Below are 55,778 nucleotides of genomic sequence, written 5' to 3'. Positions count from 1 at the left end.
GGATACCATTCTCTACAGCACTTAAACAGTAGGTCCTGACCCCAAATAGGGTACCCTTAACTCACTGTTCAGGGTCATTTTGTTCTGTGTCAAGAGCAACTTGAGAAACAGCAAGTCGCTTCTGGTGTGAGATAATTGGCCATCTGGAAGGACGTTGTCCAGGGGATGCCCGGATGGGTTACCATCCTGTGGGAGACTCCACTTATGAAAAGTTGGAGCTGATAGGAGCTCACCCCACTCCCCGCATTTGAACCGTCAACCTTTTGGTCAGCAGTCCTGCTGGCACAAGAGTTTAACCCATTGTGCCACTGAGGCTCCATTGGAGGTCATGGAAAATGTAAACAAAAGGTTTCTGAATGCCACCTAGTGGCTGTTTTAGGCATTGACATGAATCTGTTGTACAGTGTTTACAGTGAATTCTGGAGAAGCAGCTTCAACTAGATTTCATAGAAAGGGAAATCAGCCTGTTAAGCAAGTCTTGAAAATGCAGATTTATTTTCAGCAAATGTTTGGTTTTTACATCTCTTTTACAAACCTATATACAGGGTGAGGCAACATAACTTCTTTTTCAAAACTTAATAAAACCCATTGTATGAATCAGAATTTTTTATTTTTATAATGTAGGTGTATACCTAAAGTTTTGTTTTACGTAGTTTTGAAGATCAAGTTAGGTAGGTGACGTCCCCCATTCTCTACTGAGTAAGCCGATTTCTGGCATTTGTCATGACTCTTGCCAGCATAGCAGCCGTTATGTTGGCAATTTCTTCCTTGATGTTGATCTTCAAATCTTGTAGGGTCCTCGGATGGTTCACATAAACACGGGATTTAAAAAAAAACCAATAGAAAAAAATTACAAGGGGCCAAATCTGGAGAGCGGGCCGGCCACTCCAAATCCGCTCGAAAAGTAGGCCTCAACGGCAAAAGCACGCTCTTCACTGTTCCTATGCATGATGGCGACCGAACTGTGTCAGGACAAAACTTTATACTCCCGCCTCTCGAACGAGACCACTAGCGCTCCGCTACGTCCTCAACCGACTGAATGGCGCGCATTTTTAAAAAGGAAGTTATGCTGCCTCACCTGTATAACCCCTCCTTGTCTCTGCAGAAGATGCTTCAGCTATACTTCAGGAAAATGGAAAACCAGCCAGTTTAGCAAGCCTTGCAAATGCTGGTTTTGTTATCTGCAAATGTTTGGGATTTATACCTATTTTATCCAGTTGTGTACCCAGAGTCATGTAAAAGTTTATCAGGCCAAAAGAGGTCCTGAGTGGAAAAGTTTAAGAAACTCTATTCTATTGTGTATGTATGTATGCATGTGTATGTGTGCACACATACACAGAGGCTAAAATGGTACCAGCTCACAAGTCAAAGGGTTTTGTCCTCTGGGACAGAAGAACTGCCTCTTTCAACCTCCACCACTTAGAAACACAGACAACATGCTGCCTTTCCCAGCAAATCACCTGAAGTAAATAGCACTACGTAACACGATTCTTGTACCTGGATTATATCATTTTCTAATTGGTTCTATCATAAAAATATGGGAAAAGTTTATGAAATTGCAGTCGTTTTTCAATGAATATCTCATCGAGTCTCAATCAACTAAACCTAGTTCGTGACCGCCATAAAAATGAAATTTCTGGAGTAGAATGATGACTTTCAATGTAAAGGCCACACAATTAAACAGGAAATAACACCTTCAAACCAGGAGCTTAACTTTTTTTCAAATTTTGTTACATAGTGTAATCATATTGTAGCTGCCATCAACCCAAGGTAAGACGGAGTTGCAGTCCCGGCGCATAGAGCTGTCCAGCTGAGAGAAGTAGTTCCCAAAGGCAAAGCACAGCCGGACCCAGGGCCTCAGTCCTCACAATAGAGATTTTATTAAATTAGTTGCTCTTATAAAACATTTGCAGATGTCATAATTGTTAACATAACAATTTTGTCCAACTGTTGCAGCTCGCTAAGCAGGATTCCTGTAAATGAGAAATAAAAAAATAAACCCAAAACAGCCAAAAAAGTCTTGTGAGAGGTCAACTAGAGCCTCCGCCCAAACGCAATGGCGGTGGCAAAGAGCCAGAAAAGGAAACCAAACTGTTCAGGTGCCAGCGGAGGATCGCCCCCCATTTAATGTTTCCCTTGCTATTTTTCCTGCATGGAAACGGAGGGGCCCAAGTGCACCCTCTTCCCCTCCTCTGGCAGCTTTCCAAACCTCAAGCAATAATGAAATAGAGATTAAAGCCTTTAAAAAAGAAACCTAAATGCACACCACGCCTCGCTGCAAACGGCTGTCGCTGTCTGTGGGAGAGAGGTACAGTTTAAGGCGGTTACGACTAAACAAGCGCCATTCTGGCCTTGTCGAAACTAATTTCCCAATTTGCTGCTGCTTCTGCTCTGAAGCCACACATTATCTGTTAATTCCTATGATCGAACAAATAACTGAGCTGCATAATTTTGCCCCCCTCCCCTTGCATCGAGAGGCCGAACGCTGACAAGGTGGAGACCCAGAGCACAAAGATACTGCACTTTCTTTTTCCCCGATTGTAGCATTTGGCAGAATTTAAAAGGAAAGAAGTTGTGCTACACATTTTGAGGGATTATGGGCAACAGAAGGACAACAGAGAGGAGGAGGAGAAACGTCACATGAAGTCTTCAAAGTCCTGGACGTAGCCGCCGTCGTAGCCTCCGTAGTCCGCCAGGTCGTCCTTCATGGTGGCCTTCAGGCCTCCGCCCGGCACCACCCCTTTCTTCTTCTTCTTGGCCTTGTTTTGCTAGAGGAGAAACGAGAACCAGACCAGGATTTAGGAAAAGGAAGCCCCCTCCTCTAGAAATAGCATTTGTTCTGTGCTGAAAGATTGCACTATCTAACAACATTTGAACATTTTTCTGTTCCTGGTTTGAAAGTGTTATTTCATGTTTAGTTCTGTGGTCCTTACTTTGAAAGGAGTTGTTCTCTTCCAGAAACTTTGTTTATGTGGCTGAATTGGTTGACACTTGATGATGAGAGATTCTGGGTTGCTGTGAGTTTTCCAGGTTGTATGGCCATGTTTCAAAAGCATTCTTTCCTGATGTTTTACCTGCATCTATGGCAGGCATCCTGAGAGGTTGTGAGGTCTGTTGGAAACTAGGCAATTGGGGTTTATAGATCTGCTAATCAGGGTGGCCCAATGGCAATATTCACACCTGACTCAAACAGACAAGAGTTCTTTCTTCCACCCTGGACATTCCACAGATATATAAACCTCACTTGCCCAGTTTCCAACAAACCTCACAACCTCCAAGGATTTCTGCCATAGATGTGGGCAAAACGTTAGGAGAGAATGCTTCTGGAACATGGCTATACAGCCCACAAAAGTTACAGCAACCCAGTGATTCCGGCCATGAAAGCTTTTGACAACATAATGAGAGATTCACTGAAAAACCAGAGCGGAAGGTGCTATAGTGTTTGCAGTTTAATAAACTTCTTCCATTTTTATGATGATAGAACCAATTAGGAAATGACATTTATAACCCAGAAACAAAAATCATGTTACATACTGATATACCACATTTACCCAATTCTAATGACATTACCTTCCCAAAAGTAGGATGCACATTATATTTGCTTAATATGGTAAATACGTGCTTGGATTTCAGTGTTTTGAAAATTGAGGTGCGTGTTAGATTTGATGGCACATTAGACACAAGTAAATACGAGTAGTTGGCCCTATGTGCCCACGAATCCTCTATCTATGGATCCAAGGCCCGTTGAAGACAACCGTAATAAGGCTCCATAGAAATGAGCTTGACGGCCCTGATCTCAACCAGGGTTGAGGAAGTGGTGCCCAAGGCCACACTCCTAGTCCTCACAGGTCTTCCTCTTTGTAACCCCATTCATTCGCTAAGATAATGATGATGATAATCTTTATTTATACCCTGCCACTATCTTTCTGAAGGGACTCGGGGCGGCTCACAGAAGCACTCCAAGTGCCGAACGTAAAATAAACAATACATAAGCATATAAACAATGACAACATAAATTTACAACAGCAAAAGTAATATAATAAAATTTTAGTACACCTACAGGCTTGATTCAAAGGAGAAATCGCCTCACCTTTTCTTGTTTTTGCTTCTCGCTGCATAGCACAGTCAAGGAATTTGTGACCTTTTTCAAGTCATCGACTTCCACTAAATTGGAAAGAAAAGCACAGGGGGGAGGTTTCAAGGAATCGCACTGGCTGGCAACAATTAGGCATCACTGGCTTAAATACACAGATTCCAGCAACTTCCAATATTATTTTATTCAATGGCTCCATTTATTCCGCCTCTCTCCCACCATGGAACCCAAGTCAACATTCGAGCCACTCAAAGGGTGGCCGCTCACAGATTTTAGAAGCAGTAGGTCCAATGGCCCTTCCCCAAGATATACTTACACGAAATGCATATATCTCGAACTAGCGTTTCCAAAAAACCAGGGTAATATAGGGATTTCTCGTACTGTGTTATTTTTTCTTTTAATAGTTTGCCAAATTCCGTAAAGTCATCTTTCGAAGAGGGATTCATGGCATCTATTCCACATGTGCTATTTACACCTGTAGAATGAAAACTCGACGGTTAAGAATTGCTCACTGGTGATGCCGTTTGGCATTTAACGAATGCATGAAGCAAGGATGGTTATCTGTGAAGTCCTAAAAAAGGATGGCGGCTGCTTTTACGATCCTGCTTTCAAGCAGGACACAGAATGCAGCAGGGTATGCTCATTCATGCTCACCAAAGGTTTCTTTTGCTAGCTCCAGATCTGCCTCTTCTTGCAACTTCTGAAGCCGTAGTTTATCTGCTAGCTGTTCTTCTGGTGTAAGTTCTGTCGATTCTTCCGATGCCTCTAGCTTAAGAGAAGATAAGACAGCCCACTTCAGCAGCACGGAGTGACACTTTCCCCGGATTCAGCACTAAACTCCCAAAAATGACGCAAACGCAACAGCGGGTGGAAGCGTCCCATTCATGCAGACAAGCAAACGACAAGGCGTTTTGTATCATCCCTCCGTAAACAATGGTTTCAGAAAGGCACCAGAGGTTAAGAGAGCTAGCATAAAGTCTACAGAGAGGCACCAGCTTTATTCCACTCTTGAGGCACATACAAAGCAAGGCTCTGGAAGCCTCAAGGGCTTTTTGGAGAGAAATCCTTCTCACTAAAAAAGGTGGAGAGTGGCTCTTGATTGAACTGCATTTGGAGAGATCTATGGGCATGCAGAATTATTATTATTATTGATAATAATAATATCCTGCTTTTCTCCTTCAGAAGCCATACCCTGTCTCTCCCATCCAAGCCTTTCCCCAACCCACCCGGATTCATAGAAAAGCCTTTCCAGGCCCCATTCCTCTGCCGGACATAAAAGGGAATGGTCAAGCTCTAAGGCCTGGCTTTAGCACACGAAGCAGAAGCCGCTTCCCTAGCTCTCGCTCAGAGAAGCCTTACCCTTTTTTTAATCTCCTCTTGCTTTTTCTTCTGCTGTTTTTCCCTCTCTTTAATTTTTTCTGCTATTTTCTTCTTGTCTGACACTTTGGGTTCTGTGAACAGTGCATACGATCACACACATATATTACACGTTAGTTTTTAAACGCCAAGGGCTTTTTCACCCACCGGTCAGGAAGCCGTGACCAGCCTTTGATAAGAAAGGGCGCAGGGCCTCCTCCCCCATATTTCTTACCTGTCTTCACCTCCTCCTTTTCCTTCTCCTCTTCCTCCTCCTCGTCATCCCAGTTATCCTAGTACACACAGACAAGGGGGGGGGGGGCAAGTGGCGCTAGTTATCAGCAGAATGAAATGCCACTTCAGAGACAGTTCAGAGACAAAGGCAAGGCCCAGCTAGCTGCACACTGGGTCTTCAAAAGCAAGAAAGGAAACACGGGGCCACATTTCCCACTGGGCAGGTTTTGCCCCTTTAGGGCACAGCTGTACTTCACAAGCCAAGCTGGCAGAAGGGGACAATATTGCAAAGGGAGCAAGGCTTGTTTTCTGCTTCCCTGGAGACTAGGACTCAATGGAGCCATGGAATCAAATTACAGGGACGGAGATTCCACCTGAACATTTGGAATAACTTCCTGAGCATAAGAAGAGCTGTTCAACAATCTGTCTCGGAGTCTGGTGGAAGCTCCTTCCTTGGAGGCTTTTGGATGGCCATCTGTCAAGAGTGCTTGACTGGATGGCATTTGGGGGTCTCTTCCAACTCTAGGACTCTATATCTCATATATCATATCAGTTTATCATATCAATGGCTGGATGGCCAAGCTGGGAATCTTTTGATGGTGCATTTCCTGCCTGGCAGAAAAAAGGCAATGGATGGCTTTTGGAGGACTCTCCCAACTCTAGGATTCTATGAGCAGCCTTTTGGTCCAGGAATTCCTAGAATAGAGCCAAGTGGAAGGTTCTCCATGGAGGTTAGATTAGTCTCCTTCATGCTAGCCTCAGGGTCAAACTCAGCTGGACAAAGAGGCAGTGGAAAGAGAGAAAGCAAGAGGCACAAGGCTGTGATGGCTGAGCCAAGCGTCACTGATCACAAAGAGATGCCAGTCTTCTCTGAAGCCTCTGAATTGGCTGCCAGGTAAGCCTTCTTGCCAGGGCATTTAGAGGCATCACATGGCACAAGGCTTCCAAAACTGGAACTACGCATTCTGCTTAATTGCTAACTCCAAACAAGACTATAATTAACAAAAGAAAAGAAACTGAGAAAACCTGACAGTGTGCGAAGAGCACTGAATCCAACCAGGAGGGGAAAGATGCCCATTCCCATCTTGGCAGTGTGCTCCAAAGTCTTTGCTCCCCTCTCTGTCTAAGCTGGAGCCACAGGGAAAAAGCCCATTAGCCACAAAAGGGTCAACTCTCTTTAAAAAGACAGAGAACAGGAGCCAGTGGGGAAGGTCTACTACAGGCCTCATCAAACTGCAAACCCCCCAGAAGCCCCTATAGCCAACTTGTTCAAGGGTCAGGGATTGTGGGAGTTGGAGGGCCCCAAGTTGAGGAAGCCTGGTCTTAAAGCAAGCATCAACACTCTCCTTCCCAAACAATGTGGTGCAATCAAGTTACATCAGATGCCAACCATGAGGCTAAATTCCCAGGAGTTGAGTCACTCGCTTCCGTGAGTAAACAGAGTCCCTTTTTCAATTGTAAAAAAGTTTGGAGATGATAGAAACAGTTTTACTACACCACAGAAAAAAGAATCCTAGAGTTGGACCACAAGAGCCATCCAGCCCAGCCCCATTCTTTCTGCAAGGGAGGAAAAGCACAAACAAAGCCCTCCTGACAGATGGCGATCCAGCCTCTATTTCAAAGCCTCAAAGAAGTTTCCACTAAACTCCAAGGCAGAGAGTTGAACAGCTCTTCTTCCAATAAGGAAGTTTTTCCTAAGGTTCAGGCGAGTTACTACAAAAGACCAGACTATACAAACTAGATAAGTGATGTGTTTGTGGGCTTCTCTTCCTTTCTGTCCAGCCCCCCCCCCCTTTTGCCACCCACCTTCTCTCTGACCATTGAGCTTTTTCCAGCCACAGCGAGTCTAATGTCCAGGGCTCCACCAACTCAACTCTGTGGCTCTACCCCAAAAAGCCCCCTAGGACAGCGCAGACCAATGGGCATGGAAATCCAGGCCCCTCTGAAAAATCCTCATTTAGCCACTTCCGCCCTTCTTCTCCAAAGAAATCACAGATCCTTAAAGTTGGAGGAGGCCCCGCACTATGTAACTCTTCCAGGAGTGAATTTCCCTTCATGTTGTGTCAGCCCTATTCTTAACTCTGAGTTAAGCCAGACGTTTGTAACTTGGGGACTGTGATATGGTGTGTGTGTACACATATGAGATATATAAAGTATCATAGATTTGGAAGGGACCCCCAAAGGTCATCCAGTTCAGTCCACTCCTTTCTTCCAGACAGGAAGACACCATTGGGATTCCTCTTCCTGCTCTTTCATCCCTGTTCTGAACTAAGAGTCGGATGTTTGTAACTTAGTAATAGCCTGAATATTATATATATATATATAGAGAGAGAGAGAGAGAGAATGTGTGTGTGTATATATATATATGTGTGTGTGTGTGTGTGTATGGCTGAAGTTGCACTTAAAAATGTCCCTGCTCCAAGTTACAAACAAATTCAACTTAGGAACAAACCCAAGGAAGCTCTCTTAGTTCATAAGTTGACATTTGAAGTCTATCTCCAGCTGTCTGTACAGAACCTCTCTTGTTTGTAAGTTTATCTTCCCCTTTGAGGGAGATAAAGCAGAGTATAAATAAATATAATAACAATAATACTAAGAAGAAGTTGAGGACTGCCTGTATAATAATAAATCTTTATTTATATACCACCCTATGTCCTCAAGGGGACTCAGGGCGGTATATATATTGCAATATATATTTGAAGTGTAATTCCAGCTGTATATATGAATTGAATACATTATATATACTTGAAGTGTAACTCAAACCTCTCATTTGTAAATTGGGGGCTATTTATCACGTCAGGAGTGAATTGAGACTAGTTAAAATGTATAAAAATGACCACAAAACTTGGCATGATGCTAAATGACCTTTGACAAGAAGCTGGCCACTGGTGTCGCTGTGAGAGGGTGCATATGGTAGGACTCAGACTGCATTGTAGCAAGTGGTTGGGAGGCCCTGGTGATGTCAGCTCCAGCTTCCGCTTTTTTTTTTTTCATGAGAAGGAACATGGGTTTTTGTTTTTTTTTTGCCGTGTCAGGAGCAACTTGAGAAACTGCAAGTCGTTTCTGGTGTGAAAGAATTGGTTGTCTGCAAGGACGTTGCCCAGGGGACGCCAGGATGTTTTGATGTTTTACCATCCTTGTGGGAGGCTTCTCCCATGTCACGAGACAGGGCCTTCTCTGTGGCGGCCCCCCGATTTTGGAATGCCCTTCCAAAAGATCTTCGCCAGGCCCCTACTTTAGCAGCTTTCAGAAAGAACCTAAAAACTTGGCTGTTCCGATGTGCCTTCTCAGATTAGGAATCCCCACCCAAGTCCTAGAAGCACTTTAGCACAATTAACATTAATGCACACCGTACTATTTTATTCCCATGCTCCTCCTACCACTCTAGCACTTTTAACCCTGTACCCCATTGCGCTGGCCGGCCCAGTTTTAAAGTGTCATGATGTATTGTTATTGTCGTTATTGCTTGCTTAACTTATTGATTTGCTATGTTTTCTACTGTTGTGTTTGTTTTACTGTATTGTGTTTTGAGGCTTCGGCCTGTGTAAGCCGCATTGAGTCCTCCGGGAGATGCTAGCGGGGTACAAATAAAGTTAATAAATAAATAAATAATAAATAAATGTCCCCCCACGGGGAGCTGAAGCTGACAGAGTGAGCTCATCCACGTTGACTGAAAGGTAGGCAGTTCGAATATGGGGAGTGGGGTGAGCTCCCGTCTGTCGGCTCTAGCTTCCCATGCGGAGACATGAGAGATGCCTCCCACAAGGATGGTAAAACATCCGGCTGTCCCCTGGGCAATGTTCTTGCAGGCGGCCAAATTCTCTCTCACACACCAGAAGCGACTTACAGTTCCTCAAGTCGTTCCTGACATGAGAAATTTTTTTAACTGGACGAATTACCACCAAATTTGGCCACAAGACACCTACTAACCCAAGGAGTAACCATCACTCAAAAATTAATTTTGTCATTTGGGAGTAGTAGTTGCTGGGATTTACAGTTCACCTACAATCAAAAAGATTTCTGAATTCCACCAATAATGGAACTGAACTAAACTTGGCACACAGGACTCCCATGACCAACAGAAAACACTGGAAGGGATTGATGGGCATTGACCTTGAGTTTGGGAGTTGTAGTTCACCTACATCCAGAGACCACTGTGGACCCAAAAAATGATGGACCTGGACCAAACTTGGCATGAACACTCCATATGGCCAAATATGAACACAGATGGGGTTTCGGGGGAAATACACCTCGACATTTGGGAGTTGTAGTTACTGGGATTTATAGTTCACCTACAATCAAAGAGCATTCTGAACCCCACCAATGACAGAATTGGGGCAAACTTCCCACACAGAACCCCCATGACCAACAGAAAATACTTAGGGCCATTCAGTCCAACTCCCTTCACTAGGGCAAAACGTAATCAAAGTCCTCCTGACAAAGAGCCATCCAGCCATAGATTTAGATAGATAGATATGATTCACACAAACACAGATATAGTATCATAGGTTTGAAAGGGACCCCCAAAGAAGGACAATTATAAGTTGCATGTTCCAGAGTAGGCAAACCAGACAATCTACCTGCGTGACCGCATATCCATCTACGAACCCACACGTTCACTTCGGTCATCTGGAGAGGCCCTGCTCGTGATCCCACCGGCGTCGCAAGCGCGCTTGGTGGGGACGCGGGACAGGGCCTTTTCCGTGGTGGCCCCCTGACTCTGGAACACCCACCCCAAAGACCTTAGACAGGCCCCTTCATTGGCTGTCTTCAGAAAGAACTTGAAGACCTGGCTTTTCCGATGCGCCTTCCCAGATTAGGAAATCTCCAATACCAAGTCCCAAGAGCACTTTATCAGAACCAATGATTGCTGCACATCGCACATCGCACTTGCCCTGGAAGCCCTATATACACCTCCTGTCACATCAGCACTTTTAATCTTTGTACCCATTCTCTGGACCGGCCCAGTTTTATCGTGTTTTAGTGTATTGTGCCTGCTGATTTGGTGTTTTTTTTTTTTTTGCTTTATTCTGTTTTTAATTTGTTTTATTTGCTTAGATTGTATTGTTGTGTTGTGTGTTCTGTAAGCCGCATCGAATCCTTCGGGAGATGCTAGCGGGGTACAAATAAAGTTTAATAATAATAATTAAATAATAATAATCTCCATGTCAACACTGACAAAGAAACAGCAAGAAATATTGTTTACCCAGAAACATAAAGAAATTACATATATTAGAAACCAACACTTTCTCATTACTGTATTTTCCAGATCACCAGACTGGGCCACAGCAACGCCTGGCAAGGGGACGGCTAGTAATTTATATAATAAGTGGTTTGCTCTTTACTTCAGCGGCTGAGGAAGGGATAGGAATGGGCCTGAGGGTGTGAGGAAGTATGGGAGTTGGAGTCCAAAACAGCTGGAGGGAGGGCCCAAGTTGGCCCAGGTCTGCTACAGAGCCCTCCTTGTTCGTAACTTGGTGAAAAAAGGAGGGAAGAGAAGCAGAGCGAGGCCTTTCCCACCTTGACATCCTCGTCCTCGTCCTCCCCGGCCCACCGGTCTCCCGCCGCCGCCACGGAGGGCGTGGGCAGCCGGGCCTGGTGCCGCCCGTCCTCCTCCGCCTCCGCCGCCGTCGTCTCGAAGGAGTCTGCGCCGGAGAAGGGAGAGGGTGTCAGCAGGGGGCGAAAAAGAGGCCCTTCCTTCCCACCTCCAGGCCTGCCTTCCCGGCCACACTCACCCCAGGAATCCGCCACCGCCGCCATCTTGGTTCTGCCTCAGGCCCGTCAGGCACTCGCGGCCAAGGCCGGAAGAGGAAGAGCCAGACGCCCGCGCGGGGGATGCCGGGAGGAAAAGGAATACGCCGAGAGAGGGCGGGGCCTTAACAAACCACGCCCCTTCAAACAAAGCCACGCCCCCTCCAGCCTACCCAGAGCAACAACGAGATTGGGAGCTTTGAGATGGTTGAACAGAAGCTTTCCGAAGCTCTGGGTGCTCTTACTGCCTATTACAGGGAAAACCAACTGATCCCCAACCCATCCAAAACACAGACATCTGCCTTTCATCTCAAGAACAGACAAGCATCCTGAGCTCTGAGGATCACCTGGAAAGGAATCCCACTGGACCATTGCAGCGCACCCAGATACCTGGGAGTCACTCTGGACCGTGCGCTGACCTACAAGAAGCACTACCTGCACTTCAAGCAAAAAGTGGGCACTAGAAACAATATACGAAAGCTGACTGGCACAACCTAGGGATCACAACCAGACACAGTGAAGACATCTCTCCTTGCGCTATGCTACTCTGCTGCTGAGTATGCATGCCCAGTGTGGGACACATCTCACCACACTAAAACAGTGGATGTGGCTCTTAATGAGACATGCCGCATTATCACGGGGTGTCTGCGCCCCACACCACTGGAGAAATTACACTGCTTAGCCGGTATCACACTACCTGACATCCGCTGGGGAGTAGCAGCCAATAGTGAAAGGACCAAGGCAGAGACGTCTCCAGCTCATCCACTGTTTGGGTATCAACCAGCACGTCAATGACTTAAATCAAGAAATAGTTTTCTAAGATCTACAGAGACACTCGCTGGAACACCTCAGCAAGCCAGAGTCCAAAAGTGGCAGGCTCAAACCCAGAACCTCAACCAGTGGCTGATACCAAATGAGAGACTCCCTCCTGAGAACACAGAAGACTGGGCAACTTGGAAGGCACTGAACAGACTGCGCTCTGGCACCACAAGATGCAGAGCCAACCACAAGAAATGGGCCCACAAAGTGGAGTCCACGACATGCGAGTGTGGAGAAGAGCAAACCACTGACCACCTGCTGCAATACACCCTAAGCCCTGCCACATGTACAATGGAGGACCTTCTTGCGGCAACACCAGAAGCACTCCAAGTGGCCAGATACTGGTCAAAGGACATTTAATCAACTACCAAACTCGCAAATTTTGTATTTTGTCTGTTTGTTTGTTTTGTTCTGTTAGAAATGTAATACAATTGTCTGGTTGCCCCTGACACGATAAATAAAAAAAATAACATTGACAATGAAATGCAACACTGCCTGAGCTCTGCGAGTGCAGCATTTTTGCAAATGAAGCAGAGAGTGTTTGAGGACCGGGACATCCGTAGGGATACCAAGATGCTTGTTTATAAAGCTATTGTCCTCCCAACCCAGCTATATGCCTGCGAGACGTGGATTGTCTACAGGCGTCACATGCAGCTCCTGGAACGATTCCATCAGCGCTGCCTCCGGAAAATCCTGCAAATCTCTTGGGAAGACAAGTGGACAATGTCAGCGTGCTAGAAGAAGCAAAGGCCACTAGTATTGCCGAAGGCTTTCATGGCCGGAATCACTGGGTTGTTGTAGGTTTTTATTGGGCTATATGGACATGTTCTAGAAGCATTCTCTCCTGACGTTTCACCTGCATCTGTGGCAAGCATCCTTACTACCTTTGAGGATGCTTGCCATAGATGCAGGCAAAATATCAGGAGAGAAGGCCTCTAGAACATGGCCATATAGCTCAAAAAACCTACAACAACCCAAAGACCACCAGCATTGAAGCCATGGTCCTCCGCCATCCACTCTGCTGGACCCGTCAAGTTGTTTGGATGCCCGACCACCGTCTCCCAAAGCTGTTTCTCTTCTCCGAACTCAAGAATGTTGGTGGACAGGAAAAGAGATGTATAAATGGGCTCTAATCTAACCTTACAAACTCTGGCATAGACACTGAAAACCGGGAAGCCCTGGCCCTTGAGCGCTCCAGCTGGAGGTCAGCTGTGACCAGCAGTGCTGTAGAATTTGAAGAGGCATGAATGGAGGGCAAAAGAGAGAAATGTGCCAAGAGGAAGGCGCGTCAAGCAAACCCCAACTGGGATCGCCTTCCACCTGGAAACCAATGCCCTCGCTGTGGGAGACGATGCAGATCAAGAATAGGGCTCCATAGTCACCCTGGAGGATTATCCTGCTCGGATGACGAGGGATCGCCTAAGTAAGTAAGTAAGTAAGTTAGCCTCAGCAGTAGACTGAAAGCAAAAACCGAGGACACAGCAGTATCTGTTATAGAACTCCAATATGCCGATGATAATATGGTCTGTGCTCACTGAGAAGAAGACCATACAAGTTGGAAATGACAATCTTCTTCAGGCCTTCTCTAGTAAAGGGTTGCTGTGAGTTTTCCGGGCTGTCTGGCAATGTTCCAGAATCATTTTTTCCTGACGTTTCGTCTACATCTATATCAGGCATCTTCAAAGGTGGTGAAGTCTGTTGGAAACTAGACAAGTGAGGTTTATCTATCTGCATAATGTCCAGTGTGGGAGAAAGAACTATCAATGGCACTAATTATTATTGTTAATTTTTATTTAATATTATTTAGTATGATTATTTTATTACTATTTTGACTATTATTATAGTCAAAATAAAGAGCAAACCACAAACAGGCGGGCCCCAAGTTACAAAGTAAAGAGCAAACCACAAACCACTTATTATATATTTTTTTATTATTATTTACTTCACCTGTATACCGTTTTTCTCACCCCAAGAGGAGACTTAAACATATTTATGGAAAAATATTATTATTATTTAGTATGATTCACTATGTAACATGATTTGTATTCCTGGGTTATCAATGCCATTATTATTATTTATTTATTTGGTATTGTTATTATTATTTAATATGATTTACTATGTAACATAAACACATTTTTTCCCTGGGTTGTCAAAGTCATTACAAAGTCACTGTGGGAGAAGATGCGGGTCAAAAACAGGGCTCCAAAGCCACCTACAAATCCACAAGGAAACCCATAATGGAAAACCATCTTACTCGTCCAATGAGGGATCGCCTAAGTAAGTAAGTAAGCAAAGTCATTAATAATTATTACTAATTATTTATTTAGTATTTATTATTATTTAATATGATTAATTTATTATGATTATTATTGTGGCTATTATTATTTTGTATGATTCAATATGTAACACAATTTTTGTTCCTGAGTTATCAATATCATTAATTAATATTATTAATTATTTAGTATTTATTATTTTTATGATTATTATTAATTAGTGTGATTATTTTATTATTGTGACTATTGTTATTATTTGGCATGATTCACTAGGTGCAACACGATTTTTGTTCCTGGGTTATCAATGTTATTGATTTATTATTATTATATTTTTATTTTTATTTTACTGACACAAAGCCACAGTATGTCACAGTAAACAAGATCTATATGCTGGATTTTGTATCAAAAAATCACAAGTCGAACACTTTCCAAGCGTCTAGGACTGTGTGATGTATTTCCGAATTAGGCGCGCAGATCCAAGTAAGGTGGTGTTTTGCAGTTGACAGATGATTTTGTCAATGTTTATTGTTTCCAAAAGCTGGCTGAGATCTTTTTGCACGGCACCCAGTGTGCCGATCACCACTGGGACCCCCTGGACTGGTTTATGCCAGAGCTTTTGCAATATTTATTATTATTATTATTATTATTAAATATTATTAATATTTGATATGATTCACTATGTAACACAAACATGGTTTTTATTCCTGGGTTATCAATGTATTAATTTATTATTGCTATTTATTATTATTTAGTATGATTATGATTTACTATGAATATTATTATTTAGTATGGTTCACTGTGTAACGTGATTTTTGTTCCTGGATTATGTCATCTCCTAATTGGTTCTATCATTAAAAGCATGAGAAAAGTTTATTAAACTGTGAAAAATTTGTTTTTGTGGGAAGGCACCCTGCAGCAGCACATTTGGGTCTAATTTCCCCATAAATATCTCAACCAATTCAGCCTAGTTTGTGGCAGCCACAAAAACAAAGTTCTGGTGTAGAACAACTACTTTCAAAGTAAAGACTGCACAATTAATCAGGGAGTAATGCATTCAAACCAGAAACAAAAAAAAAATATTAAAATTTTGTCACATAGTGTTATTAGTGGGCTTAGCATACACTTAGCAAACATGCCAGCCTATGACTGAAACAACCAACAGTGCATGCTTTGCAATCACAAGATAGGAGCATTGAGCAGATGGAAAGTGAAGGCAGAGATCAATGCCTGGCCTGTACTTTTGGATCCTCAAGATTGCCAGCACGATTTATATTTGAATAGAAAGTGGCAACCTACTCTGCTTTAGTAATTGTGGGTCTGCAAATCATTCTGCTGCTGGCCTTCCAAAAGAAATGCTCAAGGGAACTCCCATCCCGGGTTTTCCTCTCCTCTTGCAAACCCCATCAGAAGAACCTCACGGGAATCAATAATTTCAATGAGTGTGAATTAACCAATAGAAATTCCCTCTCCTCCAGCAACAGCCAAGCGCCGTTGGGTCTCAACCCTCAGGTAGATGAGGGTTCAGATTTGAGTCCCCCTCGAAACCGCTTTGAGTCCCCCTCGAGGTGAGAAAAGTGGTATAGAAATGCTGTAAATGAATCTATCTTTGGATAGAACCCTGTTGTGTGTTGTTCAAACACATCAGAACTGATATGTGCTTGCTAAAAATGATAGAAGTATAGAGTTGGAAGAGACCACCAGGGCCATCTAATGCAATGCCATCCAGGAACAAGCAAGGAGGAAAAACTCCTACAAGGTCTGACTATTAGAAAGAGGCTGCAGAAAATCTGGACAATATAGAGGATTTATTATGCAAGTAAGAATTAAAGGGGCAAAAGGTGAGGGAATACAAGGGAGGTCTATGCACCCTTTTGCTATTCATTACCACTCAACAGTGGAACTCTCTGCTTTGGAGGCTCCTTCCTTGGAGGGTTTTCAAAAGAGGCTGGATGGCCATCTGTCGGGTGGGCTTTGATTGTGCTTTTCCTTACTGGATAGCCCCTGGGGTCCCTTCCGACTCTAGGATTCAACGATTGGATGTCTGATTTGTCCTAAGATAGGTCTAAACCATAACCCAAGAGCCAGCATGGTGTAGTAATTTGAGCATTGGACTCTCGATTGTGGATGCCAAATGTAGTCTCTGCATGGCAATGGAAACCTACCTTGGCAAGACACTCTTTCTCAGTCTCAGAGGAAGGCAAAGGCTGAAGGGATCTCTTGCCAAGAAAATCCTATGGTTGGTCCCTTTGGGGTTGCCGCAAGTCAGAAACAGCTTGAACATACACACACACAGAGCATCCAGTACTTTACAGCCCTTGTTTTTTGTGGCCGCGTGTGAGGCACAGTATATTTATTATATACTGACAACCACAGTACAGTTGCACTTATTTCTCTTGCCAGTAAGGTCATGCTCAAGATCCTGCAAGAAAGACTCCAGCAATACATGGAGCGAGAGTTGCCAGATGTACAAGCTGGGTTTAGAAAAGGGAGAAGAATGAGAGACCAAATTGCCAATATCCGCTGGATAATGGAGAAAAGCAGGGAGTTTCAGAAAAACATCTATTTCTGTTTTATTGACTATTCTAAAGCCTTTGACTGTGTGGATCATAATAAATTGTGGCAAGTTCTTGGTGGGATGGGCATCCCAAATCACCTTGTCTCTCTCCTGAGGAATCTGTATAATGACCAAGTAGCAACAGCCAGAACTGACCATGGAACAGAATGGTTCAAGATTGGGAAAGGCATACGGCAGGGCTGTCTACTCTCACTTGACTTATTCAACTTGTATGCAGAACACATCACATTATATGCGAGGCTTGATGAATGCAAGGCTGGGGTTAAAATTGCTGGAAGAAATATTAACAACCTTAGGTATGCAGATGATACCACTTTGATGGCTAAAAGCAAAGGGGAGTTGAGGACCCTTCTAACCAAGTTGAAAGAAGAAAGGGGCAAAAGCTGGGTTGCAGTTAAACATCAAAAATACCAAGATTATGGCAACTGGACTGGGTCATAACTGGTAAATAGAGGGAGAAAACATGGAGGCAGTGACAGACTTTGTATTTCTAGGTGCAAAGATGACTGCAGATGCAGACTGCAGCCAGGAAATCAGAAGATGTTTACTTCTTGGGAAGAGAGCAATGAGCAATCTCGATTAAAGAGTGAAGAGTAGAGACATCACACTGGCAACGAAGATCCGCATAGTTAAAGCAACGGAAAATTCTGAGTGCCTTGGACCGCGAGAAGACCCAACCAGTCCATACTTCAGGAAATAAAGCCCGACTGCTCATTGGAGGGAAGGATAGTAGAGGCAAAGATGAAGTACTTTGGCCACATCATGAGAAGCCAGGAAAGCTTAGAGAAGACAATGATGCTGCGGAAAAAGGAAGGAAGAAGGGCCGACCAAGGGCAAGATGGATGGATGGCATCCTTAAAGTGACTGGCTTGACTCTGAAGGAGCTGGGGGTGACCACAGCCCACAGGGAGCTCTGGCATGTGCTGGTCCAGGAGGTCATGAAGACTCGGAAGCGACTGAACAAATAAACAAACTGTACAGCATATAATAAATGATCATTTGTTTTTGTTCAACAATAAATAGGAATATTCTTCTACATGGAAAAATAAGAATCTTATTTTCGGGGAAACAAGTGGAAGGCTTCTCAGAGACTTTGTAAATCCAAATCCAGGGAAAGCAATTCAACGCCACCACAGAAGTTAATTGGCACAGCAAGGCCCCACCCGCCACCCTCGTGCAAGGATTTTAACATCTCAGCTGAAAAGCAGAAACCAGAATCAAAAACCAGACTCGCACCAAGTTACAAAATGATACTTTTAATATGTATTTACAGAGCAGCCTGCAACGGTTGATTTGGTTGTCCCAGAAAAGGACCATCACTTTCCCTACATTCCTCATCATCCCAGGTCGCCAAAAAAAAAAAAGTCAATTCTGTATTTTTCCTCCTCCTTTTTTGAGTGATCAGAAGTCACAGACCAGGTAGGTTTGTCATATGCAATGCATCAGCGGAACTAAAAAGCAGCAGAGCGGGTGGGTTTCATGGGGCAGAGCTGTGGAACTGCACAAGGGCTGGGAAAAGGGAAGACTGTACAGTGTTCCTTCAAGTCGCAGAGAAATGTTCAACCCATTCTCTCACCGAGGAAAAGGGGTTATCATACCAGGGGAGGACATCTTGGGGGGCCTTGATACAGACTAATGTGCCATAATACTGTGTAGCGGCATTGAAAACCATAGCCGTGACAGTCTGGTTTAGCTTAAAAAGACAGAAAGGAATCTAGTAACACCTTTCAGGCTAACTGGGAGTAGGGTGGAGACATTTCTGCGGACAGCATCTGATGCTCGAAATCACAGCTTTCCAAACTCTGTGTCAGCATGTTGTGCAATTATATTCAGAACTGACAAATATTGTACAAATCATATATTTCAAAAATCAATTAAAGGTTTTCACAATACATGCTGTCCCCTCCCGTCCCCCTATATTTTGCTATTACAATTTATGTATATGTCTGTATCTCTTATAAGGGTCCAGGTTTAACCTCCGGTTTGCTATTAAAACTGAATTACTGTGTTGCGAAAAGTGTGTCACCAACATGAAAGGGTTGGAAAGCTCTGCTCTAGATGCAGCAGATTTTAGTCAACAAAAACTTTTGCTAGAAATATCCATTTTGCCTCTTTGAGGGGTGGGTCCTCCTCTAACATTTCTCCTTTCTAAGCAGCCCTTTTTCGGTTTTTATCATATCAGAAGCAACTTGAGAACATACTAGAAGTCGCTTCTGTTGAGAGAGAATTGGCTGTCTACAGAGACGTTGCCCAGGGGACGCCGGAATGTGTTACCATTCTGCTGGGAGGCTTCTTTCATGACCCTGCAAGCTAGAGCTGACAGACGGAAGCTCACCCCGTCTCACGGATTCGAACCAGTAACCTTTAGGTCAGCAACCCAATTTTCAGGTCAGCAGTCCAGCCGGCACAAAGGTTTAACCCATTGCGCCACCGCAACTCCTTTTTTTCTACTGAAAACCCTCCTTCAAGGGCAGCCAGAGTAAAAAAAGAGCAGAAAAGCCATCGGAAGAATAGTCGGGTACCTTTTCTACTCAGAAAGAGTGAGCATCAACCTCCTGTTTCTGAAAAGAATGTGGACCAAACTTGGCACACAGACCCAAACATGACCAATTTAAACTAATAAGGGAGAGTGGTGGTATCTTGGTTGCCAGAAGTCCCAAATAGGAGCCCCTGTTGGTGCAATGGGTTAAACTCTTGTGCTAGCGGGACTGCTGACCGAATCTGGGGAGCAGGGTTAGCTCCCATCTGTCAGCTTCAGCTTCCAAAAGGTTGCCAGTTTAAAGCCCCAGGTCAGTGTGAGCTGCTGACTGTAAGCCCAGCTTACTGTTGACGTAAGCAAGCAATTTGAAAACAGCTTAAGTTGTAATTAGAGAAATTAGAAACCACTAAAACAAGTGAGGGAGGTATTTTATAACACCATAAAGAAAAAAGATCAGAAAATGCCAGGCAACCAAAAGGAAGGAGGAAGTCCTGATGGCTCTTCGTCATAGAGGATGGAGCGACAGCATCCCCCTGTGGCTAGATTTGAGTACAACCTTCCAAGGCACCAAAAAGCTGGACTTTGGCACAACATACTTCCTTTCTGTTCTGTCCCTGTATTGTCTATCCAAAACGGCATTGAATGTTTGCCATGTATGTGTACTGTGATCCGCCCTGAGTCCCCTTGGGAGATAGGGTGGAATATAAATAAAGTATTGTTGTTGTTATTATTATTATTATATATTCTCATGCAGGGACATGAGAGAAGCCTCCCACAGGATGGTAAAACACTCGGGCATCCCCTGGGCAATGTCCTTACAGACAGCCCATTTTCTCAGTTTCTCAAGTTGCTCCTGACACGGAAAAAAAGGGCCAAAGAGAAAGTCAAGAGTCCTCCCCTATTGCTTTTCTCATAAGGATAACCATGGAGCCTTCCTTCCGCAACTTAAAATGTTTCCAAATCCAATATCTCTACAAAAAACGGAAAGGGAACATTTCCAGGGACCGCCTCTCTCCAAACACACTCACACATATATATATATTTATATATATATATCTCTATATATGCCTCCGTATAGAGATATATATGGGGAAATGTAACCGTATGTACATTTGATTTCAATAAAGACATCAAAGGACAAAAACAGCGTAAGGATGCCCTAACGATAAATACATTTCAAAGATTCTCTGTAGCATTTCTCTGCAAGCAAAATACCTTTCTTTACATTACAAAGAAGTCAGCATTCTGGATAGCAATTGCTTTTCTCCATATTGGTGTGAGTGCAGAAAATCCACCGTTAAATTTTGTATTTTTTTTTCTGTCGCAAACAAATAATGATTTCCCCCCCACAAAGCAGGCTTGCTCTACATGCTAACGTTTGTTTTTTTCTTTAAACAGTTCTGTGACACAATGTGCTAGCTACAATATACAACAGAGAATATAGTAAGAAAAACACGCAACCTGATGAAAAGTTAAAATCTTCATTAATACATTGGAAAAAAGTCGACATAACTCATGCCTTTTTCATCTTCTTCTTTTTTTGAAAATCAAAAAAATACAAAAATTAAACGTCTTCCTAAAAAGATTTTCCTTATTTTAAGGACTCATTTGAAAATGAAGCTGTGTGTCATTTTTTTTGTACAATAAAAATTGTACAAGTAAACAGGTCATATACATTAAAAAATTAATTGACATACTTCTTAATTATCAGCTGTCCACCTTTAATTTTCTTCTTCTTCTTCCAATACTGTACTTTCTTTAACAAGCATACAAAATATCAAACTTCTCTTTAGAAAAAGTGCCATTCTGCAACGTCCTTTACACACACACACAAAAATGGCCCCCGGAGCCGATGGCCGCCCCTCCATGCAGTTTCTATTTTTGTCTTAAGAGGCAAAATTTTACTAACGTCTACAAATTTTTATCCCCCCCCCCCCTTTCTCCATAAAAAGCCTCCTCCTAAAAAGGAGACAACGCTCCGTTACAAAAATATTGGCCTCGTGAACGCACTGCATGAGGGGGCCGCGGCTTGGAAGCCATTCCCATATCGCATAGAAAACCACTATGATGGCACGTTCAGGGGAGAAAGGGGCCAAAGGAGTGTATGGGAAGGACCTTCTCTCTCTGGCGATGCATAGTTACCGCGTCGGCGCCATTCCCTGTGAAATGTGCGAAATGCCGAGGACTGATTGTGACCATCTGCAGAGCATGCTGATGAGTTTCCGGATCCGAGTTGCTCTCTCCCTTCGCCGCGTTGGGTTCATTGCAGGCGACGCTCTGCTTCCTTTTCCTCCTCTTGGATCCTGGTCCGTGAACCTGCGCGCCGCCCTCCAAAGCACATGCCATCACAATGGTTTAAATATTCTGTATATTATTAATAATTCTTATATTTCTTCTCATCTAGCCAGTCTCTTGATTTGTTTTTGTTTTTTTCCTCTTTTTGAAAAAGATCTTTTTCCACTACAGTAGAATATTGTTGTTGTTGTTATTATTATTATTATTATTACAGAAAAAAATCAAAACAAAAATAATATATATAATATATATAATATATATATAAATGAAACTTACATGGAATAAAACTAGGTAATATTTTTTGTTTTTGTTTTTTAAACAAATATACAATATGCAGGCAGACAAAAGCAGCGGAGAGGGGGAAAAAGATGGCCGTTCAATAATAATAATAATAATAATAATAATAATAATAATAATAATAATAAAAACAAACCCTAAGAAAACTTGGCTATTTCCAGGAAAAAACAACTACGAAGCCGCTTCAAAACTAAAAGGAATGCATAATGAAATCCTAAACTCCTAATACAGGTTCAAAAATGTAAAAAACGTTATAAACCTTAAACGGGAGGAAAGGAGGGGGAAAAACATATTTACTGGCCATTCCTGTTGAAATGAGACTCTTAAAAGGAACACGAAGTGGCTACAAACCCACTTAGAGAAAGAGCACCGAACAGAGAGAAAACCAGTGTCCATTTTCAATCTCTGTTATTATCATAAAATCCTGTGTTTTTAATAGATCAAACTGCTGGTGGCAGAAACAGAATTCTTTATAAACGGCAGATATATATCCTGTACATTAAAAAACAAAAGAAAAAGAAAACCAAAACAAATTGGAGTCGCACTAGATCTAAAGACGGGTCTGTTCTAGCCTACCTACTGCATGGAACGGGATGGGTTCCGTTTGGCGATAATAGAAAGTCCTTCCGTGACCCTCAATGGCGGCTGGGCGCCAGAGATAAGAAAAAGCGAGAGGGTACAAAAATGCAAAATTTCAACAGTAATGGCAATGTTTGTTTTTTCGTTTTTCAGTTCAAAAAAGAAACAAACACATAAAAGGGTCCTGCGTTTTCTTCCTCTTGCGCTCCATCTGACTAAGGCGTCACATGCGCGGATTAATCCGGGGGCAGCAAGTCGTGCAAGCGGAAGCGGTCCCGGATGTGAGGCCGGACATCCTCGTTCTGGAGCCAGGGAAAGAAAAAACAAGGGAAATAAACAATGCCTAGGTGGCAATAAGATACAATAATAAAATACATTTATCCCTCCTGGACGTTTATTTATTTGCGACATTTATATGCCGCCCTTCTCATCCCGAAGGAGACTCAGAGCGGCTTACAAGAGATGTGTGTGTGTGTGTGTGTGTGTATATATAATACATTATACCATGAGTACAGTACAATATCAGCGCTATACATCACTATATTGTACTATACAATTATATTGTACTATACAATTATATTGTAATATTATTAGTAATATTACATGTAATATAAAATATATAATTATAATATCATATTATTATTATTATTATTATTATTATTATTATTATTAATTATAAATTAGTATAACACAGGAGACAAGATGGAACTGTCCCCTGGCCTTCTCTGTCTTCACTCTGGCTCAGAGCGGCAGTTCGTGCTTGGGGGAGGCATCCCCAACTGATGAAATATGGAGGAGACAAGATGTTCTTGCAACCAATCTGGCTGCTATGTTTTGAGCTACCGTATTTACTCAAATCTAATGCTCACCTGTATTTGGCTAAATTACCTCACCAGAATGAGGGTTCGCATCACACAATCATCTTAGTGCTAAGCCAAAAGGGAAGCTGCTTCAGGAGCTTCTCTTTGAAAGACCACATCTCTAATTTCATAACTCAATGCTATGGGATCCTGGGATTTGTAGTCTGGTGTGGCACCAGCATCCTTTGGCAGAGGAAGATTAAGGCCTTGCAAAACTACAGTCCCCAGGTTTATTTCCACAGCAGAGATGCACCCCAAGGTTTACTTTTCCATTGCTGGAAGCTTTGGTGTTCCACTGTAATGTCAACAAACCATCGCTTTTGGAAGGGCAAAATAACTTTAAAGAAACAAGCAAAGGTCTGCAGAATGACTGTCTAGGTTTCCTTTTCTGATCATATAAGAAGTACTTTTGGCAAATCAGAGAGAGAAAACACATCCCTTTACTAAAATACGTACCAGCTCTACAAGTTTTTCAAGAAAAGGAATCAGTTTTAGGAGTTCGTTGTCGTTTTTGTCCATGAACCAGCTCTCTATTGGAATCCCATTTGAAAGCTGAAATTTCAAACAAAACACAAAGAAGGCAAGTTACTTCGTTTCCTTTTCAGCGATTGTGAATCAAATTGTGTCATTATTCTAGCTGTAGTTATCAGAAAACACCTTCATAATAAAACCTTCTTTGTAGGGGGGCTGCTGCAAATGTTTTATAGTGAAAATGGCTTTGTTGAAAGTATTGTATGTATTTCATGGTGAAAATCACAACAAATTGGGTGTTTCCCTTTTCCTTCATAAACAATTTCTCATTCATAAAACTATGATTTTCTTTTTAGCTCTGAAGGCAAGAAACAATTGTGTCAAAATATATTTTGTCTTCATTTGTTTTGTTGTTGTTTTTTTAAAAAAATGTAACATTTGAAAAGTGGACTGGAAAAAACACGCTCACCTGATAGGCAAAGGCTTGTGGTGAATTATCAATAATGATCGTCTTGGAGAGATCTCTGCCGAGGATGTTTAAGTCCTTTATGTAGTTGCCTTGTACGCAAACGCAATGCTCTCGGAAAAGCCGATGCCTGCAAGCAAATTGTAAGGAAAACAACGCCCCAATTACAGGCACATAAAAAGAAATCGTGTTTGCAAAACGTTTCTTCAAAAGTGACATTTGAATCCTCAGAAGCGTTCATGTTAACAATATTTAAAATGTTCAAGTTGTTTTGTGTATTTATATGGCAAATCTCAGATTAATCAGTGTTTGGGTTTGTAATCCATGCATGTATATCAGTGGTTTCCAACCTTTTTTTTTAGCAGGGACTACTCTCCAACATTAGTACCAAAGGGGTTATGAATCAGCTTTTGGCCAACTTTAGATTCGATCTGGTTATTTTGGGCGCCGATTAAGAAAACTGCATTGGATAGACCACATTAGCTCTCGTTTCTGATATAGAGCATATGCCATCCAATAGTCGCCATCTGCTCACCCACAAAAAAACATATTTAATAATCTAGTGCTGAAATAGTAGTAGCAATCTTTCGCGGATAGTCCGGTTCTCTCCTCCCAACATCCCCGTTACCCTGGCACTACTAAAGGGTTTTGCAAGACCAGTCGCTCTCGTTGCCATGTGGTTTCGAGGCAACAGTGTACTAATGGTGAGGCCGCAGACCTTATTTTCATTCTTGCAGACCACTGGAAATCCACGGACCACAGGTTGCGAACCACTGATGTGTGTGTGTATTTTCCAAGACATCTCCCACATCCAGAGAGCCCTGTGATTCCCCCGCTAACAATGCATCTTGACCAAACTTGGCATGCAGACCCCAATTACCAACAGAACATACTGGAGGGCGTTTGGTGCAATTGACCTGGGAGTTATAGTTCACCCAAATCCAGAGAGATTGTGAACCTAGCCAGTGATGCATTTGGATAAAACTTGGTACACAGATTCAATATGACCAACTGAAAACACTGGCTGGGTTTTTGTTTTTTGGAGGGGGTTGACCTTGAATTTTGGGAGTTATAGTTCACTCACACCCTCATACATTTTCAAATGGGAATTCTAATAAATAGCATGACAAAAGGCCAAACCCAGGCATCGCTGGGTACCTAAGCCAGAACATTTATTTATACACACACGCACACACACACAAAGATGCACATATACTCACCTCACCAGCTGCTTCTTAGGGTCTAGAATGTTCAGCAATTTGTCTGCATACACTTTCTTAGAGGCGGTAAAAAGAATGATCTGCAAAGGAAGCAAAGAAGCAATACTATATGAGATATATTCTCCTGACAAAGATTAAGACCTTAACAAAACACAGAGCAAGGCCAAAGCAAGTTGGATTACCTCATAGATTTGAGACATACGTTCCAAGAACTCTCTGAAGAATGGTCTTAATCGTACGTAAACCTGGAATAAGAAGAGAAGGTGGTTTAAAGACAGAGGCCCCAAAGAGGAAGAAGACTTGCTTCAAACACCAGGGACGTCTCAAACTACAAATAATAAAGAGGTTCACACAATCCATAGTTATTAACAGAGGCATGATGTGTGTCAAAATATGTATGGCATTCCTGCAATTTCCATTACTGAATGCACAAAAGGATTTATAGCATGATTTACTGAACATAGACCAGGCAATGCCTTAATTAAAAGCAGTATCTTCTCGCTTTCTTCTCACTCACCAATCTCTTAGTATTTCAAGTAATATGTGTTTATTTTAATATGTGCTTGTATGTTGTGTTTTAACTACATTTGAATATTTGCTTTTAATATTATTATTATTATCATCATCATTTATATCCTGCTTTACTCTCAAGGAGATTCAAAGCAGGTTACATTAAAAGTATTTCAGTACAATTTACAATCTATTAATATATAAACATTAAAACATTTTATAAATGTCTTTGACTATATTGGGCCCTACCTTAAGCCAAAAGGAGAGGCAGTTAATAAATAAAATTATTATTCAGTCTATTATTATTTGATACACAACAAGAGTAGTACACAGCAAAAAGACCACTATGCTGGCTTTTGTATTTAAGCATACGTCGACACTTCTCAAGTGTCTAGGACTGTGTAATGTATCAGTCTATTATTATTAATAATATTATTATGTATATTTATACCCTGCATTTTCTCTCCACAGGGAGACTCAAGGCAACTGATTAGAAACAATATACGCTTTTGAATTTCAAAACCACTCATTTTTAGCTAGAATCTTCTGCCAGACTGAATAATTCCATCACAAAAAAGCATTTAAAATAACAATTAAGTAAACTTTTAAAGTAAACTTTATATGCCTCCGCCATAGATGGGGACAGATCACAAAAGCAATTTCCATCCATTAGAGCATAGATTTCCTGACCCACATTACAGTGTTCAAAATAAATTACTTGGAAGAACTACTTTGCAGTCTGAATTGCATTTAGCTCTCCCATCAGGAAAAAAAACATTCTGAAGTAAAGAGAGATATTTTGTTTTTTTAGAGATTTGACAGTGGAGGGCAAAAGCAAGTTCTGAAATAACAGTCAGATTAAAAGCTCTTATTCACCCTTAATGAACCCACTGAGTCTTCCTCCAATACACAAAGTCTAGGGGACACAGGAGAGGGCTTTCTTGGCTGTGGTCAACACAGATTTCTTTCCAATCAAAACCTAGCTTTTATTAAAGCTTTAAATAATTATTTCAAGTCCTGTATAATTGTACATGATTTTAAAGAGTGGTTTCATCACAAATGTGTTTAATAAGTTGTTCACATTATTTATGGCTTGGATCTGGAAGTGTTTCAAACTGTCTGCATTGCACAGTCATGAGATACAGCAATAAAGGGTGAAATGGAAGTGTTTTAATGAATAGCATGTTACTAAATTAACAAAGGCCACCTATACCAGGCACTTAGACCTCCATTTAGGTAAAGCATTCTGGTGTCTCAATCTCATTCAGTGCAAAGGAGGGACTGTAGACCAGCCTGCACCCGATGGAATATGAATTTGTTGTTGGGCTGCAAAGGAGGAAACACACATCTGTGCCAAGTTATTACCTCCACCACCAGGCCTGCCCAACCTTCAGCCCTCCAGATATTTTGGACCCCAACTCTCAGAAGCCCTTATTGCCCCAACTCTCAGAAGCCCTTATTGCCAACTTGTCTGATGGTCAGGGATCCTGGGAGCTAAAATCCAAAACACCTAGAGAACTGCAGGCTGGCAAGTCTGTTCTACACAGTCCTGCAAACAAGTTGGGTTAGAGCTCGGGTCACAATCACATTGAAGGCAAAATAACAGTTCACATCCAAATTCTTGATAACATTTAGCTGTTATTAGGGTAGGGTTAATACTAAGTTAGCAGTACATTTAACTCTGCACAGACAGCTGATGCACTCTTAGGACACAAGAGCCTGGCACACTTTTATGAAAGGGATTGAAAACATAAGTTCATGCCTTTTGGTTTAAAATTTGATTAAACAGCTCCTGCAAACAAACAGAGAGAACAATAACAAGGAGGCCCAGCTTTCCCTCCTGAACTGTGATACCGACAGTTCTTTCCTAGGCCCCATCTACACTGCCATTACAATGCAGATTGGACAGAATTATATGGCAGTGTAGACTCACTTCATCCGCTTTAATGCACTTAATCTGCATTAGACTCCTAACACAATTTTCGTTCCTGGGTTATAGAAGTCATTTCCTTATTGGTTCTATCATAAAAGCATGGGGAAAAGTTTATTAAATTGCAAAAACCTTGCTTTTGTAGGACATCCTACAGCACATTTTGCTTTAGTTTTTCAATGAGTATCTCGTCACGTCACAACCCATTCAACCTAGTTTGTGGCAGCCACAAAAATGAAGTTTCTGGAGTAGAACAACTACAATAGTCTTGGTTATTCAACCTACACTCATCCGACACTCTGTATTATCCGACGCCCCGCTCTTCCCAGCAGCAAAAGTGGTGGTGGCTGCCTTTGCCGCCCACCCTCCCTCACCCACCCTCCCTCACCCACCCTCCCAGCCGGGTCCTGGTTCTGCCCAAGGGAGAGCAGGCGACAAAGGTGGCAGTGACGGCAGAAGCAGGAGCCTGGCCTCTTCTTCCTGCTTCCTCCAGACCCCGGTTCCCTACCCCACTCGTCCTGGTGGCAAAGGTGATGGCGGCAGCGGCAGCAGCCACCTTTGCTGCCCTTCCTCGCTCACTCACTCACCAGGCCGGGCCCTGGTTTTGCTGCTGCCTTTGCCGCCATGACCCAGCCCGGTGAGTGAGCAAGTGAGGTGTGTAAGCGAGGGAGGGAGGGCAGATGGCAAAGATGGCAGCAGAAGCAGGAGTCTGGAAGAGGCAGGCAGGCTTCTGCTTCTGCTGCCGCCTTTGCCACCTTCCATTGCTCACTTCCTCACTGGGCCAGGTCTTAACGTCAAAGGCAGCAGAAACAGAAGCCTGTTTGCCTCTGACCAGGCCCGGTGACAAGCAGGGTAGGGAACCGGGGCCTGGAGGAGGCAGGAAGGAAGTCGCCTGAATGAGCGACTTAATAAGCAATCCCTCCCTATTAGCCAACATTTTCACTTATCCAATGTTCTGCCGGCCCATTTATGTTGGATAACTGAGACTCTACTGTACTTTCAAACTAAGTATCAAACAATTAAACAGGAAATAATATTTTCAAACAAGGAACAGAATTTCTTTCAAATCTTGTTACATAGTGTTATAAGAGTCAACAGTGACCATATAATGCAGTTCAAACTACATTATATGGCAGTGTAGAAGACTTCCCCATTTTAATACTCCACAGATATCCTCATCAGGAGCAAGTTAGGAGCCACAGCAGGCAGAAGGATTCAAAATCAACATTGTGATAAAGAATGGAAACCAGGTATATACACAAAAGCAGTTTACAAAAACATCGTATTAACAAATTCTTAAATTAGAGGCTACTACTCAGTCATTTTCATTTTCACCCATCTCGACCACTGAGAGTCACAAAACACCCATTTGCTGAACAATGGCTTCGAGAGACCTGGGGAAGGCGGGGAGGCACTGTCTTGGTTTCATGATACTCAACTGTGAACTGTATCTTCCTAACTTATGTGGCTTAAGAAGAATTCTCAACACTGCCAAGACCAAATACGAAGAGAGAAAACAAGTTTTTGTCTGTTTTTTTTTAAAGCTTCAGAATTTTGAAAAATTTTGAAATAAAGCAAAAGACAAAAAAGACAAGTTTTAAAATTAGGGTGAAATACCTGGACCAGGGTCCGTTTAAGGTGCCTGAAGTCACTCTCCAAAGAGACTACAGAAGGGTCCAATATCGTGCGAACTACATGGAGGGACGCTGTTGCCACTCCCAGGTACATCACACAATAGGGACCTGAGGACAACAGCCGGGGTCAGGGCAGCATCTTTGGCAGTTACTGGAGCACTCTCCTCCGCCTCCTCCTCCTCCTTTCCCTGTTCTTCTCCGACAGAGAGGTTGAATGCACAGTAGTAGATGGAGGCTAAGGATACGTTGTGAAGTACAACCAACAGTTAGCGTTCTCCATCAACAAGAGCACCTCTCGCCACAAAAGCAGCACCTAACTAGGAATGAAGAGATGGATTTGCTTCTGAAAAGCATGTTTATCCCCAAGTTCTGAGTGTCTTTTCCCCCTTCCATGTTTCCCTAGCATGGGCTGGTTTTATTATTATTACACAAGGAATAAAAATCAAAGCTGGAAGGAAGATCTTCCAATGTAAAATGATTGCTGTTTAAAGTACTAGTTTTCCTTTATTTCACTGGCTGGAGCAAATGCACCAAAGAGGAATCCTTCTAGCTTTCTAAAGGTTGAAATCCATACAACTGAACATGATAACAACTGTCAAGGTAAAAACCAGTGTGCCACAATACATCTGCTACCTGATGAAATTTCATAAATGCCTCTTAGTTACCAGTGTTTAGAAGGGGGAGAGGATACCAGGTAGGCCAGTGTTTGCCCACTTAACCCGGCACAAAGCAGACCGATACTCCACCTGATCAGGGTTCTGATTACCTGGTAAATGACATCTTGGAAAAGAACTGGAAATGTGAGTGCGGCATCTTCTAGTTCGTTTAGACTACAGTGTACTAGAGTTTCATCCTAAAAAGAAGTTTAAAAAGTGAGATTTAAAAGCAGAAAATCTGTGAATCTGAAATGAAGCCCTGCCCGCCTGCTATTTCTACTGCGCATGCAAATCAAATGCCACCATGGTTTAGTATTCACTTCCCAATTGTTCTCCTTACCAAGTCTAGAACTAAGGAGAACTCTGGTGTGCTTCTCGTTTTCAGTGGAAGAGCAGGTTTCCGGTTAAGTTGTTCTTCTGTAAGTGGGGGGACGTGCTTGATGAAGTAATACCTAGGAGGGAAGGAGGTCAAGATAGCATCTGATAACCCAATATACCGTATATACTTGAGCCTAAGCTGAGTTTTTCATCCCTTTTATTAGATTGAAAAATACTCAAGTCAAAGTTATTTATCATTTTACTCTATTATCGTTATTTTGATTATATTTATGATTTTATTCTGTTTATTATTTTATTACATTTATTATTTTACTCTTTATTATTATTATTACTACATTTATTATTTTACTCTATTTTATTATTACATTATTTTACTCTATTATTGCTGTAATTGTTACATTTCCATTATTTTACTCTATTATTTTTATTATTATTACATTTATTATTTTACTCTATTATTATTGGAAGGATATAAGCACATTTACATTAAAGAAGATAGGAATAATGGTTTAATCAGAGCTGGATAGTCTTATCTTAAATTACAGTTTTATGTAAATATTCAAAAACATTTAACCTACTGATGCCTCAATTAATGTAATTTTTGGTATTTATTTTGATTTTGAAAATTTACCAGTAGCTGCTGCATTCCCCACCCTCAGCTTATATTGAGTCAATATGGTTTCCCAGTTTTTTGTGGTAAAATTAGGTGCCTCAGCTTATATTTGGGTCAGCTTAAATATATACTTCAATTATTGTAATGTTGTTAACACAGGATCCCACCACAAACCTTACTTACAAGGAACTGCTTTGTGCCTTTAGAGAGACAGTGACTAAATAAAGAGGGACACTTACGGATCAAAGACTTCCCAGTCTTCTTCATAGGTGGCTTCTGCGTGAGCTGATGAGTAGCCGCTGTCGGGAGACACTGGCGCTAAGAGAACACAAATTACCACTGTGAGTTCCCTGGAAGAGCAAAGGAGCTTCCCATTGAAGAGCAGAATGTTAAAAAACCTTTACATTTGGCCGTTGGACCTCAAAGGTCCCGTCTTCATTTCTATGGTCCTTGTCTGGCACACAGAATTCTCTAATCTGAACAACTTCCACCTGTACCTGATAAACCTATTTCTCGTGAAATAGATGCCTGACAAATAAAGATTAAAATTGTCATCATTTTTTTCAAACGTGAGTTTAAAAGGCCAGGTATTATTTCAGAAGGATCTCAAGTGAGCTCAGCTACTGACACAAGTCACATGTATATGGACAGCTAAAGACACAACCGATCTGAAAAATATATTTCAGTGAAACACTGTACACTTCTTAGGCCTTATACTTAGCAGCCAAGGAGAGACACTTCCTTTGCTCTTTTTCTGAATGTGAGCGGGTGGGACAAAGACACACAAGGCAACTACCATATTTCATTGCATTATAGTCATCATTGCATAACAGTCACACCCCATTTTTGGGTGGCAAAATTGGTATTTTTGTGTTCACATAATAGTTGCTGAGCCTTTTAAGCCCTACCTTCCTTCTTCAAAGGCAAGGCAGTTTTTTAAAAAAAAACTGTAATAGCGGTCCCTGGAACTTAAATCTTTCCTTCTTACTGCTTTCTCCAAAGAGCTCAATTTCAGATTTTGTAAACTGCCTTGCCTTCAGTGAAAGAAGAGAGAGAGGGAGGGAGGATCTTCAGTTGAATGTCTTTGTTCCTGGCAGTTCAAAGACATGGTTTATCAGTTTAACAACTGAGCTACCTGTGTGCTATCATATGAATGCTTGTGAACATCCTTTTTTCAAAGGGTTGACTTCAAACAAGGTCATGCCTTCCTTCCCTTGACTAGTGGTTTTCCAAAGGTGGTTTCCAAATGTTCATGGAGATTCACATTTGCAAAAAGGATATGACATCAATTTTCTTTTCAGAAAGGTCATGAATGCCATTTTTCCAAAAACAGACAGGGACCTCTTTGTCCCTGGGGCACCAGTTCTTAAGGCCCCTAAAGACTCCTCCAGTGAGCAGGTCCTGCTTGCAGGTCAGTCAAAGCACTGCTAGCTCTCACCAGTGAGTGGAGGCAGGTCGCGATCCGTCACATCCTCGGCTTCCTCCAGGCCGTTGTTGATTGTCGATCTGACCTGTGCCACTTGGCTGGCGTAAGGGGTCCCGTTTGCTGAGGCAGCAGTGCTGGTGATGATCTCGTCCACTTGCTCCATGTCCAGCTGCTTCACGATTTCTTCGGCCTCCACAGCTTGGCCGGGAGACTCTGATCCGGCCGAACCTGAAACACAGACATCCTTTCATGGACTGCCATTGCAATCAGGCAAGAAGGAAGATTTGCACAAGTGTTTGTTCTTAGAGAGGAATAACGGAAAGTGTCCATGTAGAAGACAACTCTCTTACAAGGGACAGGGTTTTTTATTTTTAGTGGTATATAACTTATAATGGAAGCTTTGCATGGTACTTGCCATTTTTATTTGCTGGTGAGAAGAAATTGAAGACAGGAGAGAATATGGTCCCCAGTAACGTAGTCCGTGGGGGGCTGCCGGCGGCGGGATTATCCTCCAACTTCCCATTTTGCCTAACATGCTGGTTTGTCATTTCATAATTTCCAGCTTCTGGAACAGACACATAAGCAAGACAGGTACTAAGCAATTTCCCACAGTCAGAGGTGTCCCTGCTTTCATTTTCACTACAATAGGTTAGACACACACAAAGCTACAATGACAAAATGCCAGCAGGCAAAGTTCAATCTCTTAAAGGTATGGCCATAAAGAAAAATATACAGCTCCTGACACAATGCTCTGATTCAAATGTATGGTTTAATGCTCTAAAAATGAACCTTGGGCTCCTGTGCTTGCCCGCTTCTTCATATGTGGCATGCTTTCATTTCACGTTAACTGCAATTTGGTACTACATTCAAATCCCAAAGCGTGGTTTAATTTTGATGGTTTACCTACAGCAAGTCAACTTCACAAATCATGTTTAGACTAAGCACAGTCTGTCAAGTCGTTGATCTAATATTCAAGTTAAAAACAATCTTCCATCTGTGGCTCTGCCTGAGGCAAAAGGCTGGGAATACAGTGAACCAACACGCCTGGAACCTATTTCTCTAGCAACAGAACACAGTCATCCATTGCACCTAAAGCAGCCAATGGGTGTAAGTAGCAGGGATGCAAGTTGGTCCCTTAACAAGTTGTCATTAAACTGTAGTCTAAATCCCACAAAAGCCAATGGTAAGGGATTATGGAAGTTTCACTCCTCTTTAAAAATATAGTACCACATCTAGTGGACCAGTACAAAAACTTCTGGACTCATTTTGCAGTTTGCACCCAAATACCAAAAAGCTACTTGCTAATCTATCCAACTAACCAGGGGGGCTGGACCTATGGCCTACAATCTCCAAGGCAGTGAAGCTGGAAGCATCACAATTGGCTACCTCTGACTTTGCCGAATCCCCACTAAGAGTATAGACCAGTCCCGCACACCATGTGGCCCACATAAGCCATTGGTGTGCCTTGCACACACTGCCAGCCAGGACTCTCCTGCCTTTGCCCTCCCTGGTTTGTGTAAAAAAAAAAAGTGGGGGGGGGGGAGAGATAAAGAAAGGAAGGGGGGAGGAGAAGGGACAGGGAAAGAAAAAAAAAGAGGGAGAAAGGGAGACAGGAAGGGAAGGAAAAAATGTTAGGTAGGAAAGAGAGAGGGAAGGAAGAAGATGGGAGAGAGGGTAGGAAAAAGAGAAGGAATAAAGGAGAGCAAGAAAGAGGAAGAGGAAGAGGAAGAGGAAGGAAGGAAAAGAAGGAAGGAGAAGAGGAAGGGAGGGAGGGAAGGGAGAAAGGAAGCAAGGAAGAAAGAGAAGGAAGGGAGAAAAAGAGAAGGAATGAATTTAGAATGTGATTTGAACCTAAGACTGTGGCTTTGAACCCACTGAATGCTTTCAGGCAAGTCACACACTCTCAGCCTCATAAGACAAAGACAAATCCCATTTGAACAAATACTGACAAAAAAAACTCTGTGAGAGGGTTGCCCTAAGTCTGAAATTACTTGAAGGCACACAACAAAAACAATCCCAATTAATCATTTATTATACTTTACTTGGGAAGTGAGGTGCTAAAAACCTATTTGCGGCCCCAAGAGGGTTAGGCTATCTAATTTGTCCCCTTAACTCCTGCCAACTCGTGCAGGCCTGAAATAGATACTTGACCCAACAGAAATATTGATGACCCGCCATAGCCACCCTAATGATATGATAATCTATGAAAACTGCTCAGAGCAGGAATATCAGTGATGATTGATAAATAAATCATTTACTTTTTAAATACTTAAAAAAGAACAGGCAAATGAAGCATGCCTATGCCATAATATATCAGGTTGCTGACTTCCTTGATGGGAGAAGCGTCAGCCTATGAATTCTGCACAGGAAATAATACAACTGTAGCATCCCCATCGACACAGGAGAACTCAGCCCAACCTCCGGCCTCAGACCCATCAGCAGAGTCCATTCTGGGCAAGGAAGCACCGGGATAATAATAAACTCAAAGACATGCTAAAGCCTTGCTCAGCTATATTCAAGGCTCATTCTGGAGCCTTGGATAAGACGCCTTCTCAGCTCTGCAAAATATGCGTAACATCCTGCCCTGGATGTTTACTGTAAGCATCAAGGAAGGGGAAAAACACCACAAAGAGGCACTATACACACAAACCAAAGGGTACTCCCAGCTTGTTGGCAGGCAGATCCCTCTACCTCTGTGAAAGCAGTGCCAAAAGTCTTAATTACTTCACTGATGCAGAAAGACCAAAGGCCTTGCATGACTTGCTGAAGTGGAATATTTACAAACCTCCATTCACTTGACTTTTCCTCCTCACTCGAGGGAGTTGTTTGTTCGGTTTGTCTCCTGTTCGCGAAGTGGATATAATCAGGCTGTCATCTATATCCCGCTCGATCCTACTTCTTTTTGCAGGGTGTTCTTTCTCATCCTAAAGAAATAAAGCACAGCCATATTACAGCCTGGCCTTTACGCAGGCTGAAACCTCTTTTTTATGGTTTGGGTGTTTTGTATGGCCATGATTCAAGTTAAAATCCTAAAAATCCAAACTTTCGCCAACAAAAATAATTCTGGGTTTCATATAGATATATAGAAAAAAGAAGACGATTTAGAGGGAGGGAACAGAAAAGTCAAATTATTTTTATTTAAATGCTTTCCTGTTAAGATCTGAGGATAACTGGTCTGGATAGTTCACTGAAAGGTGAAGGTTTTTGACACTTGTTTGAAACACTGTGTAAAAGCATTACTTACAAATGTGTAGAAATGCATGGCTTTATTAAAGTCGAAGGCAAGATCTCCTGGAAAAGGTTGTGGATTTTTATTTTGGTGTGGGGCAGAACAGCAACTTCCCCTGCCTTGAGATGACTCTTTCTGGGCGGAGCCACTGAAGATGGCTCCGTCTGACCCACATGAAGGACGGAAATTCCCTAGTAACTTTCCATTCTGACGAGTGAAGACTCTGACTTTCGGCACCAGGCAGTGACATGCAGGATGAGATGATGGGCCACGCCAGCCCAATAACTTGACATGGTTCAATATCTTTACAACAGGTATGTTTTAAATGTGCCAGGATGTTTCTTTTTGTAATTCTTCTCAAGAAGGCTTTGTCCTAAAAGGGATGTTTGTACAACAAATAGAACCCCCCCCCCCCGGATCTGTGGAACTCCCTCCCTAAGGACATCAGGCTGGCCACCTCCCTCCTGTCCTTCAGGAGACAACTGAAGACCTGGCTGTGGGACCAGGTGTTCGACTAGAGGCATTGACCAGAGGACAATGGCAGCTTAGAAAGGAAACTTCAACATTACGACATTGGATTTGTTTGGCCAGATCTTGGTTTTAGCAGCATGTTAGTTGAATGTTAACCCATTTTTTTATGATTTTCATAATGTTTTAATCAAGCTTTACTGTTTTTAATAGAATGTATATGTTGACAGCATCACTGATGCTTATGTAAAGCCGCCCCGAGTCCCCTTGTGGGAGAAGGGCGGGGTAGAAATGAAGGAAATAAATAAACAGACTCCCGCAAAGCATCCAAAGGGAGGGCTTACCTTTGGAGTGCTTCCTTTGATGAACTTTTTGATGGAAGACAATAAGCCAGTTTCATTTTTCTGCGGCTTTCCTCCGCCAACAGGTAAGCTTTCTTCTACCTCCGAGTACTTCCTCTTCACCCTCAACATGCGCTGCGTGTGATTTTGATTTGACTGCTGAGAAGCTTTCCGCGTTCTCAGCCTCATTTTGTTGGTATCACATGTAAAGCTGCAACAGGAGAACAGACAGGGAAGCCTGTCAATATAGCAAACTCTCTATAATTACAGAACACTTAATTCAAAGCAGTATATGTATTTTTGTAAAAAAAATTAAAAATCACAATTGCATTTGAGCAGCCACAAAAACCAAAAGACAGCATCTAGAAACCTGAAAAATTCTACCATCACTGGGTACAGAGCATTCATTTTGTGGTATTTAAAAGCAAGATTGAAAATCACATGGGAGTTGAACTATTGGGCAGATCACTTACACTTTGTGCGAAAGGAGGATATTGGTAGGTGCTTTTCTAAATCTTGTATCAACAACGATAGGGACAGATATTCAGCTATAAGAGTGACCTTATGACAGGGAAACAATCCTCTCTCTCCATCCTGGACACCCGGTCACAGCAAAGAGCAATTCTGACTTCTGTCCTTCTTAATACGAAATCTAACAGAATGAAGTGTAACATGAAATTCCAGCTTTGACTCTATGATTGTAAATTCTCATTTGAAGTATCAACTGCAAGTAACATAGACAATTTCTGTTGAGGCACCTGTTTAATTGTATTGGGCTTCCGTGTATAGGAAGACAACATTATTACATGGCTATTAAATTAAAAACGTGCCTTTCGTAAGCATACTAGTAACAGTACATAATTCAAACAACGTTGACTGCAATGGGAGTAAATGAAACCGCTACCTTATTCAAATTAAAGAGACCTCAAATTGCTGAAGTTTGGCTGGGCTGAATCCTCAATTATTGTCTCTTTATTTCTGTTGGGAAAACATGCCTGTTCAAAAGATATGAAACCTTCCTTGATGGGAGAAGCATCAGCCTATGCATTCTGCTATGCTTGTTTACAGAAAGGCAGAGAGCAGACTACAAATGCATGCGCTGCGTCAATGTCTTTGAATGGGAGATTAGGCGGCTATATCGAGACAGACGGGGGGGGGGGGTTATTCCTTAAGGCACAGTTCATTCAACCGAGCCAAACGCTCCTGCCAGACTTCTTGGCTTACTTCCTATCCTGGCTATCAAGCCACAGTTATAAATATCCTTAATGTTCTTAGCAACAGTTACCTACAATCCTTTGGATGACAGAGGTTTGCTTTCCCAATACATGACAGCCAGGACACAAACGGCGGTGTTTTCCCTTACACGACATGCAAATACAGCTCAGTGTAAGAAAAGGGCTGGCACCAAGGAGGCGCACACACACAATGCAAATGTTCACTGGGAACTCAATCTGCTGGGGCCTACGGGCTACTAACTTAGGCTCCCTGCCTCTGAAAAAAGTGGCAGAGGCTTAACTGATACAGGATTCCCCTTACTGTGAGAATTACTGTGATTCCTCATACTGATGGGGCGTAGGAATGAGCTCTGCATCAGTCTCCAATGAGGAGGTCCGTGTTCACAATATCACTGGGGAGGGCTGTGAGCCTAATCCAGTACAATCCCCTGCCAGTGCAGGAGAACCACAGCCAAAGCACCCCTGACAGATGACCATTCCACCTCTGTCCAACATCTCCACAATCATTTCCTTCCTTGTAATTTCAATCCATTGAAGAAGTAGGTTCTACCCCTTTGGGGCACTAGAAAACAAGCTTACTCCATCTTCCACATGACAGTCCCTCAAATCTTTTTAAAATGTCTTTCATATTGCATCTTAGTCTTCTTGAAGCTAAACAGACTTTGCTTCCTGAACTGTTTCACCTGTGGCTTGGTTTGCAGACCTTTTCCCATTTTGACTGCCATCAGTCTCTGGACTCTTCCCAGCTTGTCAATAGCCTCCTTGAACTGTGGTGCCCAGAACTAGGCAGAGGACCCCAAGGGGAAGTCTGAACAAAGCCCAACAGAGTGGTGCTATTAATTCGCTATTAATTCAGACTATTAATATAGCCTAAAACTACATTATCCATTTTGTTACTGCTCTGGTGCAACTTGTTTTCTTCCAAGACCTCTACATAGTTTTCATGCATTGCTATCAAGCCAGGCATCACCCATCCTACATATGTGAATCTTTTCCCTCTTAAAATCCATGTTCTGAGCTGTGACCCAGTTCTCCATCCCCTGTTCATGACCTCTGAGGCATTGGCTTCCACAAATTTGATGGTAGCCAATGATCTACTCATTCATCCCAGCACATCTGACCACAGCAACTGATTGATGTACGCTCATTGATTTGTGGTCATAAGACATAAGGCAGCAGGCCCACTGACCTTGTGGCTAAGACAGCATCTGCAACAGAGGAGGATTTGTCTGCCTGACTTTCAGGGCATCCAAGGTACTGCTTGGGCCACCTCTCACAGTAAGCAAGATTCACAGTCAAGACAAGGAAGTACAATAATTTTCTGCACCAATTAATATTTAAATCTAAAAGACAGATCTACCTGAAATGAGCAGCTGCAAGCACTGATCAAATTAACCAGCTGACCCATTAACTGATTTATTAGAAGGGGAATTGTAAATGGTAGTTCTGAGATTGAATGATAGGCTTGAAAAAGACCCACTTGGCTCCTCTTTCTTAAGGTAATCGAGAATGAAAGAATATGAATGGTGGTGTTCTTTGCAGCAGTAATGAGGTACATTATGATTAATTTCTAACTTGTGTAATTTTTCCCCTTCAATGTCTTAAGGAGGCACTTGTGTGGGGAATATCTGGGATATCCAAATGTAAAGACAGTGAATTAATCTACTGGCATCAAGGTGACTATATATATATATATATATATATATATATATATATATATTTGTAGTGGTTCCAGCTAAAAGGAAAATGCTTGTTTGGTCTCTCACTACCTGTATTAGACTGCTTCACTCAGGTGCAAGAGAGGAACTTGCCTTCCCACTGGAGTTGAAGTCAGGATCAATAGCCATTCCAATTCATTTTTGTACATTGGACCAGGGACAGGGGAGAAATTACCTAATCCTTCGCCCCAGGCATCAAAATATCTTGGGCTGTTCTGCTTTACCAGATTCCTTCCTCCCAGACTGTTAGGATGCTGTGTGGCAAGTCTCAAAATTACTCTAAATTACAGCCCCTGTGAACTCAATGAATAATCATGTTTAGAGCTGTACTATTAGTGGCTTATAAATTTTAGCAGGACACGCATAGTTCCTGTTGGGATCCTGGAATGAAACAGCTGCTGCTGGAGGCATTAAGCAATCTAGATTTATAATCCATGGCAGAAGCCTATTTTTGGAAGTCACTTTCCTCTTGTTACAAAGCTGGTGTATGACAGCCAGGCTGCTAAAAGTTTCCTGAGTGTGCCCTTAAAAGCTTTTTATGGGAAGTCATGACCCCAAATAATATTTTTATAGGCATTCACCTCAGGAATGTTTGTAATTTTACCTAAAACAAAACACAGTTACATCATTACCAGATATATTTGCTTGATTGTGTTGGTGGCTTCTAGCCATTTATCCAAAATCCTTTTTTTAACTTCATGGATTTCAGGAAATTATTTCTGTCCATTAATTAAAATTGAGTAATAGTCAACTAGCCTGTTACTGAGGTACTTCATCAGTGAAGGCTCCTCCACCAATAAACATTCGGAGCTTCAGTAAGCTTGGAAACAGGAGCCTGTGCTGCTGTGGATGACAAGAGCTCCCTTCACCATCCTTCTGATGCTTTCTAGTGCTTTAGGAATGACCATCTGGAATGTGAGCATTTAAGCCAGGACAGCAATGACTGACCGACTGACCGACCAAGATATGCACACACACACTGAGTTCAGGGCATCAAAACATCCTCTGTGTCGCCTGCAACATGAAGGTTTGGTAAATATTTCCCATTTTGTGGTAAACATCCCGCTAGCTCCAATTCTACTCCCCCTGCTCTCATATTTACTATAAGCTTAGCTAAGCTAATTCATCCTTCTAAATAATCCCACAAAGAGCTTGAGTTCAATAACGGTGGTGGCAGTAGTGATAATGCCATTCATTAAGGAGCAAGAAAGAATGCAGATTCTTTGGTGCAGATATCAGCATATTCCCCTGTACTGACCATAACAAATAAATGGAAGGGATAAATCATTCAAGTTCAAAAAAAATCTGCAAGGACATTTAGAAATATTTTCTTCCTCCAAAGTCCATTTCATCATGGCAAGAGCTATCTGGGTTACATCATTATCTAAAAGAAAAATCCATTTTGCATTTCCTTGTGAAGAAAGGCATACCTATTTCCTTGAAGAGAGAGATACAATCCTAAAGGGTTGCTTGAGTCCAGAGCTCCCACTACTGGAGCATTTGCTCTTTCCAAGCTGGAGAAGATGGAAAAGGGAAGCATCCCATGCCAAAAGGCTTTCTAAAAGTCTTGCAGAACTTTGTAGTCTACTCTGTATTTCTTAGGGGCTAGAGAAAAAGCAAGTGTCAACTTCACTTTGAAGCTCATACGCATACACTGCCACAGATGACAACTGTCACCAATGGATCCAAAAAGCCTAGGAAACTGAAGAGGTGTGTGATATTTTTAAGCAAAGCTCTAATACAGGCACTCCCCAAGTTACGAACAAGATAGGTTCTGTAGGTTTGTTCTTAAGGTGAATTTGTTTGTAAGTTGGAACAGGTACATATTTCAAGTATTACTCGTGCCAAAATATATATCTTTTTGCTTTAGATTGCATAGGGAAGGGTGAAAATCCCTGTGGAGTTTGTTTTGCTGTCTGTTCCCCTGTTCAGAAGATTCTACCTCACTTTCTGTCTCTGTGAGAATTGGATTTTGAAAAATTTTATGGTTGTAGAAACAAGGATTGGAGAGAAAGCTTCAGTGGACACCCAGTGAATTTCCCTTCCAAGGGGTAGATTTCTCTTACTTCCTGTTGTCTCACCCCTGTTTTTAACTATGAGTCATTTGTATGTCAGATGTTTGTAACTCAGGGACTGTCTCTATAGGCAACATAAAAATTGTGATCAGTGAAAGGAGTTCCAGTTACCTGCCTTATTCAGTTCAATGAAATCAGACATCATTTTCCATTATGTTTAAGTGCAATGGAAATGATGGGTCTCACTAATACATGGAACCAACTTTCTTAAACAAAGGGCAGATATATACAATCAGCTCCAAAAAAAAAATCTGCCCAAAAGCTTCTGTCTTCCTTGAACAGTAACAATTCTTAAGTTATATTTCTTTCTTTCCCCTCAACGTCAAATACTGATAAAGAAACAACACATGTAATTCCCAGTGAGCTGTTCAAAAGTTAACCCCTCCACCTGATAACTTTCCCATATTACACAAGTTATGGACATGGCAAAACCCCACATGTGCATATTCTAACCCCAAGATATAGAAAGGAAAAAAAATATTTCTATAGTAAGTCAACTCTGCAGTTAGCATCCGGCATGGCATCTTCCCGCAACACAAATGTAATATCAGTACCGAGCCTTTTGGGAGAGCCACTTGCCCGAGGTCACACACAGCCTATCAATAATAACTTGGCTCAGCTTCCCTGGCCCCATACGCCACAGGATCTTACTTTGCCAACTTCCCATTGTGTCCCAATGACACAATGATTTCCCTAGAAAAATCTGCTTAAAGTTACCCCTAATCTCTGAGAAAGATGCCTTCCTGTCATAAATATATTTACTTACACTTCTTTTTTCCAGAGAGGGGAGTAGACAATCATTTGGGCATTGCTCACTATAAAATGGATTTCTGTGGGGAAAAGTTTACATAGTCAATGACAAAAAAATAACTTTAAGGCATTTTAATTAGAAACTATGTTTCTACAACAAAACAGTTGTGTAAACTAAATAACAGTGACTACAAAATACATGCACACTGTTCAAGTTATTCTAGTCTAATAATCTGATCTTTTAATGAAACTTAAGCTGTTATGTCTTTGCTAACTAGCAGGGAAATTGTCCACTTGAAATTCCTTGAAAGATGTTATTTTTGAAATATTGCTAAATTTACTTTCTCTGATGAAGCAGAAATCATAACCCTGTGATAAAATGCAACAAACTATTTATATATGTTTGCCCATCTGAAATATGCTACAATGAACTTAATGAATACATCCAAGGAAGTACCTTCTCCAAAAGAGTAGCGAGTTACACTATTTTATTAACTAAATGAATACATCCAAGGAAGTACTTTCTCCAAAAGAGTAGCGAGTTACACTATTTTATTAAACAATGTAGCATGCTAGTGTAGCTCAAGAAAACCAACCCAGGCCATATCCCTGTTTAAGAAGAGGACAGATTAATGGGGAGAAGAGATCACGCTGGCTTCAGGGATCTGATTGTGAAACCACAGACCTCCCACCCATGGTTTCTTTCTCATGATGTCTGAACACGAACATTCAACTTTCTATGCAAGAAAATCTGTCTCAGATTGTTCCCACAGCTCTTTAAGAGAGAACTGATTGAATCTGGAATTGGGACATCATTGCGAGAAATGCCTGTGGCCAGAAACAGGAGCCTGCACATATGAATGCTGGAAATCAAGGGTTCTCAGGGACTTATGGATCACTGTGACATCCAAACACAGCTAAATTGTCTTGTGGCATCTTCTTCTAACCAATTCCTTATGGCATTCATTTTTGACAGTTCATGAAAGTTCACACTATATGAGACCCAAATCCAACCTATGTTGTCGTTACATGCCTTTGAATTGTATCTGACCTATTTTAACACTAATGCAAACCTATTGCAGGGTTTTCTCCACATTACTTGTTCAAAGGGAGTGTGGGTTCGCCTTCTTCTGAGGCTGAGAGTGTGTCACTTGTCCAGTTCACACAGAGGGTTTCCACAGTCAAGCAGACATTTGGGCCCTGTTTAGAATCAATTTCTATAGTGGAGCACCTTAGGCCTACCCTATATCTTACAAGTTAATGGTGTTTAGGAAAAGGGAGGACAAGGGGATAGATAGTATGGGGATGTAAAATAAAGAAGTATCTAAATAATTGTGCAATATCAATGCAATTAGATTGTATTGTAAACACTTTGAAATTTACCATAACATCTCAATTTATTATCATCTTATTCTTTAATTTCATTCAATTTTTATTTATTTTATCTTATTGGAGTGTCTGCAGAGTCCGTAACATTGGGAACTGCTGCACTACACCATTTTGATTCCCTTATATAAATATACATAGAATTAAATACTATGCTTCCCCCTTCCCGAACAAGCTGAAACTCCTTATATGAACCAAACTGGTTGACAAGATTCTTCACTGTCCCCGGTTGGAAATTAATTTTTAACTTGATCCATATTTTATATTAAGCAGAGTCTTAAAGTCCAATAACATCGGTTCCATCCACTCCCACTCAAACATGGACACAGGCAAAAAGCCTGCAAATGCTAACACAAGTAGAGGATTCTCATTACACCCCATGGCGAAGTGATGTGGCAAAACTCCCCTTTCCTGCTTCCAGAAAAAAAAGCTACCCAACTCTTATACTCTCCTGGCTTCTCTTCCCTTGCTGTATTGCTTTATGTCTTGGAAATCTCCCAAGTACCTGGTCAACTAGATGCTAAGTCATTTCATGCTAACACATCAGACATTGATGCTTTCCCCATAAACTCTTTGTTTCCTAGCTGTATATGAGAGCAAGTGGCAGTCTCATCCACAGCCAAGTTTGCAACAGATGTGTAATCTGACCAGTGAGCCAGTTGCACTGGATGAAGATAAAATAATTCTGAAATGAGGAGAAATTATTTTAAACTTATTGCATACAAAGCCAGAATTATTCTTTAATCCATATAAAAATTCAGTGATTTAGTAATAATTAATCAAGTCAAAGATGAGTCCTAGAAGTTATTAATACTTAGCAGCAAAGGGAAACTGTTTACCAACTAATACTGCATGCATGCACCAGTCTTCAAGTAAAATAGCTATCGTAAGTTCTCGGGAGGACATAACCACTATTCCAAGGACTGTCCCAAGCACTTATTTCACTGAAGTTCCCACATCAACAATGAATATGTTTTACCTATATTGCTTGGATTTGATGATCAAACATCTTAATGTCATTAAATCCCAGATAAAGTAGAAAATGCCCTGAAATCTTCCCATAGTGTACTACTGAAAAGCAATAAAATTAATACAAGAGATATAGTGAAAATACAAGCTCGCAATAGTCTTATCATTCTAAGGTTTTTCATCACACCTGTGCTATTTTATAAAGTAGAACTTGAAAGATATTCTCAAAGAAGACCCATCAGTGGAACCAGTAGAACTGAATTACCAGCTGCCCATAGGACAGCCAGATAAGCACTGCTCAAAAAACTGAATGGGGGAAAAAGGTTGTGGGATAGCCTATTTCTGTGAGTACGTCTCTAGAGTAGTCTTTAAACCCAAATCCAAATTTTAAGCATTTTGTGCTGCTCCTGCCTGCTCTTAAACCCAGATGACCAACATCAGGAATGCAGTATCCTCCCCCACCTACCCACACACACACACAATAAACCTAGCCCAAGCTATAGTGTCAAAAGGGAGAGGAGAGACCAGTAGGGAAGAAGTGTGGCAGCCAGAATCCACACGTAGAACTTGCAGCTTCCTCTAGGACTGGTATGGGCAATGTGGAAACCTGCCAATGTTACTGAACTGCAACTCCCAGCATTCCTCATCATTGGCTGGACTTGTTTTGCAGTAACATCTGAAGGAAGACTGCACAGTCGCTGCCTCTGCTCTCAGGGAAAGAGAGTCCTGTGGCTTTCCATCAAGGGGAGGCTGTGTAGGAGGGCACGTTGCCTTATGCTAGAGCAAATGGCCCATCTAGACTGTCTTGAATGGCAGAACCCTCTGATGGGAAAGTGGAGGTCTTGCCTCTTACCTCCTTTTAACTGAAGCTGTGGGAGTAACCCTGGACCTTCGGTGCAAAAAACAAATAGATTCCCACTGGTTGATAACTTGTTGTGTGCCCATGTGACAGCTGCCTGTAAGGAATCGCTGATCTTCACCTACTAACCCAAGCAAGTAGGTGCAAACGCATGCTGACGTTTATAAAAAGCCACTCCTTGAGGCAGGTATTAGTAACTCAGGAGAGGGTGTTGGAGGAAAGTTTGTTTATATAATAATGCTTATTACAGGCAGGAATGGTGAAGCTCAAGGGTGTTCATTCTTCCGTCATCTAGATACAATCCTCATTAAAGCATCACAATCACTTCACGGCTTCCTTTTGCCACATCTACAAAGCATTTGATGACTATCATACCAGATAAGGCTGCCATGAACTACTAACCTGTAAAGCATTAGATTACTCGTTCAATGCAGCAAAGCAGCAGTTTACATGCACACATTGATTTGGAACTCTCTCTGTACACACAGCGTTCAAATTGGTACAACATTGGCATAGAAATACAAGATGCCACTCCTCTCACTTCCTTTTGAGTCCCATCTCAAAGCATACCCTTTCCACAGTGATGTTATTTCAACAACTGAATTCTCATTCACTACTGCAGCCAATCTTCTAATCAAGTTTAAGCTACCCCCCCCCCCCCCCCAAAAAAAAACTTCTACAATCCCTGTTCATCCTCTCCTCAACCTCCATTTCCAACTTGTTCTTTCTTGGACTCTGTAAAAGGCCACACTCACTGTTGATGCTATATAAACATCAAAGAAGAATTTAATCCATAAACAAGATTTGAAGACTCCTATATTAAAATAAAGCCTAGTATCAGTGTAGAATCCAGCAGACATTGTGTGCTACTATTTCCACCAGGCAAGTCGTAGACAGGTCAGACATTATGAATGACTGCATCCATTCAAGTGGATGGTACAAATAAAGATATTCTGAGAGGCATCTTTAGTACAGAAGTCTTGGGCTTTGGTGTGCATTTGCATACCCACACAATCCAACTACTCCTACTGTGTCACGAAACTGTTATGTGAATAATATGGCCCACCCACCCCAAAACTTCTTCAAGCATATTCTATGCCATTGCACTGATGGCCCATAAGGTCACTTCATCCTCAGAAATGGCAAACCACTGAAGCCTGACTAAATATTCTCTATGAGACCCCTTGGGAGATAGGACAGATATAAATAATGTATTGTTATCATCATCATCATCATCATCAATATCCCTCAATATTTGATGGGAAAACTACTGGTTTATGTTTGGTTTGAATGCAGTGAACAAGGACCCCAGATTATTGGTGGCTCACACACCTTTCTGAAAGGCCAGTTTAAACTGTAGACTTTCTTCCCTTAAAATAAACACGGAAATAATCTTAGAAAATGATGCCTGCTCCTGAACACCAGACATGTCTTTAATAGCACTACTGCCTTACCCCTAGTCCCAACATGTACACTGTATTTCTCTGATTCTAAGAGATCATAGGGTATAATTTCAGTGTGGCCAAAAGGGGGAAAAAAGCTCTCTTTCTCTATATGTATATATATCTCTCTACATGTAGGACCCATGATTCTAAAACATACTCTGTTTTTAGAGATATTTATATGGCGGAAAGGTGTGTCTTAGATTCCAAGAAATACATTAAAATACAGTCAGAGGAACCTCAAATATATGAGAAAAGAATGTAGTCAGAGATTATACACACATACACACACATACAGATACATAAACATACAAATTCCTACATCAATATAGTTCCATGGAGCCCCCAACTTCCCATGCCCAAATAATCATGTTATGTTGTGAATGGTAAAGCTTAAGTATAAATCAAGGAGCTGGGGATGTTTAGCTTGGAGAAAGAAGGATGAGAGGGGACCTGATAGCAACAGTTTGTCTTAATTGGCTTCCAATAACTGTATCTAAATATAAATACCAAGCCAATATACAGTTTATGTTATGACAATAATAATAATAAATTATTTTATATGTTACCCGCCTCTCCTCAGGACTGGAGGCGGGGAATAACACAGTCAAAACACATCAACATAAAATACACACAATCAAATCATATCATATCAAAACACACCATTCTGAAATATAAATATAAGGTCTGGCAGTAGAAAGCAGCACATATGGAGTGCTATAGTAATAATAATACATTTTACTTATAACCCACCTCTTCTGATAGCTCGAGGCACAAGAAATTCAAGAAAACAAATGAACATTTTTAAAATTACATAAGTAAACTCACAATATAATATCTAATATAATAATAATAATAATAATAATAATAATAATAATAATAAACTTTATTTATAACCCACCACCATCTCCCCAGAGGGGATTCAGGGCGGCTAACATGAGACCAAGCCAAAATAATACAACACAGTTAAAACACAAAATAACAAAAAATACACCATAACACAAATATGAAATAACAATGAAATCAACAATATGAAATAGCATAAAATCAGATCACTTCAGGAGGTGCTGTGGTTTTTAACTTTGAATTTGTTTTGATGGTTTTTAACTGGGAATTTTAAAATATTATTTATATTTAATCCTGTTTTAACGTTCATATAGTTGTATATTTTAAATGGATATGATGATGCTTTCATGTAGGCCCTGCTCTTGGTTCTGCCTCCTTCGCAGGCACGGTTGGTGGGGACAACAAACAGGGCCTTCTCAGTGGTGATCCCTCGGTTCTAGAACTCCCTCCCCAGTGAAATTAGATCAGCATCCTCCCTCCTGGCCTTGAGAAAAAACATAAGGAGATGGCTATGGGACCAAGCCTTCGGGCAGTAAAGTAATGCAGTACAAGAAATGATTAGGAAATAGGTACAATTGACAATAGGAATGTTTTGGATTACGATTCTGGATTGTGTGATTTTAATGTTATATTAAGATGTTTTGAATTCTATGTTTTAACTGTTTAAATGGAATCCGCCCTGAGTCCCCCTTGGGGAGATAGAGTGGAATACAAATAAAGTTTCATTCTTATTATAATATATATACGTATATGTATTAGTCTAAGAGGACATGTGAGACCTGTATTACATATATGTAATATAGTATAATGTATTATAACATAGAACAGTATGAATGAGGCCTGTATTACATATATGTAATATAGTATAATATATAATGTAGAGTAAGATATAAGAGGACGAACAAGGCCTGTACTAGATATATATAATATAGTATAATATATAATGTAGAGTAAGGTATAAGAGGACGAGCAAGGCCTGTATTAGATATAAGCAATATAGTATAATATATAATGTAGAGTAAGATATAAGAGGACGAGCAAGGCCTGCATTAGATATATATAATATAGTATAATATATAATGTAGAGTAAGATATAAGAGGACAAGCAAGGCCCGTATTACATATACCGTATATACTCGAATATAAGCCGACCCAAATATAAGCCGAGGCACCTAATTTTACCACAAGAAACTTGGAAAATGTATTGACTCGAGTATAAGCCGAGGGTGAAAAATGCAGCTGCTACTGAAAATCATCAGTAGGTTAAATGTTTTTGTGTATTTACATAAAACTGTAATTTAAGATAAGACTATCCAACTCTGATGAAACCATTATTCTAACCTTCTTTATGTGCTTACGTATCCTTCCAATAATAATAGAGTAAAATAAGAAATATAATAATAATAATAATAATAATAATAATAATAATAATAATAGAGTAAATAATGGAAATTTAATAACAGTAAGAGAGTAAAATAATAAATGTAATAATAATAATAGAGTAAATACTGGAAATTTAATAACAGTAAGAGAGTAAAATAAATGTAATAATAATAATAGAGTAAATAATGGAAATTTAATAACAGTAGTAGAGTAAAATAATAAATGTAATAATAATAATAATAATAATAGAGTAAATAATGGAAATTTAATAACAGTAAGAGAGTAAAATAATAAATGTAATAATAATAATAATAATAATAATAGAGTAAATAATGGAAATTTAATAACAGTAAGAGAGTAAAATAATAAATGTAATAGAATCATAGAATCATAGAATCCTAGAGTTGGAAGAGACCTCATGGGCCATCCAGTCCAACCCCCTGCCAAGAAGCAGGAATATTGTATTCAAATCACCCCTGACAGATGGCCATCCAGCCTCTGTTTAAAAGCTTAATAATTAATAATTACTCTATTATTAATAATAATAATAGAGTAAATAATGGAAATTTAATAACAGTAAGAGAGTAAAATAATAAATGTAATAATAATAATAATAATAATAATAGAGTAAATAATGGAAATTTAATAACGGTAATAGAGTAAAATAATAAATGTAATAATAATAATAGAGTAAATAATGGAAATTTAATAATGGTAATAGAGTAAAATAATAAATGTAATAATAATAATAATAGAGTAAATAATGGAAATTTAATAACTATAAGAGAGTAAAATAATAAATGTAATAATACATTGAGTAAAATAATGAACGTAACACAATAATAGTACAGTAAAAAGAACATAATAATAATAGAGTAAAATGTAATAAAAATAATACTAATAACAGAGAAAAATATTAAATAACCTTGACTCGAGTATAAGCTAAGGGGAGATTTTTTAGCCTAAAAAAGGGGGCTGAAAAACTAGGCTATATACACCTCCTGTCACATCAGCACTTTTAATCTTGTACCCATTGCTCTGGCCCGGCCCAGTTTTATTGTGTTTAGTGTATTGTGCCTGTTGTTTATTTTGCTTTATTCTGTTTTTAATTGTTTGATTTGCTTAGATTGTATTGTTGTGTTGTGTGTTGAGGCCTTGGCCTTCGTAAGCCGCATCGAATCCTTCGGGAGATGCTAGCGGGGTACAAATAAAGTTTAATAATAATAATAATAATAATAATAATAGGCTTATACTCGAGTATATACAGTATGTGATATAGTATAATATATAATGTAGAGTAAGTTATAAGAGGACGAGCAAGGCCTGCATTAGATATATGTCATATAGTATAAGATATATCAGGCATGGGCAACCTTAGGCCTTTGGACTTCAACTCCCACCATTCCCAACAGCCTCAGCAGGCCCCTTCCTTTCCTTTGAGAGGGAAAAGGAAGAGGCCTAAGGCTGTGAGGAATGGTGGGAACTGGGAGTCCAAAACACCTGGAGGGGAGGCCCAAGCTTGCCCATGCCTGATACATAATGTACAGTAAGATATAACAGGACGCGCGGCGCTTGTATTCTTCCAGAGCTGCCTGGGCGCTCTGCACGTGCTCAGAGGCCCCCTGCTCGCCTCCCCTTCCTCCTTCCCTGACAAGAGCCCACCCCACTCCGACTGCGGCCTAGTCCTCCGAAGAGAGCGGCCCTCAATTTACCTGAGGGGCGCGAGAGGGAGGCTTCTGAGGGAAGGGCGTCCCTGGAAGCCCTTCGCCTTCTTCCTTCTTCCCGTCCTTCCTTCCTTCCTTCGGTTTCCCCTTCCTTCCTGCCCGTCCTTTCCTTCTCCGGCTCCCCAGCGGCCGGGACTGACCGCTGCTCAGCAGCAGCCCCGGCAGCGGCCCGTCGCCATTTCCCGCCTACCGACCTGCTGCACCGCACGGAAGGACCCGGATGCTGCTGGCGCGAGGGGGGAGAAATTGAGGGAAAGGGAGCTGGGGAATGCCGGTGCGCATGCGCGGAGGGGATGAAGGGGAAATCTGACTGGGGGAAAGGCGCATGCGCGGAGGGTAAGGGAAAGCTGACTGGGGGGAGGTGCGCATGCGCGGGGGACGGGCGCGGGAAGGAGGTACTTTTTTTCCTTCCCCCTTGACAGACTGACGGGCACACCGAATGGCTCTCCGCACATGCTCAAGGGAAAGCCTCGGCCCACCTTGAGGACGGCTCCCTTCGCCACGTGAGTTTCTCCTCCACACAATTAAGCCCCAAAACTATCGAGAATCGTAGCTGGGCGAAGTTGGAAGGGACCTCTAAAGGGCATCTAGTCCAACCCCTTTGATTCTGCTTTCCTGCAGCGAAAGCACAATCAAAGCCTTCCCGGCAGATGGCCAGCCACCCATAATGATTAAGATAGACATGTGCCTATTATATATATATATATATATACACACACACACACACACACACACTCCTACATTTGGAAGGGATCTCTAAAGGGAATCTAGTCCAACACCCTTGATTCTGCTTTCATGCAGGAAAAGCACAATCAAAGCCTTCCCGGCAGATGGCCACCCACCCATAATTATTAAGTTAAACATATGCCTATGATATATACATATATATATATATATATCTCCTACATTTGGAAGGGACCTCTAAAATGCATCTAGTCCAACCCCCTTGATCCTGCTTTCATGCAGGGAAAGCACAAGCAAAGCCTTCCCGGCAAATGGGCAGCCACCCATAATGATTAAGATACTCCTACATTTGGAAGGGGCCTCTAAAGGGCATCTAGTCCAACCCCCTTGATCCTGCTTTCATGCAGGGAAAGCTCAATCAAAGTCTTCCCGGCAGATGGCCAGCCACCCATAATGATTAAGATACTCCTACATTTGGAAGGGGCCTCTAAAGGGCATCTAGTCCAAACCCCTTGATTCTGCTTTGCAAGAAAAGTACACTCAAACCTTCCTGGCAGATGGCCAGCCACCCATAATGATTAAGATACTCCTACATTTGGAAGGGGCCTCTAAAGGGCATCTAGTCCAACCCCCTTGATTTTGCTTTCATGCAGGGAAAGCACAATTAAAGCCTTCCCGGCAGATGGCCAGCCACCCATAATGATTAAGATACTCCTACATTTGGAAGGGGCCTCTAAAGGGCATCTAGTCCAAGCCCCTTGATTCTGCTTTCATGCAAGAAAAGTACACTCAAACCTTCCTGGCAGATGGCTAGCCACCCATAATGATTAAGATAGACATATGCCTATGATATATATACCTATATCCCCTACATTTGGAAGGGACCTCTAAAGGGCATCTAGTCCAACTCCCTTGATTTTACTTTCATGCAAGAAAAGCACAATCAGAGCCTTCCTGGCAGATGGCCAGCCACCCATAATGATTAAGATAGACATGTGCCTATTATATATATATATACACACACACACACACACACACACACACTCCTACATTTGGAAGGGATCTCTAAAGGGAATCTAGTCCAACACCCTTGATTCTGCTTTCATGCAGGAAAAGCACAATCAAAGCCTTCCCGGCAGATGGCCACCCACCCATAATTATTAAGTTAAACATATGCCTATGATATATACATATATATATATATATATATCTCCTACATTTGGAAGGGACCTCTAAAATGCATCTAGTCCAACCCCCTTGATCCTGCTTTCATGCAGGGAAAGCACAAGCAAAGCCTTCCCGGCAAATGGGCAGCCACCCATAATGATTAAGATACTCCTACATTTGGAAGGGGCCTCTAAAGGGCATCTAGTCCAACCCCCTTGATTTTGCTTTCATGCAGGGAAAGCACAATTAAAGCCTTCCCGGCAGATGGCCAGCCACCCATAATGATTAAGATACTCCTACATTTGGAAGGGGCCTCTAAAGGGCATCTAGTCCAAGCCCCTTGATTCTGCTTTCATGCAAGAAAAGTACACTCAAACCTTCCTGGCAGATGGCTAGCCACCCATAATGATTAAGATAGACATATGCCTATGATATATATACCTATATCCCCTACATTTGGAAGGGACCTCTAAAGGGCATCTAGTCCAACTCCCTTGATTTTACTTTCATGCAAGAAAAGCACAATCAGAGCCTTCCTGGCAGATGGCCATCCATCCATAATGATTAAGATAGACATATGCCTATTATGCCTATTATATATATATTATATCTATATATGTATACAACTCCCTTCATCAGGGCAAGAAAACGTAATCAAAGTCCTTCTGACAAAGAGCCATCCTCTAAAGGTCAATCAGTCCAATCCTCTTCTGCCAGGCAGGAAAAGCACCATCCAAGCTCTCCCAACAGATGACAAGCCAGCTATAGATATGATAGATGTGACTGAGATAGACATATGTGTATGGTATATATAATACTACAGTTGGAAAGGACTTCAAGGGGAATCTTGTCCAACCCCCCCCCCCCCAATTATTCTGCCTTCATGCAGGAAAAGCATCACCCAAGCCCTCCTGGCAGATGGCCAGCCAGCCATAGATAAGATTAAGATAGACATATGTCTATGATATATATAGAATACTGCAATTGGAAGGGACCTCTAGAGAACATCCAGTTCAATCCCTTTTATTCTGCCTTCATGCAGGAAAAGCACAATCGGCAAATGGCTGGCCAGCCATAATGATTGAGATAGACCTATGTCTATGATATATATATAGAATACTACAGTTGGAAGTGACCTCTAAAGGGCACCTTGCCGAACCCCCCCCCCCCCTTTATTCTGCCTTCTTGCAAGAAAAGCACTATTAAACCTTCCCGACAGATGGCCAGCCAGCCATAGATATGATAGATGTGATTGAGATAGACATATGTCTATGATATATACAGAATCTAAGTTGGAAGGGACCTCTAAAGGATATCCAGTCCAACCTCCTTCTGTCAGCCAGGAAAAGCACCATCAAAGCCCTCCTGACAGGTGGCCACCTAGCCTCTGCTTGTGGACTGATAGAATCCTGGAGTTGGAAGAGACTCCTAAAGGATATCCAGTCCAACCCCCTTCTGACCTGCAGGAAAAGCACAATCAAAGTCCTCTTGACAGGTGGCCACCTAGCCTCTGCTTGTGGACTGATAGAATCCTGCAGTTGGAAGAGACTCCTAAAGGATATCCAGTCCAACCCCCTTCTGACCTGCAGGAAAAGCACCATCAAAGCCCTCCTGACAGGTGGCCACCTAGCCTCTGCTTGTGGACTGATAGAATCCTGGAGTTGGAAGAGACTCCCAAAGGATATCCAGTCCAATCCCCTTCTGACCTGCAGGAAAAGCACAATCAAAGCACTCCCAGCATATGGCCATCCAGCTTCTGAATAATAATAATAATAATAATAATAATAATAATAATAATATGCCAAAGTTGGAAGAGACCCCCAAAGGACATCCAGTTCAATACCTTTCTGCCAGGCAGGAAAAGCGCAATCAAAGCACTTCCAACAGATGACCATCCAGCCTCTGCTTCAAAGCCTCCAAGGAAGAAGGTTCCATTAGATTTCACCAAGTTGGGGCACCTCTATATTGGAGAATGATGGCTCAGGGCTGTGGTATAATAATAATAATAATCATCATCATCTTTATTTATACCCCGCCACCATCTCCCCAAAGGGGACTCGGGGCAGCTTACATGAGGTAAAATTAACCCGCTGTCCTTCAAAATACACAAAACAAAGATCATTCATGACTTTCTAAAGCTACAACTTCCAGGATTCTGTGAGCCCTGGCTATTCAAGCAGTGCCAAACTGCATCTGTTCTACAGTGTCATTGGCTCCTTTGTATACATGGAAGCCATGAGAAGCATGGCTTCCATGTCGCTGTCTTGGCCATCCAAGTAAACCAGTGGTTCCCAACCAGTGGCCTGCAGACCACTAGAGGCCCGCAAGAACTAAAATATGTCCGCAAAACATTTAACATTTAAAATCTTTATTCATTTTAATGAATCAGTTGCTACACCAGCAAGTAGGATGTCGGACGAACGCTTGATGTCATGTGTCAAGTACTCATGTACTCAGTCGCATGCGTGGTCTCATTAAGAGCCACATCCACTGTTTTAACATGTTGAGATGTATTCCACACTGGGCCTGCGTATTCAGCAGCAGAGTAGCAAAGCGCAAGGGCAGATGTCTTCATTGTGTCTGGTTGTGATCCCCAGGTTGTGCCAGTCAGCTTTCATATGATATT

The 55,778-nt window shown here is 41.6% G+C and overlaps 2 protein-coding genes across 4 annotated transcripts; both read right to left on the bottom strand.

Moving 5' to 3' along the window:
• Positions 1-1,856: 1,856 nt before the first annotated feature.
• On the bottom strand, positions 1,857-11,517 carry EIF3J (eukaryotic translation initiation factor 3 subunit J). The gene is made up of 8 exons (XM_060755412.2): positions 11,419-11,517; positions 11,204-11,328; positions 5,685-5,742; positions 5,453-5,544; positions 4,748-4,862; positions 4,410-4,568; positions 4,091-4,164; positions 1,857-2,768 (listed from the first exon to the last, which is right to left on the bottom strand). The coding sequence occupies exons 1-8, from the start codon at positions 11,441-11,443 to the stop codon at positions 2,637-2,639; spliced, it is 780 nt and encodes a 259-aa protein (XP_060611395.1). The 5' UTR covers positions 11,444-11,517; the 3' UTR covers positions 1,857-2,636.
• Positions 11,518-18,341: 6,824 nt separating this feature from the next.
• Positions 18,342-51,565, bottom strand: CTDSPL2 (CTD small phosphatase like 2). 3 transcript variants are annotated; one of them, XM_060755415.2, is made up of 14 exons: positions 51,290-51,565; positions 42,709-42,772; positions 36,918-37,125; positions 35,662-35,800; positions 33,292-33,441; positions 32,889-33,104; positions 31,690-31,768; positions 30,839-30,950; positions 30,609-30,695; positions 25,951-26,013; positions 25,769-25,848; positions 24,552-24,678; positions 24,068-24,163; positions 18,342-23,053 (listed from the first exon to the last, which is right to left on the bottom strand). In XM_060755415.2, exons 2-14 carry the CDS (start codon positions 42,741-42,743, stop codon positions 22,988-22,990), a joined length of 1,458 nt encoding a protein of 485 aa, XP_060611398.1. In that variant the 5' UTR covers positions 42,744-42,772; positions 51,290-51,565; the 3' UTR covers positions 18,342-22,987. The 3 variants fall into 3 exon arrangements, with proteins under 3 accessions (XP_060611398.1, XP_060611399.1, XP_060611400.1); XM_060755416.2 differs by lacking the exon at positions 42,709-42,772; XM_060755417.2 differs by lacking the exons at positions 42,709-42,772; positions 51,290-51,565 and adding an exon at positions 37,388-37,566.
• Between the last annotated feature and the right edge of the window lie 4,213 nt (positions 51,566-55,778).

The sequence above is a fragment of the Anolis sagrei genome, chromosome 9, assembly GCF_037176765.1.
Source record: "Anolis sagrei isolate rAnoSag1 chromosome 9, rAnoSag1.mat, whole genome shotgun sequence".
Lineage (NCBI taxonomy): Eukaryota > Metazoa > Chordata > Lepidosauria > Squamata > Dactyloidae > Anolis > Anolis sagrei.
This window is presented reverse-complemented; position numbering and strand designations above follow the sequence as displayed.

Bases quoted from the DNA above. Each gene is read 5' to 3' on its own strand.
- CTDSPL2 (XM_060755415.2), bottom strand. From the start codon at position 42,743: ATGATTGTCTACTCCCCTCTCTGGAAAAAAGAAGT. The intron at 33,105-33,291 runs GCAAGTACCATG...TCTGTGTTTCAG, and splicing joins CTCACCAGCAAATAAAAATG to GTTCGGCCGGATCAGAGTCT. The intron at 30,696-30,838 runs GTAAGGAGAACA...ACTTCTTTTTAG, and splicing joins TCTCCTTAGTTCTAGACTTG to GATGAAACTCTAGTACACTG.
- EIF3J (XM_060755412.2), bottom strand. From the start codon at position 11,443: ATGGCGGCGGTGGCGGATTCCTGGG. The intron at 5,545-5,684 runs GTAAGAAATATG...CACTGTTCACAG, and splicing joins AAAGGAGGAGGTGAAGACAG to AACCCAAAGTGTCAGACAAG. The intron at 2,769-4,090 runs GTGAGGCGATTT...TTTCTCCTCTAG, and splicing joins AGAAGCAAAAACAAGAAAAG to CAAAACAAGGCCAAGAAGAA.